General features: G+C 35.3%; 2 protein-coding genes and 3 long non-coding RNA genes across 7 annotated transcripts; 3 read left to right on the plus strand and 2 right to left on the minus strand.

Moving 5' to 3' along the window:
• The first annotated feature begins 907 nt into the window (after window positions 1-907).
• Window positions 908-1,805, plus strand: LOC104906454 (dehydration-responsive element-binding protein 1D). Its single transcript, XM_010695207.4, has one exon. It carries the CDS (start codon window positions 1,039-1,041, stop codon window positions 1,705-1,707), a length of 669 nt encoding a protein of 222 aa, XP_010693509.2. The 5' UTR covers window positions 908-1,038; the 3' UTR covers window positions 1,708-1,805.
• Window positions 1,806-4,540: 2,735 nt separating this feature from the next.
• Window positions 4,541-9,113, plus strand: LOC104906453 (uncharacterized). Of its 2 annotated transcripts, none has more exons than XM_010695206.4 (7): window positions 4,541-5,038; window positions 7,397-7,512; window positions 7,597-7,685; window positions 7,777-7,851; window positions 7,982-8,089; window positions 8,527-8,622; window positions 8,732-9,113. In XM_010695206.4, the coding sequence occupies exons 1-7, from the start codon at window positions 4,602-4,604 to the stop codon at window positions 8,996-8,998; spliced, it is 1,188 nt and encodes a 395-aa protein (XP_010693508.2). In that variant the 5' UTR covers window positions 4,541-4,601; the 3' UTR covers window positions 8,999-9,113. The 2 variants fall into 2 exon arrangements, with proteins under 2 accessions (XP_010693508.2, XP_057249548.1); XM_057393565.1 differs by lacking the exon at window positions 4,541-5,038 and adding an exon at window positions 7,131-7,293 and having other exon boundaries at window positions 7,386-7,512.
• A 1,357-nt stretch (window positions 9,114-10,470) lies between these two features.
• Window positions 10,471-13,042, plus strand: LOC125495458 (uncharacterized). The gene is made up of 2 exons (XR_007272186.2): window positions 10,471-11,001; window positions 11,795-13,042. It is a non-coding gene; the product is annotated as an uncharacterized LOC125495458 (long non-coding RNA).
• Window positions 13,043-29,284: 16,242 nt separating this feature from the next.
• Window positions 29,285-36,944, minus strand: LOC125495459 (uncharacterized). 2 transcript variants are annotated; one of them, XR_007272188.2, is made up of 3 exons: window positions 36,596-36,944; window positions 36,208-36,491; window positions 29,285-32,018 (listed from the first exon to the last, which is right to left on the minus strand). It is a non-coding gene; the product is annotated as an uncharacterized LOC125495459 (long non-coding RNA). The 2 variants fall into 2 exon arrangements; XR_007272187.2 differs by lacking the exon at window positions 29,285-32,018 and having other exon boundaries at window positions 35,980-36,491.
• Window positions 36,945-47,289: 10,345 nt separating this feature from the next.
• Window positions 47,290-48,456, minus strand: LOC125495463 (uncharacterized). The gene is made up of 2 exons (XR_007272194.2): window positions 47,755-48,456; window positions 47,290-47,620 (listed from the first exon to the last, which is right to left on the minus strand). It is a non-coding gene; the product is annotated as an uncharacterized LOC125495463 (long non-coding RNA).
• Between the last annotated feature and the right edge of the window lie 23,633 nt (window positions 48,457-72,089).

The following is a 72,089-nucleotide window of genomic DNA, read 5'->3' on the forward strand; positions in this document are numbered from 1 at the left end:
CATTCCTTCTTGGATGTCACAAAATATTGTGTTTGTTTTCTTTTTAATTAATTTTCTTGAACTAAATTATCTTCAATTTATACACAAATTTTTCAAAATACCCCTATTTATACAAATATATTAAAAGGCGTGCGAAAACAAGAAACTAGCCCCGTGGCGCTCTCCATAGGGAGTTTTAGTTCATGTAATCTATGTTCAATAAAAAAATTAAGAAATTATAAGATTTGATTCCAAGACCTCAAATACATATACCAAAGTTCTAACCACTAGGCTAAGTTGTATTTAGTGTTATTATCATAAAGTATTATATTAATAAATGAAATTTTTTCTTACCGGGAGTTTAGCACGGACCTAATAACTAGTTTTTCTTTCAAAATATGTACCTCTATTTATTGTTTTACACAATTTCAAGAAAAATTCATGCTTTTTGATTTTTTTAAAAGGAAAAATAAAATAAAGAGCTAGTTTCATGACAAAAGTACCAAATAAACACTTTCTTAAATATATTTTTTTAAAGAAATCCTACTATTTCTATTTTTCTTAATTCTCCGTGAAAAAGAAATAAGCACGGATGAAAGTGAATATATATTATAATAACATATTTACAGTCAAATTGTCAGCCACGTAGGCAAAGAAGAACTATTTCTCTAGATATTTTTTTCAAAAAAGATATTTTATTTTCAGTTATTTTAGTTTTCTTAGTCTGCTGCCGGAAACAGCTGGGACCAACCCAACAAGAAAACTTTGGAAATACTCTCTCTCTTTCCTCCCCCTCCCATCAACCCATACTTCCACCAGCTGTAACCTCCGTGTTTACGGCTTTTCCCCGGATTTGTAAACTTTATTATATTACACTCTTTCCTTATATTATTTCACTAAATCAATAGGTATAAATATCTATCATATAGTGGGTTATCATATTTATCAACTACAACCACAAGACACAAGTCCAAAACTATTCTCTATATAAAAGTACAAAAACACAACATTAAAAGAAAAAAACACACAAAACACTTCACCTCCTTACCTTAACTTAAAATGGAAATGTTTTACAACAACAACAACAAAAGCTGCTCACCTAGTGATAGCATGAGCATGAGCATGAGCCCTCTCTCAGACGAGGAAGGGCTCATGCTAGCTTCGGCCTACCCGAAAAAACGGGCAGGCCGAAAGAAGTTTAAGGAGACTCGACACCCCGTATACAGGGGTGTCCGACATAGAAACAATGGAAAATGGGTTTGCGAAGTTCGTGAGCCTAACAAGAAGACTAGAATTTGGCTCGGAACATTTCCTACAGCTGAAATGGCTGCACGCGCACATGATGTAGCTGCGATGGCACTTCGTGGGAGGTCTGGTGCTTGTCTTAATTTTGCAGACTCTGCTTGGAGTTTACCTGTTCCTGCTTCATCTGATACTAAAGACATTCAGCGTGCTGCTGCTGAGGCTGCCGAGAGATTCCGCCCTCCGCCACCTCCTATTAAAGAGGAAACGGCGGTAGAGATGGCGGTTGGAGCTAGTCAATCGACAGCGAATGCGGCTGCTATAGCAGAAAAAGTGTCATACATTGATGATTATGATGATGCACATATGCCAGGGTACATAGTTGAAATGTACCAAGGTATGGGAATGCTTCCTCCTCCAAACTTGACTGGTTGGAGTGACACCTATGATGATGAAGAAATGGATTATGAATTATGGAACTTCTGATTCATTTTTTATCAGTAAGTTATTATAATTCATAAGTGAATAAGTTTAGGATTTTGCACTTAAATTGTAAAAAAAAAAAAAAAAAAAAAAGTAAACAAGTAATGTTTGCTTATCGCTAGTTAGAATTAAGTAGAACAGAGTATTGGCTATTCTTTATTTGTTAGCCTATACCTAAATTTTTTATTGGTACGGGTGTTAGGCAAGAATAAATTAGTATAAGAGAGAGATTAAGAGGAAAAAAAAAAGGATTTTTTAATTTTTTGATTATATAAGCAAAATCCTAATGATTGTTTGATTGAACTCTGGTTTTGTACCATTATATATGATTGCTAACTGCAAGTAAGAAGCAGAGCACTAGTTTTAGACTTTAGTAGTGTAGTAGTGTAGTAGTGTAGTAGAGTATAGTATTACTCAAAATGGAAGTTTGTAAATTGTGTAAAGTTATTTGTTAATAAAAGCTCTTACTATTATTGGTAAATTTTGTTCTTTATTACTTTATAACTTTAAGATGTCATATACCCTGTTTTGAAGGAAACAAATGTTTGATTTGAGGAAACATTGATTGTTTGATTGTTAAGGAAGATGTGTTTCTATTTCATTTTTCAAAAAAAAAAAAAAAAGTAAAAAAAATTAGACACTTTGGAGTTTTTGAAGCATAACTCATAGAGACAAGAGTTGGGAAACTGAAAAAGGATCATTAATCATCCGTTGTGATAAGGATGTTTTTGCTAATTGATGATCTGGCGGTTTTACAATTGGTTGAGAATTCTTGTGGCTCTAAGACACAGTATAGAAATCAAATAGTGGACTGTGGAGTCTTGAATTAATCCTAGGTGGAAAGCGTAGCTATCGTGGAGCTTTGAACAGGTGTTGTGGAACCTCACATGGTTGTGACTTGTCATAATAATGGTAATGTAAATATATAATATCTTTGATGTTTGTAAGGGTATATACCTTGTGGACCAGTCTTGTGTTTTGCGAGTCAATTGGATAAATCATAAATGTAGATATTTTGATTTTGGGTTTTCATATATGGAGGCATATAAACAGTTTTTCGTATCAAGTAGTACTTGGTCTAGTGATAAGGAGAGTACCCTTCCAACTTCAAGATGAGGGTAGGGATTCTCCTTACTCTCAAGTGTTTGGCCCATTAAGATTCGAGCGAGGTTCGGACCATTCTTCTTACCAAAAAAAAATATATATATAAATAGTTTTTCGTGTGGCAAATAGTATCAAGGTTATGTTTTTTTTAGACTGAATGAATGTAAATCTAGTTCAATTCAATTTAAACAGATTTAGTTAAGTTTAGTTAGTTTTTCTCACAGTTTTAGTTGTATTCAATTTAGACAAATATGACATATCAATGCTGTCAATGTAGTTAATGCTTATTTAATACTAACATTCTCATTTTTAACTTTTTGTATGTAACTCTTAAGGTTGTATATATCATTTTCAAAGTTTTTTTTTTTGGATTTTAATGACAAATTCTTAGGAAAGAAGGTATAAATATTAGTCAAAACAAAAAACTTTAAAAAGTCATATAGTTGCACAAAAGTATTCTAAAGTTAGTATATAATCAGATATGTATACTCAAAAGTTAAGAATAAGATTCACTAAAAAAGATAATCCCTCCGTTTTAAAAGTTTTACCCGCATTTATTTTTCTTCCGTTTTTATAAGTTCTGATCATTATACTTTATTTCTTGTTTAGCAAAAGATATATAATAATTTAATCATCATTGACCACACTGTCTCTCTTCCACGTTCTCTATTTTTCTCGAACTAATAAACCTACACTCTCTCACACCATTAAAGAAAAAAAAAAGTAAACCAAGTGGACCAACTTTTACACTCTCTCTTCAATTTGCCTAAAATGTATATCTGTATTCTATAGTAATCGACTAAGCTTTAATAAACGAAGTGAGTATATGAAGATACGAGAAATCTTTGGTTAGACTATTTGATAATGAGCAAACTAATTTACTAGCAACAAAAGGTACTTGAGTTGAGGATGAAATGAGCTACATTGTTACACGTAATTTCTAGAAAGTTTTGATATTTCCACAATATCAATCACAACAAGAACAATAACTTAAGAAGTAGATAAGTATCTTTTACCTAGTTGAAACATGTGGTATCAATGTATCATAGTTCATAAGTGACTACTAAAATGGAGTGAGTGTATCTTTATTTTTTTATGGTAAGGAAAAAGAAATTATTGAAAGGCTTCGACAAGGAGATCCTCTCTACAAAGATCAAACAATTACATATAACAAAAATTATTAAAAGAAACGGTCTAATTGTAATATAAGAGTAGACCTAGTAACTAAATGGATTAAACTAATCACCGAATGAAATTAACCTAGTTATCATTGAACTAATTCTCTTTTTAATATCAGACTTATCATCGCCTAATTTTAATTTAAAAGTAGGCGATTTTTTACAAGTCAAACTCTTAAAGTTCGTTGTCGTAGTTAAAAAAACACAATGATGAGAAAAGATATATATACAAGTAAGGTTACTTTCCTTAAATAATAATATCTTTTCTTTAGATTTCATAGACAATAATGGATGTGTCAATTATTTTTCATGAACAAAAAAATATGTGAGTACTGACTTCTGAGTATTATACTTTTGTTTCTATTTTTTGAGGAGTATGTGGAGGAGTACTGCTAGAATGATGACTTTGTTCACAATTTCAAAGTAATTTCTAACCACAAAAATTGAAACTAATAAGAGCCAAGCATTCAACATTTCAAGATTCCAAAAAGAGTGTGAGCCACTCGTATGCAAGCCCATCCATTATCCATCTATCCATACACAAACAAAATCGACTCACTAACTAAAAGATTCACTATAACAAAATAATAGAAGATAAAAAATACAATAAAAAAAATGAGAAGTACATATTCTTTCATTGTGCCACCACCACCATGTCCACCACCAGCACTGTTCTTTAAACGCCTGAATTTTCTCTCTCCTCCAACGGTGAAATCTAAAACCCATTTTTTTCCTAAAATAACTTGTGAAGCCTCAATTAATCCTCCACCACCCGAGTTCGATTACCGTTCCTCTCAAATTTCTTCTGTTTCTCGTTCAGCTATTTCAGAAGCTCACCCTGAACTTCTTGATTTGGTTGATATGGGCTGTTTGGTCTTGGTCCAGAAACATCAATTTGGGCCTGTTCCTCCTTGGCGGGCCGAGTTTGTTGAGCCCGATGAGATTTGGTTGGTCGGTACTACTCACATTGATCGGGCCTCCTCTGCGCATGTTGATCGCGTTGTTCGGGCTCTTCGGCCCGATAATGTTGTCGTTGAGCTCTGTCGTAGTAGGCAAGTTTTTTCTGGCTTTTAATCAAACTTCGCTAATCTTATTTTTTGCTTTTTCTTGGGTTACAATAATAAGTTTTTTTGTGGTGAAACATAATATACTGCATACATCTAAGGTATAATATAATATACAATCTACCCATTTTAATTTCCTCACTGAAATCCAACATTGAGAGCGAAATACTGAACTGAACTAAAAATAAGTCGGGGGAACATGCTTTAAGCACGTAATTTGATTGAAAAGAACTATAAAGTTGAAGTTCAGAGTTTCAATAAGTAAGATTGAGATATTTATAGTGCATTTGAAGGTGAGACATACCCTTTGATTGAAATTTGTCATATGTTTATATCAGTATGAAAAAACTGTTACATTTGAAAGGGGCCTAATTTGCTGCGATTAAAGGCTTGCTACAAATCAGAGTACTTTAATTTCTGCCGGCAGATTTTGCATTAATTTGCTGAGGTTTTGGCCTAAAACCCACAACTATCTAATGTGTGCTTTGTGTTTTTTGTTAGTACAGCATGCAATATTTTGGCGCGGTTGCTTATAATACATGCAAATTGGACACTATTTTGCTGCAATTTTAGCCTAGAAAGTAGAATCATAGCAAATTAATGCATTTCTTTTCGCAAGTACAGCACTACAGCAGTAGCTACTGCAGTTTCTACTCCACTTACGCCCGCTTATGGCAGTAGCATTTCTTCCGATTTTTGTACCTCTGTTATTTTTTCCTACCTCCATCACCCCATAATTCAAGCCTGCACAACTTATTCCAAGATCCATTGCTACTTTTCCTCCATGTCACCTTTTCAACACACCAATTCGTGCTATGAAGTCGAAATTTCGGCAGTATTTGTCAATATATAGGAAAAAACTCAAATGTGGGAAACATAGCCTGTATAAAGCACAATATACAACAATCAAAACACCAATCCAACTACCTTTAATCATCCAAATTCATCCACATATACAATTGCAACACCATTCTTATTACAACAACCAATTTATCATTAAACTCAATCAAAATAACCAACCATAGCCATTCTAGCTGGTTTCTAATTTATTCACATGTACTTATTTTGCTCTACATCGATCTCATTCATAGTGACAGACTCATCACTAATTGAGGTCTTTCTATCCTATTTCGAATAAGAATGAACTCATCGTGGTCATTTTGGCCTATATTGGGTAAATATGAAATCATATAGGGGTTTTAGGCGTATTTCGCGTAAATGTGAACTAACTTGGGTCATTCTAGCCTTTTTGGACATCATCATTATTTTTGTGTATCTCACTGATCTGTTTTTCACTGAACCATCATCAGACCTGGCAATTGTGTTGCTCGAAAATCGGAATTTTTGCTTAGGGGGCAAAGCACATTTCCTAGAGCAATGCCATTGAGATATTATACAACTCCTCTTGATGAAATCAATATTGAGCACATCTTATATCTGTAAAAAGGTCAAACTAGGATAGCTACTTGATAAGAATTGAGGATGAAATGGTTACAATTTCAGAAAATTGAAGATGAGGACAACTAATATTATTTTTAATTGATTGAAGAAGAAAATACAATTGTAGGCTCTAATACAATGGAGACTTCAACCATTGTTGCGAAGACAGATCTTGATGATAGAGGGAGAAAGCATGAAGAATTTGAGAGAAATATTGGAGCAATAGGTTATTCAGATTATCCTCAAGAATTTCTATTCTAGCCATACGCTTAAACTAGTTTCTTCAACTTATAAACACCAGTAGTTTATATATTGTATAATCTTATGCTGAAGCAAACATATGACGATAAATGAAGTGAATTGCTATCAGCCTATCATTGGAGTACATTACTCATATATATTAGTGTATGTATAAAAGTCTTTCTTTTTTGTGGATGCTCTTCTTTTTGCTGCTAATATGAAATGTTACAGTTCCTTTCTAGTTACATTATATATTATATATAGAGAGAATGGTGAAAAATATTCAATGTAATCTGACATAGATTATCCAAAGTTATTCATCTTCTTTAACCAACATGTGTTTTTTCTTGTAAGTTTCTATTACGAATCATTCTCACCAAGGAATTTGTGGAAAACCTATAATGAAGAGAATCACATGTTTTTCTGGTGGAAGTGCATCAGTTTGGACATCTATATGGGATATTTTACATCAGATAACCGTAATCTATTTAGGATAGTGATCTGGTTATGCTAGACACAACAACGCATGTCAAATTCCTATGAGGAATGTTGTAGAAATAAATGTAGGTATCTGGCTTCCTTTTTCTACCACAATTTATGACTTATTTATGTGCTCATTCATCTTCAATCCATGGCTTAACCTCAATTGTCACAGATTTTCTCCAGAGCTGGGATAATGTACACCTCCAGCAGCAGTCAGCCAGAAAAACCACTTAGGTCAAATATGTTTTCCTTAGGTGGTGCTGAATTTTTCGGTGCTGTTGGCCGTAGCATAAACTTGGGTAATCCTAGTTACTTCTTTATCTTGTCATTCATCAAAATGGAAGAGTGCTGTCGCTAAACATGTTGCTTTCTTCTTATGATAGGGGGACAAACTGCATTAGCATTAAGGCTATTGTTGGCAGTCTTCTCATCCAAAATCTCTTCGGACGTTGATCGACCCTTTGGAGATGAGGTAGTTAACTTGCTAATTGCTATGGTTAGCCTTTGAAATGTATCAGGAAATTAGTTATCAAATTTCCTGAGTTATGATTCTTTGATTGTAGTTTCGCGTTGCTCGGATAGTGTCTGAAGAAATTGGTGCTCAAATAGTGTTGGGTGATCGGCCCATTGAAATCACTGTAAGTCTTATGTGATTTTATAACTTGCAAGTGCTCGGTTTTGGCTGACAATTTCAATTCCTGAGATAACTTCAGGCTGATCATAGGACTCATATATATCTGAAGTGAGTGTATCTTTCTCTTCTTTTAGCTTGAGAGGGCATGGAACTCACTGAAATGGGGTGAAAAGCTGAGCTTAGTGGGTTCAGTTGTCCGTGGAATCACATCTTCATCAGATACATCCAGAGACAATGTGAAGGTCATCCTTGCCACTTCATGGTTTTGATGTCCATTTCTTAAATTGTTTAATAGTCGGTAATAATTGGTGGTAAAAGTAATGTATTCGCAAAGAAGTTTTTACGCCAATGCCAATTTCCATGGCATCCTTAAATAGTGTTTTGTTTCACAAATATGATACTAGTCACCCAATACCACCTCTAAAGTGACACGGTGATAGTATAAGTCGATAGAAATATTGCGAGGGGGAAAATTGAGAATACATAATTTCTATCAAAAAATGACAATAGACATTGGGATAAGATTTTCTTCATGAATCTACCTATGACTTCATTGTGATTATCACATACAGTATATTATTGTCTACCAAATAGGCCATTTTGATTTCGATACATACATTAATGAATGGTTATATGCCTTAAATTTCTTGCTCAAGTTTTCAGCTGTAACTGATTACAGGAATTGGATACTGATGATAGCTCTTACCGGCTTTATGAGAAACTCAGCTCAGCATACCCTTCCCTTTTACTGCCACTTATACATGAACGAGACACGGTAGTGTTCTCGTTTATCTTAAGTTCAATCATCAAACGCAAAAACTCTAGCAGAATGCATCTTAATTTTTTTTTTTTCCAATTTTAACTTTTAAGGCTTACATTTGCAGTACCTAGCGTGGTCTCTGAAACGGAGCAAAGCTGTAAATAACTGTAAGAGGGTGGTAGGAGTAATCGGAAAGGGGCACTTGAATGGAGTGATTTATGCACTTGTTTCAGACCAGGGTAATCTACGCTTTCGTGACGTAGCTGGGAAAAAAGCTGGTGCTGTTGTTCCTAATGCTTGGATCAATAAATTCCTTAGAGATTTGGCAAGAGATACATTGATTGGGATTCTTTTATGGGCATTATATGAGCAATTGAAATCTGGCTTTTGAGAGCCAAGAACTAAACAAAAAACTCCTATTGTAACCTGTGAGAAAAGACTGTATATCATGTTACATGTATCTTCAATATAAACGGGTTTAGATTTTATCATCCCCCATAATTGAATGTCGAATTGACTAACTAATTTGTTCTGAAGGGAGTAAACAGAAGGGAATCAAATTTCATAGTATTTTCAAACAGTTGAATGTCGAACTTTATATTTTAAGATTACTTCTTTTTTCCAGTCAAAAGAAATATAAATAACTTGTTTTTTCATATCTCTTATAATAATACAAAAAAAAACGATTTTTTTCACCCAATCTCAACCTTAATCACCCAACCAGTCAACCACACCACCTCCCCACCAAGGTTGGTTAAAAAACCGTTGATATATCTACAATGACAACTCTTGAATACTTTGGTGTCAACTTGAATTTCATAAAATATCCTTTATATTTTTACTCTTTCAAGATAACTAATGAGGGCAAAAAAGCTCTAATGTAACAAAAGAATAATGTACAAAATCACCATGATGTCACGCACGCATCACGTGCAAAAATTACTAGTTTTATTTTAAAATTACTCCCTCCGTCCCTTATTAGATTTCCCATTTCTCCAATACACGATTGCCAATACGCATGTTGCATCGTTAAAGATTATAGGGTTATGCTACATAAGACATAAATACACTACCTAAAATGAAAATAAGTTGTGAATTTATGGAAAAATTATACATCAATTCATGCATATTTTTTCCATTTTTAACTTTTAGGTTTTCATATAGCTTTTTCCAAAATTATAAGGGGGTGTTTGGTTCAAAAAAATAAGGTATGAGGTATAGGTTTAGAATGACTAAAATTTATACCTAATGTTTGTTTGCAAAATATTGAATTTCTTTTCCTTTATTCCTTATTTGGAGTTTTCCCCCCTTTTTTACCCTCTCGTGTCACTATCATATGGTCCACCATTACATTATTAATTCACTTTTACTCTCTTTCTCTCTCTTACTCTAACCTCTTTTTATTTGTTTATTTATCTTAATCCCTTTCTCTCTCCTACTTTATCCACCCCACACCCAACACAAATTTAATTCTCAATGGTATCTGTAGTAACAGTAACAAGGAAAATCTTTAGGGAATTGAGGTAGTAATAAAGTTGAAAGTTTGTTACAAGTTGAACTTGTAATTAGTGTTTGGACAACAACTTACAAAGCGAATAGTAATACTTCGTAGTAGATATAATACCTAAACGTCCTATTATGTCAAATTTCTTCTTCAACCTCTCCCCTAAAAAACAAAGTACATCTTATATTATACGCTACTACTGTATATTTACCATCATATTTTGTTGGTATAAAAAATTAAAAACTCTCAAATAAACAAAGATGTGTAAAAAAAAAAATATTGAATGTGCCGTATATATATAGTTGAGACAAACCCCCAAATTTCTCTCAAATAAACAAAAGAAACATACTACAAAAGAATAAAGTACCGTTACACAATTTGTTCTAATCCTTGATTACATTTTCCACTCATCAAACTCATCATCATCTTTCTTCTTCAATGAAACAAATCATCATCAAATATTCAAATTCAATGCTCTTATTTTTCTCTTCTTCCACAACTACCCTCTTCATTTCTCTCTCTAAAATAACCCCTCCTCTCTCTCTCCTCCGCTTCTCCACCATGTCTGCAATCAACCTTCAAACTCACGCTTTCGCCGGAAATCCAATCAAACCCACACAAAATCTTGGATGCAACACGTCTACATTTCTCCCTTTCATTACTCATCAAACTCATCATCATCATTCTTCTTCAATGAAACAAATCATCTCTCTCTCTAACATTTAGATTCATCCATCTTAGTTACATACGTGAAAACTTGAGAAATCAACACACAATTTCATTTCGTATTTTCAGCATCGAAGATAGGAAGAGTGAGAGAAAATAAATTGAACATCTGGTTTTTCGGCGACACCTGAAATTTGGATCTCCCAAAAAAATAAAATTGGAAGGTTTGTTTACGATTAAATTTTTATTATTAGTTTTAAGATTTAAATTCTGTAGGTTATATGCCCATAAATTAGATTTCAGAAATTTGTATATGATATAATTTTATTTACTTGGTAACGTAAGATTATTAGAGAGATATCTGGATTTTGGGGGTTCAGTGTGGGATACGTTATTGCGTTATGATTGAACATATCTCTTAATTTTAATGAATTGTTGAGGATTTGGGTTTAAGCTTTTATGTGATTTTGTTCAATTCTTGATCATTTGGGTTATGATTGTATGTGATTTTGTTCAATTCTTGATCATTTGGGTTATGATTGTATGTGATTTTGTTCAATTCTTGATCATTTGGGTTATAGTTTTATGTGATTTTGTGCAATCTTGAATATAGTGGGTTTAGTTTTTCATGGAGGACTTGGGAACTTGTTGCTTCTTGACAAAAAGCTTTTATGTAGCACGGTTACATCACTTGATACCCGTTATAGTTTTGTTCAATCTTGAATATATTGGGTTATAGTTTTGTCACGATAACCGACTTGGTGCAATCTAGCCATCTGATTGATGGTGGTTTGCGGTTGGTCGAATCTATCTGTGGATGGCTGGCTTTGGGCTGCTTTAATGGCATTCTTTTTATTTGTTATTGTAGCTGCATTGACCCATCTCGTGGAAATGATACCTGACTTTGTTCTCTTTGTGTCTGTCCCCAACTTCACTTTATTACTTGTGGACAAGGAGGGATGGAGATTAATGGTTTCTGATTATTCATGCTAACTGTTCAAAGATTCTGTTATGCAGGGGTTGCAAGAACGAACGATTGGCCAACATAGATTTCCCCTTCAAGGTATATGTATGGGCTAATTTGTGCCTTCATGGGAGGTGTAGAGGATGGCCAACCACCCACAAAGTGGCTCAGATTATCTTGTGCAGGATCAAGCAATTTTTCTAGTGGCTTAAGAGCTGAAGAACAACCCGCAGCTGCTCGCTCTTTGAGGGATTTGATGGCTCGACCTATACAATGCCAATACAATGCCAGGGGGAAGAAGAGGTGATTGGTTCAAGAGGGGTGATAAAAAACTAGAGTTTGTTCGACTTATAGCTGGTGCCTTGTATGCTCTTGGTTATGAACGTAGTGGTGCTTGCCTAGAGGAAGAATCTGGTATACCATTGCAGTCTGCTGCAGTAAATTTGCTTATGCAACATGTGGATGGGAGGTGGGATGAAAGTGCCTCAATATTGCAAAGCATTGGTGTAGATGATGAAACTTAAAAACAGCTAAGTTTTTGATCTTGGAGCAGAAATTTTTTGAGCTTTTAGATGATGGGAAGACAATGGACGCTTTAAAGACATTGAGGACTGAAATTTCACCTCTGCATATAAAAACAAGTAGAGTGCACGCAGAGACTCTATGAAAGGAAAATTGCGTTCAGAAGTTTTTGATGAACTGCAGAAATTGCTTCCTCCTACAATAATGGTACCTGCTAAAAGGCTGGAATATCTAGTGGAACGAATTTGCAGCGTGAGGCCTGCTTCATTCACAACTCTGCAGACTGGGAGATGTCATTTATACTGACCATCACTGCGGAAGAGACAATATCGTACTTTGCAGGTTAGTGTATTTTTTCCATACCTGTATAAAGCTTCTTGTAATTGTGCTCCCCTCGCCTTTCCTCCTCTTTCTCTGTGATTTTAGGTTTTCTATTAGCACAGTATTCATTGTGGTGTTTTACTTTGCTCTTCTATTGGAAGGTAAATTGAGATTTTGGTTCTCAGAGTGGATATAGTTTCACAATGTTTGCTGTTATTTTTGGTCTATCAATCAAGTCACTTATATTTGCATTGCAAGCACTTAAGGTTTCTTTCAATGTTTAAAGGAACATCATTATCATGGTTCTTGTAACTTGTGCTTCAATTAGAATTGCAATACTTCAATTCCAAAGTGATGGCGCACAAACTGGAGTTTAGAGCACACTGTCTTTTAGAAGTACGTAGTTTAATGATTCTTTTTAAATTTTTTAATAAGGGTCTCTGCAAGTACCTTACTCTCCTACCTTGTGTATCTTGTGATGTTTGCTGTTGTGTGCTCGTGGTTCTTGTAAATTGTAAGCAGTATATTTCTATCTTCGTTCCTTAGCCTTTTTTTATGACGATGGAGGATTATCTACCGGGGATTTAGCTCTTCTTTGACATCCTACTAATAGGAAAGTGAAAATCCAAAATCCTATTCATCAAAATTGCAATACTTTAATTTCAAAGTGATGGCATACAAACTGGAGATCAGAGTTCACTGTTCTTTAGATGTACGTAATAGAATGATTTTCTTTATAAAGTTGTCTTCAAGTATCTTATTGTTCCACCTCATCTATCTTTAGGGGTGAGATTGCCTGCCCATAGAGAAAAATGCATCCTCATGGAGATTTTAAGGCTGCTTCCCTAATAACATTACACTTAAATTTCATTTCCATTACCACAATTTATTAACGATTACTAAACGCGCCGCTAAGTGTTTGTTCACTTCAACATATATTTCTATATTTTTCTGAACTTTCTGAACTTTCTGAACTTATTTTTGTTCTTTAGTGCATTTTTTTCACTATCTCTATCTGAATGTCTTTTATTTTTTCTGAAAATGTAAGATAAGTTGAAAAGAATAAACCTTTATGCCTTAATTATTCAAATTTAACTTGTCTAAATTTCTCTTTAATTTTCTAAAACTTCTCTGAAATTGAATTAAGTTGAGGAGAATTACACCCTTAGTTTGCCTGTTCATGCATAGTTTTTAATTGTGTGCGTCGTTTACGTGAAACTGCCATTACTAAGGATGTAAACGTAATGTTTTTGATATTTTTCTAAGATCTCTGGAACCTATGGAATACGATTTTGGTACAATGTCACTTGTTCTCTGGTTGACGTTGATTTCACACTTTCTTTTTTTGCATGTGCTGAGTGTTCATGTTAATACTTGTTCTTACTCAATTATGAGTAAGTTTCCGTGGGAGGAGAAGGATGTTTGATCCAATTGGTAGAAAAAGGAACTTGTTGGGTGGTGAACTAGGTTTAGAATAAGATTTATTTCCTTGAAGAGGTTTAGACTTTAAAGATCAAAGCTATTTTGATTGTTAGGTTGTTCTGTCTTGAAGCTACAACTACTCTTTGTAGGAGAAATGAGGGGTTAGGTAGGCGGGGGGTAGGGGTAGGTAGCGGGGTAGGAGGGGTAGGTAGGGCGGTAGGGTAGTAAGGGGTAGGGAGGGGGGTAGGGGTAGGTAGGAGGGGTGGGGTAGGGAGGGGGTTGGGGTAGGGAGGAATAGGAGGGGTAGGTCGATGGTAGGTAGGGCGGTAGGGGTAGGTAGGGGTAGGTAGGGGTAGGTAGGGGTAAGAGGGGTAGGTCGAGGGTAGGAGGGGGGCAGGTAGGGGTAGGTCGGGGGGTGGTAGTAGGGGTAGGTAGGGGTAGGACCACGGGGTAGGGGTAGGACGGGGGGTAGGTAGGGTAGGAGGGGTAAGGGTAGAAGGGTAGGACGGGGTAGGGGGTAGGAGGGGTAGGACGGGGGGTAGGGGTAGAGGTAGGACGGGGTAGGTAGGGTAGGACGGGGGTTGGACGGGGGTAGGGGTAGGACGGGGGTAGGGGTAGGTAGGGGTAGAGGTAGGACGGGGGTAGGGGGTAGGGTAGGATGGGGTAGGACGGGAGTAGGAGGGGTATGGGGTAGGACAGGGGGTAGGGGTAGGATAGGGGTAGGGGTAGGGAGGGTAGGAAGGGGTAGGACGGGGGTAGGGGGTAGGAGGGGTAGAGGGTAGGACGGGGGTAGGGGTAGAGGGGGTAAGGGTAGGTAAGGGTAGAGGTAGGACGGGGGTAGGGGTAGGGGTAGGAGGGGTAGGACGGGAGTAGGTAGGGTAGGAGGGGTAGGACAGGAGGGGGTTAGAGGGTAGGAGGAGGGTAGGACTGGGGGTAGGGGTAGGTAAAGGGTAGAGGTAGGAGGGGTAGGGGTAGAGGGTAGGACGGGGGTAGGGGTAGAGGGTAGGAGGGGGTAGGGGTAGAGGGTAGGAGGAGGGTAGGTAGGGTAGGAGGGGTAGGGGGTAGAGGTAGAAGGGGTAGGACGGGGGTAGAGGGTAGGAGGGATAGAGGGTAGGTAGGGTAGGAGGGGTAGGACAGGGGGTAGGGGTAGAGGGGGTAGGAGGGGTAGGAGGGGTAAAGGGTAGGAGGAGGGTAGGGTAGGTAGGGGGTAGGGACGGAGGTAGGTAGGGTAAGAGGGGTAAGACGAGGGGTAGGGGGTAGGAGGGGTAGGGGTAGGGGTATGACGGGGGTAGGTAGAATAGGAAGGGTAGGGGGTAGAGGGTAGGACGGGGTAGGTAGTAGAGGGGGTAGGGGGTAGAGGGTAGGAGGGGTAGGATGCGGGGTAGGGGTAGGACGGGGGGTAAGAGGTAGTACGGGGGTAGGATCGGCGGTAGAGGTAGGACGGGGGTAGGGGTAGAAGGTAGGACGGGGTAGGGGTAGGGGTAGGAGGGGTAGAGGGTAGGAGGGTAGGGTAGGACGGGGTAGGTAGGGTAGGAGGGTAAGACAGGGGGTAGGGGCTAGGAGGGGGTAGAGGGTAGGAGGAGGTAGGATGGGCGGCGGACAGTAGGGGTAGGGTATGACGGGGTAGGTAGGATAGGAGGGGTAGAGGGTAGAGGGTAGGACGGGGGTAGGTAGGGTAGGAGGGTGTAGGGGTAGGGGTAGGAAGGGTAGGACGCGGGGTAGAGGGTAGGAGGGGTAGGATGGGTAGGGGGGTAGGAGGGTAGTACGGGGGGTAGAGGGGGGTAGGGGTAGGGGGTAGAAGGTAGGACGGGGGTAGGGTAGGGGTAGGGGTAGAGGTAGGGTAGGACGGGGGGTAGGGTAGGGTAGGGGTAGGGGTAGAGGGTAGAAGGTAGAGGGTAGGACGGGGTAGGTAGGGTAGGAGGGGGGGGTAGGACGCAGGGTAGAGGGTAGGAGGGGGAGGGTAGGGGGGTAGGGGGTAGGGGGTAGGGGGTAGGGGTAGGTAGGACGGGGGTAGGTAGGGTAGGAAGGGTAGGTAAGGTAGGAGGGGGTAGGGGGTAGGGGTAGAGGGTAGGAGGGGGTAGGACGGGGGTAGAGGGTAGGTAAGGGGGTAGGAGGGTAGGAGGGGGTAGGAGGGGTAGGGAGGGGATAGAGGGTAGGAGGGGTAGGTAGGGGGTAGGGGGTAAGGGGTAGGTAGGGGTAGGAGAGTAGGACGGGGTAGGAGGGTGTAGGTTGGTGGTAGGGGTAGAGGGTAGGAGGGGTAGGGGGTAGGAGGGTAGGAGGGTAGGAGGGGGTAGGGGTAGGGGGTAGGAGGGTAGGAGGTGGTAGGTAGGGTAGGAGGGTAGGGAGGGGGGTAGGAGGGTAGGGAGGGGGGGTAGGAGGGGTAAGGAGGGGGGTAAAGGGTAGGAGAAGGGGGTAGGAGGGTAGGACGGGGGTAGTGGTAGGTAGGGTAGGTCGGGAGGGTAGGGTTAGGAGGGGGGTAGGTAGGAGGGTGTAGGTCGGGAGGTAGGGTTAGGAGGGGGTAGGTAGTAGGGGTAGGAGGGGGTAGGGGTAGGTCGGGGTGGGTAGGAAGGGTATGGGGTAGGTCGGGGTGGGTAGGAAGGGGTATGGGTAGGTCGGGGTGGGTAGGAGGGGTAGGTAGGGGGGCAAGTAGGGGTGGGTAGTAGGGTAGGTCGGGGTGGGTAGTAGGGGTAGTAGGGGGTAGGTAGGGGGTAGGAGGGGGTAGGTAGGTCGAGGGTAGGCAGGGGTAGGTAGGTTGAGGGTAGGCGGGCGTAGCGGTAGGTAGGGCGGTAGGGGGTAGGGGTAGGTCGAGGGTAGGAGGGGATAGGGTAGGTAGGGCGGTAGGGATAGGAGGGGTAGGGTAGGTCGGGAGGTGGGTAGGGTAGGACAGGGTAGGGGTAGGGGTAGGGGTAGGGGTAGGACGGGGGTAGGTAGGGTAGGAGGGGGAGGGTAGGAGGAGGTAGGACGGGGGTAGGGGGTATAGGAGGGGATAGGGGTAGGTAGGGCGGTAGGGATAGGAGGGGTAGGGGTAGGTCGGAGGTGGGTGGGTAGGACAGGGTAGGACGGGGGTAGGGGTAGGTAGGGTAGGAGGGGGAGGGGGTAGGAGGAGGTAGGACGGGGGGTAGAGGGAGGTAGGACGGGGTAGGGGTAGGACGGGGGTAGAGGGAAGGTAGGACGGGGGGTAGGGGTAGGAGGGGGTAGAGGGACGGGGGTAGGAGGGTGTAGAGGGTAGGACGGGGGCAGTGGGTAGGTGTAGAGATGAATCTGGACAAGGTCCTCTAGGATCCAGGTGGATCCGTTTTTTAGGCAAGGATCCACATCCTTCCCGGATTCACTGGGTAATAAAAATGAGGATCCAGATCAACCAAAAAATACATCTTATTTTTAAAAAATAACCATTGCAACTGCTTACAAGTATTCAATTTTCAAACTGTAGATTAGTTATCAACTCAATTTTTATTAAACTTAATTATCCTGTAAATTCGCACCAAAATCACACATTAATTAAAATAATAATCTAAAATTCAAGCGAAAATCCATTTTACACGTACTAACTAATATTATAATATTATCAAAATGTAATATTAAATTATAATAATATTATAAAAATGGGTAAACGGATCTGGATCTAGGTAATAATTTAGGACTCGTTCCAGATCCGTTTTTTTCAAAGAGGATCCAGATTCTAGTCCAAAAAATATTAATTAGTAATCATAAGAAATGGATCTGGATCCACGAATTTATGTAGGGTCCATTACCCATTGCCATCATTGAAAAAAAGGATTAGTCATTTATTATTTGAAGATTTGGGGTTAATAGTTAAAATTCATGGATTTTTTATTCAAATATTTATACATGAAAAATCGAGATTATCAGATAGCTTGTAGTCCGTTATTTTCTAAAATGTATCCCTAAATTTCTTCACTGGTATTGAGTTAAGTACTAGCTGGTGCATTGATTGTTCTATATCCATGAATTCTTCTATATTCATGTTTGCGGTTCTTCTATATCCATGTATTCTTAATCAGTGGTTGAATTCATCATTTTTTTAACTTTCAGTTTTCTAGAAATTTGCTATTGCATTTAATTTGTCTCTTACCTAAAAAATATTGGCAAGTTATTGATACGAGCACCACCTTATTTGTGACATTACATGATTTAGACATCAGCTAAACCCTCAAATCTTAAATCACCTATGTTTCTTCTCAAGTGGTGGTATATAGCTAATTCAAATCATTTCCTCATACTATTGCCAATTGTAAGGGGGTGGATACTACTCAATTCCTCTAATTTCATATTTGTTGCCCACCTATATGCACATAAAAACATGTATCAAAAAATATTTCTTTATCTTGATCAATTATATAGCATCCAATATTTAGCTAAATGAAGCACAAGCATACTCCCCCACTCTACCAATATACTTCCTCCGTAATAGAAGAATGCAACAATTTGGTATTATTTGTAAGGTATAAAATATTCAATTGTCGTATTCTTTATATTTCTGAGGAAGTATACCACATACAACAAAAGTACAAAAACACTTGATTTCCATAGAACGAGACATCCCAAGTTTGCAACCAGTATAAGAATCTATGATTACCGCAAAACGTTTTGTGAGAGCTAAATTGATAAAACTCGATCAGATAAGAAATGAGATGTTCAACACTGTCATGGATTATCAAATACTCCCTCCGTCCTTTATTAGTTTACCTCTTTCTTTTGCATAGAGCTTTAGAAGAAATAATGTTGTGGATCATAAAAAGAAAGAGAAACCATTATTTTATATTAAAGTTGAATGTATGTGGGATAAAAAGTTTGTGATTCCATTTCAAATGCAGCAAAAAAAGAAAGGTAAACTAATAAGGAACACCCTTAAAAGGAATACTGGTAAACTAATAGAGGACATAGGTAGTATTTTACAACCATCTAAAACGGCACATGATGAATGCTTGAACAATTGCATCATAATAAGTGATCCCAAAGGTTGATATGAAGTTGAAAAGACTTACCCACTTTAAGCAATCATCAAACTCCCTCCCCAGAGATGCACAAAATAATATAAGTTTATGTCAACAAGAAATCTTTTAAGTTTAGTAAACATGATTTGGTACAACACCCTCCCAGTTCCATCGCTCTCCAATCATCATTCCAAATTATAATGTTAGCATTGTATTAGGACAAGCATAGGGGAGTACTATTTTTCTTTTGTCTTATTGAGATAGTAATTTCTAATAAAAATTAATTCTATAACATTGACCAAAAATCACAGAAGATTCCTCATAATTAAAGAAAAATTCAAATAACACAAACAAAGATTAAGAATACTCCTGAAATGTAGTTAGAAAAAAATAAGTAGGAAGAGAGAAAATATCTAAGTTTTCAAACATCGAAAAAAAAAAAAACTTCCACCAATTAGGGGACCGAACAGTAAGTATTTTGTCTTCATTGTAAAACTAATGATAAAATTTGAACATATAACTCATAGAGATATTCTAATCCACATGCACGTATAATATCATCTAAACAAGAATCTCTTCCACTAACTTCTTCATACATGAAACAAGAGTTATTGGATGCTCAAAATATCCAAACTTAATAGTGAATAAATTTTACAGCCTTGACTTGTCACTAATACCATCCTCTGCCTATATGCAACAATGACAATAAATCCAAATCCCTTTTTCCACCGATAATCAAATAATCTCATCCATGATATCAAATATAATGTCTCGAATCTCGAGAAGCAATCGCCCCCATAAAAGCTTAACATCTTTACAATAAACCTAAAAAATATTACTCCACTTATAACTTCATTGACACATCACATCATCCACATATCACCTTCAAACCTTATGTTACCTGGTTTTTCTTTACCCCAAAAGGCATACAATTTATTCAAAGCATTTGCTCTCATTTGCTGCAAACCAGAGCCAAATTTCCATTTTCCACCAATAAACACATAAATCTCCGCCATTCAACCATAATATATCCCCTATCCTATTGCTCCATAAAAGCTTGACATCTTTACAATAAACCCAAAGTGAGGTGGTGGTGGGGGGGGGGGGGGATCACATACTACGCTAATTCATAAATTTTGTCAACACTAATTACCCATTTGTTGTCAGCAATATGCCCACAAAAAATCCACAAGGATTTATGATAAAATAAACAATAGCAATATGCCCACAAAAATTCCACAAGGATTTATCATCATTTCGCAATACCAACTATAATAAAGCACATACTTCGAAAACTAATTGTTTCCTAAAGAATTCTTTAACATGCTTACAATAAACCCTGAATACATTACTCCACTTATATCTTGATATAAGCACCTTCCTTTAACACATCACATGATAAGCATATCACCAAAAAAGCCCTAAACCTTGTATTACCTTTTTATCCCCAAGTTGTACACAATTAATCCAAAACATTTCCTCTAATTTCACTGCAAACCAGTACAGGGTGGACACAACTAAATTCCTATAAAGCCATCATTATTTGTCACTTGACAACGCTAATTTCACAATGTTGTCAGCTATATGCCCGTAAAAACATTTAACAGAGAGGCTATATGATGAAGAATTGAACAAAGGCATCATTACACTTGCTTCAGTATACTAGATCCAAAACCAAATATGATGCAGAGAAGCCAAGACAGAGGTAAACAATCTCTTCAACTATTTCCAGCATGACCATATTCTTTCAAGGGAAGTTTTGCATCCGTTCAAAACTCGCATCAAATCACATTCCCACATACCCACAGGCCACAAGTCCACAACATACAAAACTCATCATCGTATAGACCTCCCTAAGTAAGCTAGTAGACAACAAGCATTGACATCAGCCCATACTTGGAAGTTATACAACACATGGTACCTACCTAACACTGATTTTTTGGCTTTAAATACTGGAAAACAAAAATATTAGAGCAAAAATAAGTTGTGAAAGTTGTGAGCAAGAAGATTTTCAGTTTAGACTAACATATCTTAATACAATAATTAAGAAAATAAATACACCCACCATGCTACTTCCTATCTATCCTGAATCTTTATTCCAATCTCTCCTCTCTATTGTTATTGAGGACACCTCCAAGTAACTTTTCACGTCACAGCACATATAATTCCATCTAAACAAGAATCTCTCTCACTTCATCATACAAGAAACCATAGCCATTCGGTGCTCATCATACCCACTAATTAAACCTTTGTTCTGAACGAAATTTTCCCACCTCGAAATATCATTAATAACATTCGTGGTCAACCATATCTATAAATCCGTCACAAATCTGTTACAGTTAGAGGTAAGTATCCAATTGGCCCAATGAAGTTAACATGACAACAAATCTCCTATTATAAAGTCTCACAAATCTCACTAACAATACCAACCATTACCAATCACATAAACTTGAGAACCCACATATCGCTTCATAAAAAATTCTTAACATGCTTACAATAAACCCTCCAAACTTACTCTGCTTATACCTTGATCGTAGCACCTTCCTTTGACACTTAACATAATACAAAGACCACAAAAAAAGCCTTAAGCTTTATGCCACTTTTTTTTCCCGTAAGTGGTATAAAATTAATTCATAACTTTTTTTTGCTAGAAACATAAACGGGAAACAAAACTTAGTTCCACTAAATTCATAATTGTTGTTTGCAGTATTTTCACATTTGTTATCAACTTTATGCCCATAAAAACTTTTAACAAATAGGCCAATTGGTGAAACTTAAAATTTAGCATCATTTCGCTTGCTTCATAATACTAGATCGCAAAGTCAATTATGATGCAAGAAGACCATACAAAAACATCCAATCATACTCCTTCAAGAAGCTTTGTGTCCATTCCAAACTCACATCAAATCAAATACCCACAGACCCACAAGATTAAACAAAACTCAGTTTATAAACAATGGTAGCCGGTAGGTTGAGCTATCCTACAGCAAACATTCAGTTTCCCAAATACTTCAGAAATTCACACATAACATGCCACCTACCTAAGGATCTATTTGTTCTGAGCCTTAAATACTTCATCCGTTCTCTTTAATTGCACTATTTCGGGTTTACGTTTGCCGAGATGCTTCTTTGAATGTCAAATCTCTAATTGCACACAGGTAAAAGTTATGAAAAAATTGACAATTGGAATCCTTGCATCGAGACAAATCTAACAAGACCCCATTTGATAATGTTTTTTCTTAAATAATCATGTGAGATAGAACAAAGTTGGTTGATTCATAGTGCCAAAAATGAAAAGGTGCAATTAAAAAACCACAAGAAGTATCAGAATAGCATGGCAAAAATAAGTTAATGACAACAAGAATATTTTCAATTTAACACAATATAACTTAGTAAACTTAAAATATACACACCCTCCCAATTTCTCTCTCTCCTTAATCTTTGTTCCAATCTCTAATGTTAGCATTATATTGTGACACAAGGAGTAATATATTCATGTATTTCTTGAATAATTATTTCTAATAAAAATCCTTGTAATCTCCTTGAATTATAGATAGATGAAATATATAAAAAAAAAACATGATCAAAATCACCTAATACACATTCTTAAAAAACACGAAGTGGTAAGAGAAAAGCACGAAAACAAAATGTTGGGAAAAAGACAAAAAAAAAAACGAATTTGATGAGATCTAGAAAAAAAGCAGGCTAACCAACTCTAATGCTTCATTTAGAACATCCGAAAAAGAAAAACTGACACTAATTTAAGGAAGGATCAGTAATTTAAATACTAATACTGACGCTAAGATTACCATCAAGTAACTTCCCAAATAAGGTTGACATATAATTTCATCCAAACAAGACTCTCTTTCACTAAGCAACAACGACAATAAAATCCAAATCAACTGAGTTACTATTCACATTTCCTCAATATCAAGACATTACTCCACTAGTACATTGATAGGAGCACTTTTCTTATACATCACATGATAATGCCCTCTCTAAAATAGGCCCAAAACTTATGACAACTCTTATTAGTCTTAAAAATCTCATTCACAAAACCAACCACATAACTCTAAAACCGAGCCCCTAAATACTAAACATGTAAAAACAAAAAAAAACCTGAATACATTACTCCACTCAGGGGCGGATCTACTTAGTAACAAGGGGTAGCATATGCTACCCCTAAAAAAATAAAAAATAAAAACGCTGGGGAAAAAACAGAAAAAACCTTATATACTATATCGAGCAGTGTATAATTGATTAAAGAGGTTGCCGCGGTGGTAAGAGCATGTTGCTGAGAAGATAGAGGTCTCAGGTTCGAAATCCGCTTGTCATTGTTTGTGTTTTTCATTTTCTTTTTTCCTTTTGTTGTTTTCCATTTTCTTTTTTCTTTTTCCTTTTTTTTCCCTTTTTCTTTAATTTTTCCTATGTTCCTAATTTCCCATCTTCCATAATTACATTTGTAAAGTTAAACAATATAATACTTCATAATCATTCCTTTTGCCCTTTTTTTTTTCCTTTTTCTTTAATTTTCCCTATGTCCCTAATTTCCCATCTTCAACAATTACACTTGTAAATTTAAACAATGTAACACTTCATATTCAACAAGCTCTATTCTAACTATAATTATCTTTCATTATATAATTAATACATCACACTCTCCTAATTTCGAATAAAAAGGTTCACGTAAATTATGTTCTATATTATGAACCGTTTTTTAGTTAGTTATACTATGCTACCCCTGAGTGAAAATTCTGGCTCCGCCACTGACTCCACTAGTACATTGATAGGACCACATTTCTAGTACACAACATGACAACGACATCTCCTAAATAGGCTCCAAACTTATGTCACCTTTCTTTTCCCCAAGTAAAATATAATTAATTCAAATCATTAATTCATTTCCTCATATTTTGCCAAAACATGAGTGGAAGGACCAACTCAATTCCACTAATTTCTTTATTGTTGTCAACTCTAATTTTACTCTATGCTGATCCATTACTTGACATCTAAGCAAGATTCTTTTCCACTAACTTTATCATCCAAGAAACCAAAGTTATTGGGTGCTCAACAAACACACCACTAATGCTCAACACAATTTTCCAGCCTCTACTTGTCATTAATACTATCCTTGTCAAAACACAAATCCAACAATAATGAGAATAAATCCAAATTCCCATTTTCCCCCATTAATCACAAAATCTCATCCCCAATACCAACCATAATAACTCCAAAAACAACACGTCGCTATGTAAAAGCTTAACATCTTTACAATAAAACCCGAAAACATTACTCTACATATCCCTTCGTTTCCACACCTAAATAGCCTAAAACCTTAGGTCACCTGGTTTCTTACCACAAGTAGTATACAATTCGTTCAAAATATTTCCTCTCATTTGCTCGAAACCAAGACTCTCTTTCACAATACTAAACATGTAAAAAGAAAAAACCTTAAAATATTACTCCACTAGTACATTGGTAGGAGCACTTTTGTGGTACATCACATGATAATGACATCTCCTAAATAGACCTAAAACGTATGCTCACTCATATATTAGTCTTAAAAATCTCATTCAAAAACCAACCAACCACAATACTAACACCGGACCCCTAAATACTAAACATGTAAAAAGAAAAAACCTAAAATAATTACTTCACTCAGGGGCGGATCCAGGAATTTTTTATTGTCTGGGCCATAAAATCAAACAAGAAATTTAACTAACCAAAAATTAAGAAATATGAATTTTTGAACGACAAAGATCCACAATCATAATATACTTCGTCTAGCAATTAGCAATTAGCAATTATCCTAGTTAAGTAATTTTATTAATGAGATATAAAAATCAACTATTAACTTAATATGCAATATAACAATAACATATGCAAGTCATACAACCAAAGAGTTAAAAATAAAAAAAAAAAAAACATCAGCATTTTTCATCCCATCAAACATCAGTACTATAGTGAATTGTGATTTTGTGAGAATTCTTCGATACTAGTCATACTACATTATTTTATTCAAACATAAGCAAAACAAGATTGAAATTGATTGGATGAAAATTGCAAGAACTAATAAAATATAAGAAAAGTTAAAGGCACTTAATAATTAACTAATTAAATATGGGATAAAGAAAGAAAGTAAGGTACTCTTCTTGATAAAGTTGGAGATTGGAGAAACCAAGAAATTAAAATCTGAACTTTCTGTTGCACTTGCACTGTATCCTCTCGCCTAGTCGCCTACTTCTCAACTTCTGTACGTCACGCCTGTAGGCTGTAACTACTAACTAGTACTCCCTCCGTTTCCTAAAGATCTTCCCACTTTCCGTTTAAGGGTGTTTCCAAAAGATCTTCCCTCTTTTGCTTTATTCCTTATTTGACAAAACAAATTTCCCTATTTACCCTCTCATGTCACTATCATATGGTCCACTATTATATTATTAATTCAATTTTACTCCCTTTCTCTCTCCTACTTTAACCCCTTTTTATTTGTTTATTTATCTTAACCCCTTTCTCTCTCCTACTTTACTCACACCATGCCCCACACAACTTGATTTTCCTTGGTATCTGTAGGAATAGTAAGTGGGAAGATCTTTAGGAAACGGAGGGAGTATTCCAGACTTCTAAACTTCTGATTTTTTTTCTGGACCATGGGGGGGGGGGGGGCCAAGGCCCGGGTAGGCCCCCCCCTTGGATCCGCCCATGACTTCACTAGTACACTGATAGGAGCACATTTCTAGTACATCAACATGACAATGGCATCTAGAACTTAAATAGGCTCAAAACTTATGTCACCTTTCGTTTGCCCATGTAGAATATAATTAATTAATTTCCTCATATTTCACTAAAACCATGAAGGGAAGGACCAACTAAATTCCATTAAATTCTTTATTTTTGTCAACTCTAATTTCAGATTCGTTGGCCATATAATCATCCGACACAAAAATTACTCTACATTAATCCATTACTTGACATCTAAGCAAGATTCTCTTCCACTAACTTCATCATTCAAGAAACAAAGTTATTGGGTGCTCACCATACACATCATCAATGCTGAACACAATTTTCCAGCCTCGTTTTGTCATTAATACTAAACACAAATCCAACAACAATGAGAATAAATCCAAATTCCTATTTTCCCCAAAATAATAACATAATCTCATCTCCAATATCAACCATAATAACTCTCAAATCTCGAGAACACGTCACTCCATAAAAGCTTAAGATCTTTACAATAAAACCTCAAAACATGACTCTACTTATCCCTTCACTTCCAAACCTAAACAACCTAAAACATTTGGTCATCTGGTTTTACCACAAGTAGCATATAATGCATTCAAAGCAATTCCTCTCATTTGCTCAAAACCACTCTCTTTCACTGCATACTAAAAGACATTGTGGTCATTGGATAATCACCATGCACACCATTAGCCTTTGTTCTGAACAAGATATTCCAGCCTCAAATTGCCATTAATATTATCTCTGGTCAATCATCACAAAACCACTAAGCAAGAACGACAATAAAATCCCAATAAACTAAGTCACTATTCAAATTTCCTCAAAAGGTTAGCTTGTCAACAAATCACTCATATATTAGTCTTAAAAATATCATTCACAAAATCAACCACAAAACTCAACATCAGGTCCCTAAATACTAAACATGTAAAAATAAAAAACCTCAAAACATTACTCAACTAGTACATTGGTAGGAGCACTTTTGTGGTACATCACATGATAATGGCATCTCGTAAATAGGCCCACAACTTATGCTCACTCATACATTAGCCTTAAAAATCTCATTCACAAATAAAAAAACCACAAAACTCAACACCGGTCCCCTAAATTCTAAACATGTAAAAAGAGAAAACCTAAAAACATTACTCCACTAATACATTGATATGAGCACATTTCTAGTACATCACATGATAATGACATCTCCTAAATAGGCTCAAAACTTATGTCACCTTTCCTTTCCCAAAGTAGTGTATAATTAATTCAAATCATTAATACATTTCTTCATATTTCGCTAAAACCAGGAGGGGAAGGACCAACTAAATTCCACGAATTTCTTGATTATTGTCAACTCTAATTTCAGATTCGTTGGCCATATAATAATCTGACCAAAAAATTACTCCATGTTGATCCATTACTTGACATCTAAGCAAAATTCTATTCCACTTACTTCATCATCCAAGAAACAAGAGTTATTGGGTGCTCACCATACACATCATCAATGCTAAACACAATTTTCAAACCTCATCTTGTTATTAATAATATCCCTAGTCAATCAAAACTCAAATCCAACAATAATGATAATAAATCCAAATTCCCATTTTCCACCAATAATCACATAATCTCATCCCCAATACCAACCATGATCACTCCCAAATCTCGACAACACGTTACTCACTAAAAGCTTAACATCTTTATAATAAAACCCAAAAACATTACTCCACTTATCCCTTCATTTCCACACCTAAATAGCCTAAAACCTTAGGTCACCTGATTTTTTACCACTAAGTAGTATACAATTCATTCAAAGCATTTCCTCTCATTTGCTAGAATCAAGACTCTCTTTCACTCACTTCATCATAAAATACATGGTGGTCATTGGATGATCACCATGCACACAATTGCTCTTTGTTCTAAACATGATATTCCACCCTTAATCATTAATATTATTTGCAGTCAATTAGATCACAAAACCACTAAGCAACAACGACAATTAAATCCAAATGAACAGAGTCATTATTCACATTTTTCTCAATAACGTTAACTTGTCAACATATCACTTATATATTAGTCTTAAAAATCTCATACACAAAACCAACCACAAAACTCAACACCAGCCCCTAAATACTAAACATGTAAAAAGAAAAAACCTCAAAACATTACTCCACTAGTACATTGACAGGAGCATTTTTCTGGTACATCACATGATATTGACATTTCCTAAATAGACCTAAAACTTATGATCACTCATATATTAGTCTTTAAAATCTCATTTACAAAATCAACCGCAAAACTTAACACCGGCCGTCTAAATACTAAACATGTAAAAAGAAATAAACCTGAAAAATATTACTCCACTAGTACATTGATAGGAGCACATTTCTAGTACATTACCTGATAGTTGCATCTACTAAATAGGATCAAAACTTAACATTTCTTTTCCCTAGGTAGTATATAATAATTCAAATCACTAATTTATTTCGTATTATTTCACAAGACTATGAGGGGAAGGTCCAACTCATTCCACTAATTTGTTTATTGTTGTCAACTCTAATTCACATTCGTTGCCCATATAATCCCAAAAAAATTGCTCTATGTTGATCAATTACTTGACATCTAAGCAAGATTCTCTTCCACACACTTCATCATCCAAGAAACCACAGTTATTATTTGCTGCTCACCTTACACACCACTAATATTCACCACAATTATGGAGCCTCGACTTGTCATTAATATTATCAATGGTCAATCAAAACACAAATCCAATAATAATGAGAATAAATCCAAATTTCCACTTTCCCCCAATACTCCCATAATCTCATCCCCAATACCAACCATAATAACATGATAATAACACTTCCTAAATGGGCCCAAAACATATGATCACTCATATATTTGTCTTTAAAATCTCATTTAGAAAACCAACCACAAAACTCAACGTCCGACCCATAAATACTGAACATGTAAAAAGAAAAACCTTAAAACATTGGTAGGAGCACATTTCTAGTACATCACATGATAATGGCATATCCTAAATAGGCTCAAAACTTATGCCTCCTTTCTTTTCTCTAAGTAGTATATAATTAATTCAAATCATTAATTTATTTCCTCATATGTCGCCAAAACCATGAGGGGAAAGACGAACTAAATTCCACTAATTTCTTAATTACTCTAATTTAACATCCGTTGAGCATATTATCCTATAACAGAAAATATTGCTCCACGTTGATCCATTAGTTGACATCTAAGCAAGATTCTCTTCCACTCACTTCAACATCCAAGAAAAACCAGAGTTATTGGGTGCTCACCATAGACACCATCAACACTCAACAAAAAATTCGAGCCTCGTCTTATAATTAATAATATCCATGGTCAATCAAATCAAAAATCAAACAATAATGAGAATAAATCCAAATTCCCATTCCCCCCCAATAATCACATACCCAATACCAACCATAATAATTTCCAAATTTCGACAACACATCGATTAACATCTTTGCAATAAAACCCGAAAACATTACTCCACTTATTCATTCATTTCCACACCTAAATAGCCTAAAACCTTAGCTCACCTGGTTTTTTACCACAACTCCACAAGTAGTATACAATTCATTCAAAGCAATTCCTCTCATTTGCTGGAAACCAAGACTCTCTTTCACTCACTTCATCATAAAAGACATCGTGGTCATTGGTTGATCACCATGCACACCATTGTTTGTTGTTCCGAACAAGATATTCCAGCCTCAAATTGCCATTAATATTATCTCCGGTCAATTAGATCACAAAACCACTAAGGAACAACGACAATTAGATCCAAATGAAGTGATCACTATTCACATTTCCTTAATAAGGTTAGCTTGTTAACAAATCACTCGTATATTGGTCATAAAAATTTCATTAACAACACTCAACACCGGCCCCTAAATATTATACATGTAAAATGAAAAAACCTCATTACATTACTCCACTAGTACATTGATAGAAGCACTATTGTGGTACATAACATGATATTGACATTTCCTAAATAGGCCAAAAACTTATGATCACTCATATACTAGTCTTTAAAATCTCATTCATAAAACCAACCACAACACTTAACATCAGGCCCCCTAAATACTAAACATGTAAAAAGAAAAAAGAAAAAAAAAACTAAAGACATTACTCCACTAGTACATTAATAGGGGAACATTTCAAGTACATCACATGATAATGACATCTCCTAAATAGGCTCAAAACTTATGTCACCTTTCTTTTCCCCAAGTAGTATATAATTAATTCAAATCATTAATTCATTTTCTCATATTTCGCCAAAATCATGAGGGGAAGGACCAACTCAATTCCACTAATTTTTTTTATTGTTGTCAACTCTAATTTCATATTCATTGCCCATATAATCATCAAACAGAAAAATTGTTGTATGTTGATCGATTACTTGACATCTATGCAAGATTCTCTTCCACTCACTTCATCATCCAAATAACCATAGTTATTGGGTGCTCAGCATACACACCACTAATGCTAAACACAATTATCGACCCCCGACTTGTCATTAATACTATCTTTGGTCAATCAAAACACAAATCCGACAATAATGAGGATAAATCCAAATTCCCATTTTCCCCAAATAATCACATAATCTCATCCCCAATACCAACCGTAATAACTATCAAATCTCGACAACACACCTAAATAGCCTAAAACCTTAGGTCACCTCGTTTTTTCCACAACTAGTATACAATTCATACAAAGTATTTCTTGTCATTTGCTGGAAACCAAGACTCTCTTTCACTCACTTCATCATACAAGATATCGTGGTCATTGGATGATCACCATGCACCCATTGTTCTTTGCTTTGAAAAAGATATACAACTTAAATTGTCATTAATATTTTATCTAGTCAATCAGATCACAAAACCACTAAGCAACGACAATTAAATCTAAATGAACTTAGTCACTATTCACATTTCCTCAACACGATTAGATTGTTAAATTGTCAACAGATCACTTATATATTAGTCTTATAAATCTAATTCACAAAACCAACCACAAAACTGAACACTGGCCCCTAAATACTAAAAATCCACAAAACCAACCACAAAACTGAACATTGGGCCCCTAAATACTAAACATGTAAACAGAAAAAACCTTAAAAAACATTACTCCACTAGAACATTAATACGAGCACTTTTCTGGTTTGTGCTCCCATGAGCACAATGAGAACTGTGCTCCAACATACAAAATAGAACATTTCCGAATATGAAAACGAACATTTTACTGTTGAAAGTAAAACATTACAAAAATGCACTTACTGAAACGACCATTTTACTTGTTGAAATTGAACATTACAATAATTCTTTTAAGAAAAAGAACGTCTTACTATTAAAGTGGAACATTACCAGAATCCAATTATGAAAATGAACATTTTCTTGTTGAAGTTAAATATTACTAGAATTCAATTACTTAAATTGAACATATGCGTATCAAATATAAAACATATTTTCAGCGAAAAGAGAACATATTTTTTTGGAGGAAAATAATTTTTAAAACGACATTTTTCTGAAAAAAGAATATTTTTTTAAAAATGAAGATTTGCTTATTAAAAATAGAACAATCAGTAAATCACTTCAACACACATATAGGTTAACATAATGTCTAAGTCGTCAACACATCTCCCATAAAAGGATCTCACAGATGTGATTCACGATAGATACGAACTGCAAAAGAGCACAAACCCCCGAAACCCATCACTTCCTTTAAAAATTCTTTAACATGTTTACAATAAACACCGAAAACATTACTCCACTTATACATCACATGATGAACACATCACCAAAAGAGCCTTAAACCTTATGTCACCTTTTTATTCCCAAGATGTACACAATTACCTCAAAGCATTTCCTCTTATATTGCTGCAAACCAAAATTTGATGCAACAGAAGACAAGACAGTAATGACCAATCTCTTCATACTCTTCCAACATGACCATACTCTTTCAGAGAATGTAGTCCGTCCATTCAGAACTTGCATCATATCAAATTCCCATAGACCCATAAGAATATACAAAACTACCTGCCTAAGTAAGCTAGTAGACAACAAGCATTGACATCAACCACACTTGGAAGTTATACATGACATGGTACCTACCTAACACACTGATTATTTTCCAGCTTTAAATACAAGTATATCATAGCAAAGATAAACTGCGAGCAAAAATATTTTCAATTTAAACTACCATATCTGAATAAAATAAAAAATATACCCACCATCCCACTACCTACCTCTCCTAAATCTTTGCTTCAATCTTTATTCTGTGATGTTGAGGAAACCTGCAAGAAACTATGGTCATTGGATGATCACTATTGTTCCTTACTCTGAACACAATATTCCAGCCTAGAATTGTCATTAATATTATACCCGGTTAATCAGATCACAAAACCACTAAACAATGACAATTAAATCCAAACAAACTGAATCACCATCCCATTTTCCTCAACAAGGACAGCTTGTCAATAGATGTCCCATAAATTAGTCTATCTCTTTCCAAAACCAACTACAAAACTCAAAACCAGGATCCCTAAATACTTAACATGCATAATAAACCCTGAAAACATCACTCCACTAGTACCTTGATAGGCCTTGGATACATCACATGATATACACATCACCTTAATTTGCCTCAAAGGGGGGGGGGGGTCAATTCCTCTATTTTCTTAATTGTTGTCAACTGTAATTTCACATTTGTTCTTACCTATATGCCATATGATCATCTAACAGAAAAATTGCTTATCTTGATCTATTACATAACATCCAAAAATCCAAAGATATAAGGTAAAGCCTATAAGACTGGATTATTTACAAATTTAGCCAGATGAGGGCATGCGGCACCACCACTCCCCCACTTTTCTTTAGCAATCAACACACAATTTTCAATCTTCAATATCATAGCTCCCATCCATTACACCCGTAAATTAACTATAAAACCATCGACATACATAGAACGGGGCAACCAAAATTTATAACCAATATAAGAGTATGAGATCACTCCAATATGTTTTCCTAACCAAAGGATCAATTAAAGGAGGTATGGAATGTGCGACATTAAGTGAGATCATCGGATATTTTCATAACCAACTAGAACGACAATATGATGAAAGCTAGAACGATAGCACCAGTTCATTTGCTCCATAATAAATTATCCCAAAGTCGATACGAAGGTAGGGAGCACTAAACATAAATAAACTATATCTTTAGGCAATTGCCATGCACATTCTCCAGAGTCCCACAGCTAATATATAACTCAGCATCCTATGCACCGCAGTAAGAGAGTTTAGCTTATCACAAGCATTCACATCCTCTCATACCTCAAAAATTCATACATCACATGGTACCTACCTAAGACTCTGATTATTCTTGTTTAAATATAAGTATAATTAGGACAAAAGTTTACGTCAATATTATAATTCCAGTGAACATGATTCGGTACAATACCCTCCCACTTATATCACTTCGCAATCTTTGTTCCAAACTCTAATGTCAGTAATGAATTAGGGACTAGGAATACTTTTCATGTATTCTCTGAATAGTAACATCTAATATAATAATAATTCATTCTCACATGAAGAAGAGATTAAAGATGATACAATAAACAGAAACAAAGACTAAGAGTAGTTATTACATGTAGTTAGAAAAAGAGCTACGAAGAGAGAAAAAGAGAAGGAATTAGATAAAACCACAAAAATTAGGTTTGTGGATCAAAAGAGAAAAATGAAAACACAAGTGTAGAGTTTCCTTTCCAATTCTCAAAAGAAAATTTGACACCAATCTGGGGGCACAACAGTAAGCATTGTTGTCTTCAATGTAAAAAATAATGTTAAAATGTCAAATAACTGCAAATAATTTTCTAAATCAGGTGCACATATAACCTAAACAAGACTCTTCCACTCACTTCATTGTACAAGAAATAAGAGTTATTGGTGCTTAACTCATAAACTTGGTTCTCAATACAATTTTCCAGCCTCGACTTATAATAGATACCATCTGTGGTCAATCCAATCACAAATCCAATACGCAATAATGACAAGAAATCCAAATTCCCAATTTCACCATTAACATTAACTTGTGAACAAATCTCTCATAAACAAGTTGCACAAATCTCAGTCACAATACCTACCATAATCAGTCATAGATTTGTTTACAACAAACCCCGAAAACTTTACTCCACTATATATAGATCACCAAAATAGCCTCAAACCTTATGTAACTTTTTTTTCCAAGTGGTGTGCAATTGTTTCAGATCATTTCCTCTCAGTTACTCAGAAACAAGCAAGGCAGGGAGGGGGGACACTCAACTCAATACCAGTAATTCATTAATATTGTCACCCTCTCAGTATGAATTTCCCGTTAGTTATCAGCAATATGCCCATTGAAACATCCACCAAAAGAATAGCATCGATCACTTGCTTCATATAAAAAACATCACTCTAGCCACTTTAGGCATGACCATACTCTTTCAAGTAGAGCTTCCATCCACTCAATTCTAACATCAAATTACAATTGCCACAAACCCACAAGAATAACAAAACTAAGCATCCTATGAACTGCCTCTAAGTGAGCTGAACTAAAACAAGCATTCACATCTACCTTATCCTGAAAGTATACATCACATCGTCCCCAACTAAGGCTCTTATTATTTTTCAGCATTAAATACAAGTACAATATAGTATAAACAAGTTGTCACCAAGAATCTATTCAGTTTAGCATAACATAACTTTGTACGATAAAAAATACACCCAGCCTCCCGTTTCATATCTCTCCTAAATCTTAGTCCCAATCTCTAATATTATTGAGGAAACCTTCAAGTGATTTCCCAAGTCAGGTCCGCATATAATTTCATCTAAACAAAGATCATCTCTCACGCACTTCATCATACAAGAAACCTTTGCTATTGGGTGTGGGTGCTCCCCATACCCTTTATTCTGAACACCAGTTTCCAACCTAGAATCACCATTAATTACGTCACTGGTCAATCAGATCACAAATACAATACGCAACAATGACCATAAAATCAAAATTCCCATTTCTTCCTAAAATAGTGAGCTTGTTGGTAGATCTCTCATGGGTAAAACAAATTCATTCACAATACCAACCATAACGAATCACAAAACTCAACAACACATTGCTCCCAAAATAGTAAAGCTCTTTGCAATGAACCCTCAAAACATTACCCCTCTTATACCTTGATAGGAGCACCTTCCTTGACGCATCACCTAAACAACCTTAAACCTTTACTCACCTGCTTTTTTGACCCAAGTGATATGTAAAGCAAGGGGGGGCAACTCAATTCCACTTAATTCACAATTCTTGTAAACTCTAATTTAACATCTGTTGTCCGCCACACCCTATAGAAACAAACATCTAACAGCAAGGCTACAAAAGCTTGAATAATAGCATCATTTTACTTGCTTTATAATACCAAATCCCAAAGTTGATCAGAAGCAGAGAAGACTAGGCAGAGAGATATGATCTCTTCAGCCACTTCAGGCATCACTATACTTCCTCAAGGAAAGTTTTCCATCCATTGAGCACTGAACTCAAACTACTTCACAACAGAACCACAAGAACATAAACTCAACATCATAAAACTATGAACTAGTATACGACCAGCATTGTCATTCAGCCTACCTCCAAATCATACATCAGATGGTACAAATTGAAGCCCTGCTTATTTTACAGCTTCAAGTACAAGTATAGTTTAGCAAAGCTAAGTTAATGTCACCCCAAAAAGAAAAGTTTAGTATGGCATGTCTTGGTATAATAAATATACACCCACCCTACCACTTCCTATAGCTCCTTGATCTTTGTTCCAATCTCTAATGTTACCCTAATATTCACATTGTATTGGCATATAGGAACTAATATTTCAATATGCTTTTAAGGGTAATTTCAAATAAAAAGCATTGTATAAACAAAGAAATAAGATAACATAAGATTAATAATATTTATTACATGTAGTCAAATAATTTATAAGACTTCTGGGTTCTGAAACCCATCTCCCTTACTCTTTTGTTCTCGATAAAACATTTCACCTCAAATCAACAACTTTGATGAGTTAGCACAACAACCCAATGAACAAGAAGCATTAAAATTATATACGTGTATGTGAGCACCTAATACTCCGCGCATAGTTAGAAATGAACCACCAGACAAGCAACATTTAAGATATTTCTTCCCTATAATCTCTAAATCAGCAATTCACTAACCATGCATCACATGATCTAAGCAAAAACACGTTCGACAAATACCTAATGTTACTTGGACATGTAATTACTAAATCCACACACAAGTAATACTTTTTAGGAGAAAGTAGCACAGTAGGATTCGTGGCAAATAATATGCTTAAATCACATTTGTTAACTACTATACAATTACTCAGTAGCAGAAAAATTTAGCATAGATTAGAAAACAATAACTAAATGGAAAATAAAAAAGTTGTAGTTAATCGGTGGAGAGAAAAACCTATAGAGAGGATAACATCTTTGGCAAGAAGTGTGATCTTCTTTATCATGTCAAAAATCCACTCACGGTCTCACGGATGACAATACATCTTCCTCGGACATTGTCAAACCTAGATAAGGCGCGAAGGCGTAAGGAGGCGCATGCCTCGCAGAAGTGGAGGCGCACCCATACGATTACAAAGAATTGATCGTAGAAAACGTAAGTCTGCCTACGAAGAACCAATACCTTCAAACAACCTTCTAACAACCTTCTAACTTATACATTCGTTCTTCGTACTCCAATAACTGCAAAATCCCCACCCATTAACGTACCAAATTAGTCCCGAAATCATAAGAAAAGGAAAAACAACAAAATTGGGAGAAATTGAAATTGAAAAAATAAAAATTACCTCAATGTAACTACATAGCAAAATCAAAGAGATCTTCATTGTTGGCTCTTCAGAAGGCGATAATTCAAAACACGGCAATCAATTACCACTCACATGAATTGAAGATTTTCAATTACGGAAATTGATATCCAGAAATAGAAAGATGGAATTTGGAATTTCGAATTCCGGAACTTCGCATTCCATCATAATGTTTGAGGAAGAAGTGGAATTTGGATTATCGTCGAATTCCCTGAAAGAAAGAGGGGAATTTTTCATTAGGGTTTGGAATTTCGCTCTGCAATTTATGCAATGAGGATTAAGGGGTGCTTTTATCAAATGAGGCGGTGTAAGTTTTGACAGTGTTACGCGGTTATGAGGAGGGTTTAATGTTAATAACGGTCCTCTTGATTAACTTATTACACGCGACGCGGTTAATTAATCATGTAAAACTTCTCACACACGGTTGACTAAAATAATATTTCCTTTTTTTTAACTCCCTCTGTTCAAAGTCGGTTTTTGCACACAGATTAAGAATTTTGTTAATTTTAGTTAGATTTGCATGGGTAACAAAAATTGACATTAAATATTGTATTGATAATACAAAATAACCTATAAGATCATCTTGATAATATAAAGTTGCATTTAATCTTACATTGGTATTGTAGAATGCCTTATATTTTGAAACAAATTCTTTTAGCTAAAATGCCTTATAATTTGAAACAGAGGGAGTAACATGTTATACTTTGACATTTATACTATTTATAAATTTCACTTTGACCATTTATGATTTATATGTTAATAAAAATAGAGTTTGTCTTATAAGAAACAAACCTAAACAACCGAGTAGAGATATAGGGATTGACATGTGTTGAGGATATGAAAAGGGAATAAACAAACCTAAACACCTCTAAAATCGTTGTTAGGGAGTTTAGAGTCCTAATTATGACAAAAAAAAACATATATTTCGAAGTATTATCACATAATTAGGCCAAGTTAGGAATAAAAATCAAACCCAAATTAATATGATGTATCTATATCAACTAATCAATCAATCATGAAGGTCAACCACATAAAAGAAAACCACTAAATGAACAACAAAAAAGATCAAAAGGTGATGGAGCTCACATCAACTAAGTCACCAAATCAACATCAATGATTAAACATAAATTCTAAATTAAACCAACTCATAAACTCTACTCATGAAAATAGGATGAAAATAATGATTGGGTTACTCCCAATTCTAGTTAATAGTATCATTCATCAGTACTTTTCATAATTTTTACAAATACAAAATTAAAGATATATGTCCTCAAAGTTTTACATTGTCATATGTGAAAAGTGATGAAAGTGTAACATGTAAAACGCGAACGGATGAAAATGGGGCATGGAAAGGAAAGATTGGCGCAAAGTGGAAAGCAGCCATAGCTTGGACAAGAGGTAAATTATACCTAACACAAGAATATGCGGGGAAAATATTTGCAAACAGCCCACTTTAGAGAGAAGCATATGCAGTTCACAAGGGCATATTAGACTTCCTAGGAAAATGCTAAGCACTAACCATCAAGACAAACTCAAAAGAAATTGTGGAAGCACTGATCAAAGTCTCAAGTTGCAACAAGGATATAACACCAATTATTATATCTATCAAGGAACTAGCAAAATCTTTCGTTTTACTTTTCTTGTATTAATTTTTATTTTTTATATTTCTATTGTCATTATTATTATTAGTATTATTATTATTATTATTATTATTATTATTATTATTATTATTATTATTATTGTTGTTGTTGTTGTTGTTGTTGTTGTTTTCGTTATTGTTTTTGTTGTTATTATTATTATTATTATTAGTATTATTGATAATTAATTATTAATAAGTATTCATAATATTATGTTAAGACTTATTGATTATTATCGATTATTATTTTAGAAAATTAAATATACAATTCAGTTCAGTTTCTCTGATTTCATTTAATTTCAGTTCAGTTAAATTAATTTCAATTCAGTTCAATTAATCTCAGTTTAGTTCAATTAATTTCAGTTAATTCATCTTCAGTTTAGCCAAAATAAGTTCAAAAGAACAGGACCTTAGTAGAGAAAATGTCATGGATGCCCACATACTCGCGACTACAGCGAGAAAGGAAGGATATTGACTTTCTGCTTTGTTTAACCATCGTAAAAAAAAACTGATCATGTAACAAATGCTTCCAGGTTTGGTTCCAAGAGGTGATACTTGAAATAATCGGATCGAAAATCGTGTCTTTTAAACGAGTTTCGAGTTCAGAACTGTATACCTAATTATTCTCCAAATCCCTAATTCTAATGGGTTCCAGTTTCAAGTTCTTATTGGTACCACTTAGAACGACGTCTTATAGTTCTATCATACTACATAGGTTCATTCAATTTCATTTATGTAATACGTTGTTGAATTTGTTTTCAATGTGTTTTTGCATTATTAAACTTTACTGCTTATATTACTAATTAATTATTAAACTATTGACTGTTAAAATTATATATTGAAAAAAATTAAAATTAAAATGATGGAACTACAAAAGAACATATGAAGTAAAATTTTACGTACATGGTTTCATCTAGATGTGGCAAAACGGGTCATGCGGATCAGATACGAGTTGGATCGTATTCTAATCAACGTTGCATTCAAATTACGTTTGGTACACATTTGTCCCATTCGGGTTTGGTCCGTCTATGATCCATGAAATTTCGAGTCGGGTACACGTTCAATTGCTCGGGTCAACTCGGGTCGGGTCAAAGTCAATTCAAATATGTTCGACTTTCTTTCTTAACAAATAAACAAAATACATACTAACTTGTATAAAGTAAGTCAAGTAAGTGAAGTAACTTTAATAGCTCGAGTTTCTTAAAAAAAACTAGTTTAAGTTCTTTTATCTAAGTTAAAACTTAAAATCCTCACCACAACAATAATAGAATCTTGCTATCAGTAGTCCTTTTTAGCCCATATATAAGCTTTAATTTGCAACCAGTTTTGTAATATGTACTTGTTCTCTTTTTTTTTTTTGTTTACATTTTCTCCTTATGTTGGGAGTGTTTTTTCTCAATGGCTTCTTGCATCTAAATTCCTTTGATCTTATTTCTTTTTTCTCCCCTTGTGTATATTATATTGTGGACTGCCTTACTCCAAAGCCCATAACATTTCATGTTTTTTATCTTTCATGAATTTCAGCCCGAAGTTCCTGTAAAGCCCGCTAAACTTGCTTTGTGTTCTTCTTGTTCTTCCATTTCACTTTGCTTAAGAAGTAAAATTCTACCTTGCTCTTCAACTTTCATTGAATGTTGTGAATCATAATCCCAACTTTTTGCATAATCAATAATTATTGTTTATTGATTAGCTTAGTCAATGATTGACTTAAACATAGGTTACTAATTAATGTTTGAGAACGTATTGTGTCGAACTCGTCCGACCATAATCTTTGGTCGGACGACTTTCAGGTGGTTCCAATTTTTTTTCAGTTAGTCTTAATTTTTTTTCAGGTAGTTTTCATTTTTTTTCAGGTAGTCTTCATTTTGTTTTCAGGTAGTCTTCATTTTGTTTTCAGTTGGTTTTTGTACTTCAGTTAGACTTACTTTGGGTTTCAGTTGGTCTTTATTCTTTTTTCAGGTAGTCTTCATTTTTTTTCAGGTAGTCTTCATTCTTTTTCAGGTAGTCCAACTGAAAAAAAACAAAGTCCAACTGAAACAAAACAAAGTCCAACTGAAACAAAACAAAGTCCAACTGAAACAAAACAAAGTCCAACTGAAACAAAATAAAGTCCACCTGAAACAAAACAAAGTCCAACTGAAACACAATAAAGTCCAACTGAAACAAATCTAAGCTACGAAGAAGGAGAGAGAAAATGAAATGATGAAGAAGATGAAGAAGAAGAGACAAACCTGTAGATTGTATATCTCATAATCACAGACTCGTGACCACCACAACCATTTTGTTTAATGAAGAAGATGAAGAAGAAGAGTCAGGTGTGATCTCGCAACTGGCCTGTTGTCGAACTTCATGAAGAATTCTTTCCATCAAAATCTTTTGCCATTTATTGATGTAAAGGGAATAATACTTATATTAGGTATAGTCGAATAATTGCATCAACTTCTAGTCATATCATATACACTAATATAGGCCGTGCAACTCGAAAGGCCATCAAAATCATTTAATCTAGACAAGAGGAGAGAGATTGATGAATTCATCAACTGGTGGCCTTTGAAAGCGTTCGCGGGAGACTGGGACTTGCTTCTTCTGTGCTTCTCTTTTTTCTTCAACATGATTTTTTTTATTCACTCATCCTCTTTCTTTGTTCTGATTTGTTTGTTGTTGCAGTCGCAGAGGTACGTTGTTGATGTCGTCGTCAACTTGCCGTCCGACGGAAAGTATTGGGTCAGACGGTCTGACCCAATACTTTCACTTAATGTTTTCGACTTTTAGATTTTATAACATAAACAATAATATGAAATTGTCCAAACAATAATAGTAACATAAAAAAATTTATAAATAATATGAAGGTACAGGTAAATGAAAATACAATAAATGAGATCACGAACTTGAAATTCATAAGCAGAAACTAGATCTACGTACTTTTCGTTTAAGTTATTCCCACTTAGCAACAGTGTCCATTGCTTTGTTAGTAGGGTCGTTGAAGATGTTATGAACATGGGCTATTTCCCTGATTGTGCCTTATGTATTTTTCCCTTCATTTTCCTTTAATTTAAGTAATTTGCTCATAGCTTTTGTAGTCTTTGAGTTAAAGACATCACATGCTTAGTGATCCATATCTTTTGGGGTTACAATCATTGAGTTACTCATCTAAATATCTACATGTTAGTGATCCATATCTTTAGGGGTTACTGTGTATTATTAGTCATGCATCACTGATTAATATAAGTTCGTGTTACTGATTATTATACGCAGGTATTATTGATTCATATTTTTGGGGTTAGTGATTCATATTTTGGAGTTACTAGTTAATATAAGTAGGTTTTACTAAATGATATTTTGGAATTTACTGATTTATATAAGTAGGCATTAGTGATTCATATATTTTCGAGGTTACCTGTTAATATAACTCATTGATATTTTGGGGGCTACTGATTTATATAAGTAGGCATTAGTGATTCATATTTTCGAGATTACATATAAGTAGGTGTTACCAATCATATTTTTGGGGTTACTAATTAATATATAAATAGGTGTTAGTCATTCATATTTTCGAAGTTACTAATTTATATAACTAGGCTTTACTGATTCATATGTTGTGGTTAGTGGTTAATATAAGTAGGTGTTATTCATTCATATTTTGAAAATTAATTACTAATTTATATAACTAGAAATTACTGATTCATATTTTGGAGATTATATAAGTAGTTGTTACTTATTCAGATTTTGCGTGTTACTAATTAATATAAGTAGGTGTTAATCATATTTTGCGTGTTACTGATTAATATAAGTAGGTGTTACTCATTTATATTTTGGAGTTACTATTTATACAACTACTCATTACTGATTTATGGGTGTTATATAAGTAGTTGTTACTCATTCATATTTTATGGATTACTCATTAATATAAGTATTACTCATTTATTCTTTGGAAATTAATGTTTAATATTTTTTGAAGTTACTGGTTAATATAAGTAGGTGTTACTGATTAATATAAATAAGTATTACTGATTGTGAAAATAAAGTGTAACTCATTTATTTTTTGCGTATTAGTAGTTAATATTTTTTTGGAATTACTAGTTAATATAAGTACTTACTAGTTTTATAAGCACGCGATGCAAGCATATATTCTTGTGTATAATCTCAAACTTAAATAGAATAGTCTCGCTAATAAGAATTCATGAACTACAAATTTAGCGCTTCTTTAAACCAAACCATTGATAACATTACGCTTATGTATAAATATCATTTTTCACTACCCAAAAATCAACGCTTGATTGACAAAATAACAATAAGGTAACAATAATGAATAACTTCATCAAGAAATTTCTCGGTGCAAAGTGCAACCACTTCGTATACATTTAGTGTTATATATATAATATTCTTTACTACCCAAAAACATCAAAGTGTTTTTTGCCGTGTTTTGTTGGTTTTTGTTGTTTACGATAAATTATGGAATAGAAAGGAATACGATTATGGAGCATTTAACTACATATTGCATATTGACAATTAATCATGGAATTTTTCCCACCAAATAACGGGTATGTATTTTAAAAAAAAAAATACAATTTTGATATTTGAGAAGTTACTGATTTGATAATCTATGTTTCTCCTTTGATTTTTTTTAAATTTTCTCTTTATTTCCTTTCTCTTATTCTATTAGGTATAATTTGCTTAATTTGTTGGGGGTAAAATAAGAATTTATATATTTTGGTGTCCTACCCCTCTTCACATATAGAATAGAGATTAAATTGACATTCATATATTATACACTAAAAAAATTGTCAAGATATAGACAACTAAAATATGTAACATTTCATATCAAACTACAAAAACCAAAATGTAATATATCAATGTCAATTTAATTAAATAATTGAATTTTATTAGTGTATAATATATCAATGTCAATTTTTAAAAGTAGGTTATCTAACAATGTGCTGATAGTTGAAAATATATTAATTTTTAAATCTAATTATCTAACTATAATTAATATTTAAGTACTAATAAACTACTTTTTTAAAATTATTTATATCCCTTTTGTATGGATTCGTATATGGATCACTATTCTAGTATTAACTCGTGTCTAAAAATTATATTTGAAAATTGTAATTTTTCATATTTGCCATAATTGATGTAAGTAAGTTTTGACTTTGTTGTAAGCTTATTATGTATCAACTATTACTAACACTCCGCTCCAACCCCATCCCCCCCTCCCCTCCCTCTCCCCTCCCTCCGATTCGCTCCCTCCCTCCACTCCCGCTCCCCTACTTGTGCTCTGCTCCCCTTCCTCCCTCCACTCCCCTCTCTCCCTCCGCTCCCGCTCTCCTTCCCCCATGCTCCGCTCCCCTTCCTACGCTCCCACTCCCCTCCCTCCGCTCCCGCTCCCCCTCCCCTCCCTTGACTCCCTCCCTCCTGCTACGCTCCCCTCCCTCCCTCGTCCTCTGCTCCCCTCCGCTCCCCTCCTCCTCCCTGTGCTCCCTTCCCTCCCTCCCTCCCTCCATCCCGCTCCCCCTCCCTCCCTCCACTCCCATCCCTCCCGCTCCCCCTCCCTCAAGCTCCGCTCCCCTCCCTCCGCACCCCTCCCCTCTGCCCCCCTACGCGCACCCTCCCTTCCCCCCCTCCGCTCCAACCCCATCCCCCTCCCCTACCCTCCCTCCACTCCCGCTCCCCTACTTGTGCTCTGCTCCCCTTCCTCCCCCCCCTCCGCTTCCCTCCCCCCCATGCTCCGGTCCCCTTCCTACGCTCCCACTCCCCTCCCTCCGCTCCGCTCCTTGCCTCCCTCCTCCTGCTCTGCTCCCCCTCCCTCCCTCCTTGTGCTCCCGCTCCCTTCCCTCCCGCTCCCTCCCTCCGCTCCCGCTCCCCTCCCTCCGCTCCCGCTCTCCTCCTCCGCACCCCTCCCTTCACCCCTAGGCACACCCTCCCCTTCCGCCCTCCGCTCCCACTCCCTTCCCTCCCTCCTGCTCTGCTCCCCTCCCTCCGCTCCTCCTCCACTCCCTCCCTCTGCTTCCCCTCCCTTTCCTCCGCTCCGTCCCCTCCTCCCGCTCCTCCTCCCTCCACTCCCATCCTCCCGCTCCCCTCCTTCGCTCCCGCTCTCCTCCCTCCGCACCCCCTCCCCTCCACCCCTAGGCACAGCCCCTTCCGCCCTCCGCTCCACTCCCTTCCTCCCTCCTACTCTGCTCCCTTCCCTCCCTCCGCTCCTCCTCCACTCCCTCCCTCTGCTTCCCCTCCCCTCCCTTTCCTCCGCTCCGCCCTCCCTCCCCTTCCTCCCTCCGCTCCCGTTCCCTTCCCTCCCGCCTGCTCTGCTCCCCTTCCTCCCTCCGCTCCCGCTCCCGCTCCCTTCCTTCCCTCCTACTCCGCTCCCCTCCCTCCGCTCCCCCTCCACTCCCTCCCTTCCTCCGCTCCTTCACCCCCCTCCCCTCACTTGCCTCCCTTCGCTCCCCCTCCCCTCACTTGCCTCCCTTCGCTCCCCCTCCCTCCTTGCCTCCTCTGCTCCTTCCTCCTCCTTCTCCCTCACTCCCTCCCTCCCCCTCCCCGCCCTCCCTCCCTTGCCTCCTCCTCTCCCTCCCTCCGTTCCCTCCCCCTCCTGCCCTTGCTCCCTCCCTCCCTTCCCTCCCTCTGCTCCCCTCTCCTCCCCCTCCTACCGCTTCCTCCCTTCCTCTGCTAACCCTCCCTCCTCCTTTGCTAACCCTCCCCTCCCCTCAGCTCCGCTCCCCTCCCTCTGCTCCGTCCGCTCCCCTCCCTACCTCCTCCTCTTACCCGCTTCCCTCCACCCTCCTGCTTTGCTCTCCTCCCTCCGCTCCCCCTCCCTCCCCTCCCGCTCCATTTCCCCTCCCTCCCTCATGCTTCGTTCCGCTCCCCTCCCTCCCTTCCCTCCGCTCCCCTCCCTCCCTTCCCTCCTCCTCCCTCCTCCACTCCCACCACCTTCGCCTGCCGCTCTCCCTCCCTCACGCTATGCTCCCGCTCTCCCTCCCTCACGCTCCTCCCTCCCTCGCTCCCGCTCTGCCACCCCACACTCCGCTCCCACCCCCCCCCCTCCGCTTCCGCTCCCCCTCCCCTCCCTCCCTCCCTCCGCTCCGCTCCTCTCCTCCCCCCCTCCCGCTCCTCCCCTTCCTCCCTCCTCCGCTCCGCTCCCCTCCTCCCCCCCCCCCCCGCTCCTCCCCTCTTCTCCTCCCCTCCGCTCCCTCCCTCCCTCCCCCCACTCTCGCTCTCCTTCCCCTGCCTCCGCCCCTCTCCCCTCCGCTCCCCTCCCGCTCCCTCCCTTCCTCCCCGCTCCCTCCCCTCTCCCTCCCTCCTCCCTTTGCTCCTGCTCCCGCTCCCTTCCCTCCCTCCCCTCCGCTCACCTCCCCTCCGCTCCCTCCCCTTCCTCCTCCCCCACTCTCGCTCTCCTTCACCTGCCTCCGCCCCTTTCCCCTCCCCTTCCTCCCCTTCCTCCCGTCCCTCCGCTCCTCCTCCCTCCCCATCTCCTCTCCCCTCCCCCCCCTCTCCGCTCACCTCCCTCCCTCCGCTCCCTCCCCTTCCTCCCTCTGCTCCCTCCCTCCCCCACTCTCGCTCTCCTTCCCTGCCTCCCTTCCGCTCACCCTCCCTCCCTCCGCTCCCGCTCTGCCACCCCACACTCCGCTCCCACCCCCCCCCCCCTCCACTCCCACTCTCCTCCCTCCCCCGCTCCCGCTCTCCCTCCCCTCTCCCCCCGCTCCCTTCCCGCTCACCCTCCCCTCCCTCTCCGCTCTTTCCCCTTCCTCCCTCCCTCCGCTTCCGCTCCCCTCCCCCACACTCCGCCCCCGCTCCCCTCCCCCACATCCGCTCCTTCCCTCCCCTCCCTTTCCCCCCGCTCCCGCTCCCTCCCTTCTACTCCGCTCCCCTCCCTCCCTCACCCCCGCCCCCCTCCTCCCCCGCACTCCCCTTCCCCTCCCTCCGCTCCCCTCCCCTCGCCCGGCTCCCTCTCTCCTTTCCCCCACTCCCCTTGCTTTCGCTCTCCTTTCTCCCACTCCCGCTCCCCCTCCCCTCCTTTTGTCCCTCCGCTCCTGCTCCCCTCTTTCCCTTCCTCTGCTCCGCCCCCTCCCATCCGCTCCGCTCGCGCTCCCCCGCCCTCCGCTCCCCCTCCCCCGCTCTCCCTCCCTTCTCCCCATGCTCCCACTCCCCTTCTGCTCCCTCCTTTCCCGTTCCCCTCCCTATATAATACATGTTCAAACCATTTGCAGTTCAAGTTAGCATTTATCTGAAAAAATAAGATAAACTATATGTCCGAAATAGACCATAGAGACTTGTGATTATACCTAAAATTTTGAATATATCTAACTGTCAATTGAATGGCAACATAATACACGCACATGGAGTGAAAAAAGTAAAATATAATACAATAACTATTTCATCCAACCCCACGAACTATAGTAGAATAAACATTGTTTTCATGAATTATGAAGAGACCAATCAAGTTATCTAAACATTGTTTAAAGCTAAAGTTAAAGTTAAAGCTGAATTATGCTCCAAAATTTCGGAGAAGCAGAAAAAAATTACTTCCTTAAAATCTGACTCTGTCAATCTCTCATAGGTTTCTACAGTTTTCTTAATTGGTTAACTAATTCTATTTAGCACTTCATAAGTTATTTAGTATGTGCAATTTTGCAGTCATATGTGTGCATTTTAGGAGGCGTAAGTAACTTTGGATCAAGCACTTGTTTACTTTTGTTTGTGCTGATTATTAGTTGTCTCAATACAATGTTAATTGTAGAACATTGAGATGCAGAGAACATAGACACTTCGACAGTATGCGAAAGTTAAACACGTATATATAAGTTGATATTTATGTTAATGTGTTGGAGATTCTGCATGATATACTCATCCTTAGTCCTTACTACCTTGTAACATTTCATCCATACTTGATGCTGCTCAGTAAATTCTTTATAAAAAAAATTAACTATTGCGGTCTTTTTTGGTTTGTATTGCAGACTTTGGAACTTATTCAACAAGAAAAAAAAAACTTATCAACGAAAGTGCTTGAGAAAAGGTGATTTAGATTGTGCATATAGATTAAGCACATTGATTACACAATCTAGCGCCTCAATTTCCATTTAAAGACAAAGTAAAAATTCAATTCTCACAGTCCATTATTATTTATTACCTTCCGAAACCATTAGCATTTAACTGCTAAAACCTCACATTAAGTTTACTACGAACATTGAAATCAAATAAACGCAAATTGAACAACAACGAAATAAGTAAACATTGATAAGAAGTAGGAAATGATCAAACCATTCCAAACGCTGATTTTGAGAGCTTCTTTGTTGAGACCTCTGACATAATTCCCCAAAAACCTTTGCAGTAAATACGCTACCTGATCCTCCAACATCTTCCTTCAATCTTCGTCGATCAAACTGCAATAAAATCAAACAATAAAACCAAAAAAATCGGTTGCCGCAAAAATTCGAACATCTACTGTGCGTAAATGATCAATAATTCAACCCAATTATTGAACATAATAAATCAGATACCACATGAACTAACTAACCTCCATTGAAAATAATGATTATGAACCAGCGATCGTCGAGGATTTGTCGGCATTGAAGTTGAGATTGGGGGTTTAGGGATTTCCGACGCCATTGTTGAGGAGTTTTGGGGTCAAATTGAGGGAGTCCAATCTATAAGACAAACTATAGAAATGTTATTTTTTTAAAAAAAAAAATTGAATTTTGTATCGCCATTGTTGGGATACTTTGATAGTTTGATTAGTTTGAGAGGAAGAAAATTAGCCGTTATAAACTAGGGGGATAAAGCTGAGAGGGAGGAATAGAATTATTTTTTGTTTTGTTTTGTTTTGTTGGTTTAGGATTTATATTAAATATTTACTCCTATTCTTTTTTTGGATGTCACTTAGTAGTTTACCCTTTTTTTGTTTCTATTTGAAATGAGACCACTAACTTTTCATCACACATACATCCAACTTTAATATAAAATATTAGTTTTTCTTTTTTTCTATGACCCACAACATTATTTCACCTAAAACTCTCTGCAAAAAAAAGGGTAAACTAATAAAGATCGGAGGGAGTAATAGCCAATAGGAGTAGTGCTTTCTTGGTTCTGCTTTAAATTAAACATTGGGTGAAATGAAACCATTAATTTCGATTCCAATTTATCGTCATTATATAAAGGAAAAAACATAGTCAAGTGAAATCTTGTTAGATTTGTCTCGATGAATACTATCAAAATTTAACTTTTTATATTTTTTACGTGTGTAACTACAGATATTAATGATTAAAGAAACGCGTGGGTTGTGAGAAAAAACAAACTTTTCATTTAAAACAGAACCGATGAAATATTTAAGTTTAACGTCGTGAGGTCCGTGACGTGAACATGGACCAATATGTATCATAATAGTTTTATTACTAACTTTATATGCACGCGACTACAACAAAAAAAATAATTTGCTAATTATATCTAATAAATTATGAATTTTTAAATTTTTAATAAACATGGACCAATATGTATCATAATAGTTTGATTTTGTTGTATCTTTTTTTTATCTTTTTTTTTTAATTAATTAGGCAATTATATCTATTTTTTCTTTTTTTCCTTTTTCTATATTTTGGTATCCCATCCCTATTACCATATACTATAGAGATGAGCTAGTAAGATCATTAGTTTTTCATTGTTTTTCATTAGTTTTTCTTTCTCTGAAAAATAGAAGAAAGGGGTACATATGCATGCCAATACCCGTTATAAAAAAGCTGAGCCATAACGAAATGATAAGCTATATGACTTAATGCCGACATAATCACTCAGATATAGCTAGCTCTTTTAATTACTTTTTTTTAAAGGAAAAGCTTTTTTAGGTACTTGAATATTTCCCAATTATATTCCAATTCGTTTACCGTGATTGCTTATGTGAATATAATAGCTAAATAATCCTAATGTGTCACATAAGGAAGATAATTGTTCAGTTTTCGATGGATTTTTCATACCCCTGTACAAATCACCCACTATTGGTTCACAATACATAACATCTTCACTGTATAACAATGAGACGCAGAACATCATGCATTCATGGATGGTGAGGACCCATATTGATTATCATGCTGAGTGATTATGTTACCATATTGATTATCATGAGTGATTATGTTATCATGAGTCAGGACTTAACAAATTATCTAAAGATATCAAAATACTAGGGAAAGTTGCTGTTGAGGTTGCTCCAAATATTAGATTCTACATGTTTGTTTTATGTTACCATGAATTGTTTTGGTTTATTTATCCTCCCACAGTCCCACTAAGTATAATCCATTTTTATTGGTGTTCCCCACCCCAAAAAAAGAAACAATACGTCTACTAGATGATCATGAATGGTTTTCTAGTTCATTTATCTTGATTCCTACCTAGTTAAATCTTATATGAACTGTAACTGATAAACAAATTTGCATGTTCATCACTTTGATAGGATTAATGGCTTGTCTGTTAAGACATTGACCCACGAACAAGAAACTAATATTGCTTTTAAAGAGGTATCAGTTGTAGTTCTACCACATCAAATCATATATAAAAAGCTTTTCCTAGATGGATGTTATACTGAAATAAAGCTAGTCTATTGCATTCTCAGATACAATTGGTCAACGTTTTAGGTCACATTGATGAAAGTGTTGATCTTGGTGAATGGTGATGCAAAGCTCAACCGTTAATTGTTATACAATGTTAGTATACTTAAGTGGCAAAGGAAAAAAATGATCTTAAAAGCCTTGGTACACATAGATCCGCTAGTTGGAGGTGAAATAGTCTTCTATGGTATTGTATGTGTTCCCCTTTCCACTTTTAATTGACTTCTTAACGTTCTTTTTTATTATTATTAAGGTAAGAAGAAAAAAAATTAGAAGACCTCCGCATGAGGGGAGCTATTGGTTTTCTCATAGAAATATATATCTTATTATTGTGCCTATTTGCTGTATACTGTATATATAGTATAACCAACTAGAGGATAATATGTACTATATATGTAGGTGGCTCCTGTAGAGTGGATGTGGATGTTATGTTAACATGTTGCATAAGCTCGAAATCGGAATGTCACCAAAGGGGTAAAGTATGGTTTCCTGTTCAGATGTAGTTTTTGCTTGGCTAAGCAGTAAGTAATATTATGATCACCATTACATAAATATAATCTACCATGTCTATTATGATGTACATTATTTCAACTTGAATTATTGATCGTGAATTTTGGTAGACATTACTCACTAGTGCTCATTATTTTGGATGGAAAGACTTTTCTATACCTTTTGTATGTGTTACTACTAAAATGTAGACATTACTCACTACTAAAATGTTACTACTGTTACTAAAAAAAATTACAAACTTACAATCATTTGAACCTGTTTTGTTATTCAACGATATTTGAATTTACATAATACATAGACGATTGAAATACTATATTCCGAATTGAATTTTATTACATGGTAGGGATGAATATAACATTATTATTCTACAAACAATTTAAATAATTAAAAACGGCAGCAAAATTTAGTAGAATCAATAGTAGAAAAATGGATGAAGCTAATATATGAATAATCCGGAAAAAAAAAATACAATTCTTTTTTTAGTTTTAAACAAAGGATTCATACAAATCTAGACAAAGAAAATTTCATAAAACAGATTGTTTAAACAAAGATAAAGAACAAATCATTAAAAACAAAATTATTTGTTGAAACATTGTAAGTTTAATGATTGTAAGTTTATAATATTTCTAGTAATATATACATTTTAGTAGTAACACATACACAAAGTATAAATTTTAGTAATAACACATACACCTAGTATATGTGTGGCCTACATATACACAATGTATGTGTAGCCTTTGCATTATTCCTAAACTAGTTTTTGGACCCGTGCAAAATGCACGGGAAGTTTTTATTAAGTAAATATACTTATATTTTAATGGTAATGATTGCCTATTTTTTAAAAGTGGTTGCATTCAAATGTGATATATTAATATGATGTACAAATTCACAAACAATTAATAAAATAGTAAACAAATTTAATTGTAAACTAAACAATTAACTATATTAACTATGTTACATAATGAAATCATCACATTGGGTAAATAATTTAGAAGTATGTGTTACCCATCTAAGTAAAGTTTGCAACGAATTACTCCTTACGATTACGAATGTTAGCTCAACTATATGTGCACGAATACCCAAATATTTACACTCCCATGAAACTTATTTGAGGATTAAAAGATATTTTTATAATTATGTATTAGAAATTTTTAAGAACTTCAACCGTAATTTAATTAATAAATATATTTTTTTCATTCTAAAATACACAAAACACTTGCTGTTTTAGGATGTTTCATAATAAATGACATGTTACTTTAATTGAAAATTACTCCCTCTGGTTTTATTAGTTTGCCCACTTTTCTTTTTGAGTTGTCCCTTATTAGCTTATACAGTTTTTTTTTTCTGTTTTTTGGAATGGTCTCACTACTTGTTTATTATTATCTTTACTTTCGCACTCAACTTTTGTTGGCCCACAACACAATACGATATGCCAATAAATTAATTTTATCTTTCCTTCTATGACCCACATATCTATTTCTTTTAAAACTCTATGCCGAAAGTAGTGGGTAAACTAATAAAACCTGGAGGGAGCACTTCTCTCTATCTTCATCACATGAGTTCCTCTTTTTATTTCTCTCTATCTCTATCCTCTCCTTAATCCTCGCCCCCCGGGCCCCATGTTTCATTTATTTTATAATAAATGACATATTCATTAATAATTTTAATCTCTATGGTGCAGTTAACTTAACAAATAATTTTGCTAATCTTTTTTAACTTTTAGTAAAGTTTTTTCTTATAGATAATTTGTCTTGCTCCTAGACGTATTTTCTCGTTAAACTGGTCCCACTTGTTATTTCCTAAATCATATACCATATCCAAACACACAAATAGGTAATATTGACCATATTCTCTTCAAACGCTATGTTTACGGCTATCACCATCCTCTATTCTACTGAATTTCCTTATCCATTAAAAAAAGCATCCAACAAAATTCTTGATCCCAATCCTTTTTCCTTAAATCTAAATAGGAAGACATCAATTTTGGACAGTTCAGGCAAAGCAAACAACGTTCTCTATCTTTTATTAGATTTTGTTAAACTTTGAAGTGCAATCCCCCAACTTTGCATATCGTTTTAATTTTCTTTAATTTATTTTGATATTCGAGCTGATGAATTCTATGGAACTGAAGGTGATTTTAGAGAAGAGTGACATAAAGAATTGAGTTCAAGTTGAGACGATTTCTTGCCGTTATCAATTATTAATTTATGTTTTCAAGGATTTACTGTTTTATTCATGTTGCCCTCTATCTTGTGTCGTCAACCAAGTTATCACTTATCTCTTCAATCATAAATTTCATTATACTGCTTTACTATATTGTTTTAGAATTTGTTCATTGCTTCTTCTATATTGTTTAATCAAATACTCCCTCCGTTTCCTAAAGATTTTCCCTCTTTCCATTTAAGGGTGTTTCCAAAAGATCTTCCCTATTTTGCTTTATTCCTTATTTGGCAAAACAAATTTCCCTATTTACCCTCTCATGTCACTATCATATGGTCCACCATTACATTATTAATTCAATTTTACCCCCTTTCTCTCTCCTACTTTAACCCCTTTTTATTTGTTTATTTATCTTAACCCCTTTCTCTCTCCTACTTTACTCACACCATGCCCCACGCAACTTGATTTTCCTTGGTATCTGTAGGAACAATAAGTGGGAAGATCTTTAGGAAACGGAGGGAGTATGTTAATACATATTCATAAATTGATTTACCTGTAATATTCAAATTTTAATTAGCTTTGTTATTTGAAATTATTTAGGATTAACGCATCCATAATTATACATCGTTTAGTTCTTAATTAGTTGTGTTCATTGCAAGCTTTTCCCTTTATCTGGAACTTATGCCTTTTTTTATGAAGAAAAAAAGCAATGAAAAAGGCATTTATTTTTTCTTTTTGAAAAAAGTGAGGTTTTACGAAAATTTAACTTTTCAAGCTGATATTTTAATGGATAAAATAAAATATGTAAATTCGTGGCTATTCTCATTTTTTTCTTCCTGTAATGGGTGCAAATCATCTTTAAAATTATTAGAATGGGATTTTGCATGTATTTGTATATATAGCTAACTGGTAAACTATCTGAATTGTAAGTTATATTATGAAAATTTTTGTTTCATAAATTTAACATGTGATAATATAATCTTGAATATCATGGTGTAAATACTTATAAATATTAAATAAAATATTTAAGACATAAAGAGCGACAAAATAATTTATCCTATGTACTAATATAATTTAATATATATAATTAAAGTGAAAATACATTTTCCACCTTAGTTATGGACCAACCATCATAATAATGTAGTTTTTGGACCCCGTGGATAATGCAAGAAATATTTTTTGTTTAATAAGACTGTTTATATTCATCGTTACCTAATACATACATATATTTCATGATTGCATCAAAAATTGATAAAATATAAGATAATGAAATGTATATTTTATGATACTTTTCTTTAAATCATGTTATATGTAGATTTATAAATGGTAAATAAAATATTAAAGACTTTAAAATATTGACATAAATTATTCGTATATTTTAAAATGTAATCTAGTAAAATGGAAGAGGAAATACGCTACTTACTTTGGATAAAAGATAAAAAAAAATGGCACTCATCTAATAAAATAAGCAATATAGTTTTATATATATTTACTTTTAACTGCTCTTTTAATAATAGTATCACTTGTATTTTTCGCACGCGATGCTTGCTTGGTATTTTTTCGAGACAGAAAGTCGTTTTTTTTTTTTTTGTATAGGAATCAAAATTTGATTTGTTAGTATGAATGCATTAATACTTGTAGACAATTGTAATCACTTATGGTGGCTTAGTTATTATATAATTGTTTTCAACATTTTTGTTAACTTTTTTAATGCTATATTTGAGTTTGATTTTTTTTTTCTTTTTTAGGCAAAGTAGTTAATTTATTCATGAGGGTAGTAAAATAAATGTCCTTGGGGAACACCATAGCTCCCCCCTTCCTTTATATAATAGAGATATAATTGTGTTCAATATTTTTTTAACTTTTTTATGGTATATTTGAGTTTGATTTCTTTCTTTTTTGGCAAAGTAGTTAATTTATTCATGAGGGCAGTAAAATAATTTCCTGGAGGGACACCATAGCTCCCCTCCCTTATATAATAGAGATAGATTATTTCGATACCAAACAAAAGCTTTCACATTGAATGTAATAGTTTATTTTATAACGAATCAAAATACCTTCAAGATTTATATTTGAAAAGGTAAAATGCAAATATAGAGTAACATAAAATTCAAGTAGATATTGTCATAAGTTGTAGTCATAAATCTAAAATATTTATCTAAGTAAAAAAAATTTCTATGTTTTACAAATATATTGCAATACTTTAAGAAAAAAAAAATGAATTTTTCGTAAAGATGAAGATTTTGGCCACTATTATACAAAATAAATGTTTTTGCTACTATATTATGATTGTGTTGAAGAATCAGACGTGTTGAAGAAGAACGCGAGATTTGGAAAGAATCACCAAACCATGTTGAAGAATCAATCATAATAATATAATTGTAGCAAATATGAGAATTTGGAAGGAATTGATTTGTTCCCATACACGCCTCATTGCCTCAATCAAAGAGGATTTGCAAAATATTACTTCAATAAATGACATGTGGTAAGTGAATGAGAGGGGTCGAAAAATCAAAGGAGCAATGAGAGGCGAGAAAGAATATGGGGCTACCACGTAGGCTGAATTTTTCTTGCTTTAATATTATATACTAGGTTTTAGGCCCGTGCATAATGCATGTGAACTATTTAGTATAATAACAATGTATATGTATCAGCTATAATGAAAACTTGTAAACGATTCTTACGTTAACTTGATAAAAAAAACTTTGTGTTAAGAGATATACACCTTATATTAATTATAAAGTTGTTTAACATATAAATAATACTCATATGTTTTGAAGACTTCTTTTTAGTGCAAAACAAAATTTATTAAGAAGATACTCCCTCCATTCTATTTTTATAATATTGCAAAATGAGATTTTTACACTATCCATTCACCATCATAATCTTTCACTACACATTATGATTTTTAAGTAAGGAAAAATATTGTGATCTGGGGTCTTGTTAGATTCGTCTCGATATATACTTTCAGAATATCAATTTTGTATAATTTTACTAAAAAATAATTAAAGATATTAATAGTTAAAATAGTGCATTGGCAAACGTGAAAATTACTCAATTGTTGCAATAGAAAAAGAACGGAGGTTGTATAACATAGTCATAAGCAAAGCCAGCAACACCTTAAGAGGAACTTTGAAATTCCATATTTTCTCCACACTTTCGATACAATTGAACCGCTAATAACTTATGTATGGGAATTCTTTGAAAAATTAATAAAGTGATGACATAATTGAATAAATATACCAATTTTGGCGTAGCCCCACAAAGCCATCATCTAAGGGTTGAGATGACAAAGGTAAATTAATGATCTCAACTGCTTCAAAAGGGAGAAAAGTTGCACGAACTTGGTCTTATCCCACTAACACTTAGGGGTCAATTGTCTTAGAAACCCTCTCCACACTACAGCTTCATTTTTTACTCGAAATGGCCTTAAAGTGTTAGACTTCCCATGTTTCTCATAAATTAGTACTATTAGGCAATTTTTACTCGTGACTGATAAATGGCTACATAAAATTAGCCATGACTAAGAACTGGTCTCGGGAGATATAAACCTATCATGTGATACGGATTGTCCTTGACTTTTAACACATGGCTGAAAAAACTGTCTTTTTTGAAACATTATAACAAATTTTATTCCAACTGACGGAATAAGTACCCTATGGGATATAAATACCTTATTCCCCGTTGCTACCTGAAATTACCACAATTTCGATGATATATTGTATCATACCTTATTCCCCGTTCCATCTGACGTAATGAGTATCATACGGGTTTCCCACTTTACTTTTTTGCCTAAATACCTTATTCCCCGTTGCTACTCGAAATAATCCTTACTCATTAGTTTCTTCCTAAAAACAATTTTAAAATATATTAAGCCACCACAATTTTAATATTAAGAATGGTTTAGAAAATGATAATTTTGTATAGTAAACAAATATAAATATACAGTACTTGTATAATGTATGTGTGTTTTATAAGTTCTCCATATGATTTACATTTCAATATTATCTTTTACATAAAAAAAAAAGAAGCTGTCAAAATAAAGTGCATAGGCAAATTAACAACTTTTCTAATTCGATAACTTATGATCTTTCAACGACAGTTTTACTCTCTTATACACCAAATAAATTGAATACTTATAAATCCCTCTTTTGATATATAATTAACTCATTTTGTTGATTCACCTTCTCAATTAGTGTCTCGAATCTCATTAAAGAAAGCTATATTTTATAATTTAAGCACATGGGTCATGTTTCACTCTCTCTACTAATCCTTTATTTTAGAATTTTTATATAGAATGGGCCAAATTCAAAGTGTACATTTTCTTTAAAAATGATATTAATATCAAGCGTAAGTTCATAAGTGGATGTATTTATAATTTTTGTTTCATTTGAATGTAAGAGCGTGGGAAAATTTTGAGTGATCCTAAGGTTAAAACCCCTCTTAGACACAATAAAATAATAATATTAATTTTTTTTGAGGGGGAAATAATAATATTAATTATATACAATAAATTGGAGAGAGAACAATCATAAAATTAATGTCTGAATGTACTATTGGCCAAGAAAATTTCAATAATTAGAGGGCTGACAGCCCGTTGGATCACCTAATCATCTAAATTTTTTCGAACTTATATCGTCATAGTTTTGTCAAAATAAGTTGAAGTGAACCGACCCTCTATGTTGGTTTTCACTTTTTTTTACCTTATTTAATTTCTTGTTTCATATATTGTCTCTTGTCTTACTTCTCTCACTTTAAGTTATTGTCTCCCCAACTTTTCAGTTCAATTCAATTCCTAAATTATATCATTATTATTAGTTATAATTTAATTCAGTTCAGTTCAATTCAGTTCAGCTGTTTATGCTAAAGAGAACAACCCCTAACTCTGTTTTTTTTATAAAAAAAATTAGTATGTATTGGTCATGGATATTATTTGTTAAGATGATTCATATTAGCCCACCTTAGACCACTTCGGGACTGTTGAACCCTAGTTTTGATAATGACAAAGAAACAAAGGAACAAACTAAGTAGTGAACTAATGAATTATTTAAGTGTATGGTGTCTAAGGTATCAATGCAAGAACTGGGAGAATACAAAGTCAATGAAGAAGTCAAGAGAGGATTTCAAAGGCTAAGTAAAGAAGTTTCTATGTTGATACTGGAGCAAGCATTGGATCAAGAATAATAGAAGCTAGGCGTTTTATTTTCTAGTTCCAATGTAAAGGAACAAAGAAAGAATGGTAAGGAACTGTGGCAGAATATTTGAGAATGAAGCGTTTGTTCCTCTGTAAGGAACAAACTCAGTGGCACTTAGTAAATATGTTAAAGGAACTGAACTAATATAGGAACTAGACTTGGGTTGTAACGATTAAAAGATAATGGAGTAAGTCATGCCTAGATTATAGGAAATTAGTTATTTCTAATTTCAAATGATAAAATCAGTTTATAAAAAGAAAATCTGTTTTGGAAAAGATATTATTTTTCGGAAAATAAGAAAATAATATCCGGTTGTTAGAAAGATATTATTTCAAAGATATTATTTTCTTAAAGTTAGAAATTCAGATTTAAAGATAAAAAGAGTTTATAAAAACTGATTTTCGATAATGTTGAAGGAACTCCTATTATTTAGGAGTAATGGCTGCATTTTATCCACGCATTTAAGTTCATGGGATCATGGGACATGATGTATAAACGTGTTCCTTAGGGGAAGGAACATCATGGGTAAATGGATTAAAACGTGTACTCAACATTACTCCCACGTTCTTCATGATTACACTATAAATATAGAAGTCTAGATAAGTTCCAAATTGTGTCTGACTAGTAATTAAGTGAGTTTAACTTATTAAGTGTCAGTGCCTTCATTCTCTCATAATAGCCATTTGTTCTTTGCCTTCTTACTCTAATTCCACTAAGCTTATTTCGATCAATTGTATTTTGGTTTTTGGGGTAAGGGAACTTTGAGTGAAGTTCTGTAAGAGAAAGGCTTTGAGTGAAGCTTGTATGTGTGAGAAAACTTCGAGTGAAGTTGAGAGGAACTCTGTTAAGGGAACAGTGGTTCAGGAACTTGAGTTTAGGAACTCAAGGTAGGGCTCGAGTTAGAATTAGGTTGTAACAGAGTTGTTTGGCCTAATTAGTGAAAGTGTTGAGTTTAAAATCCCTAGTGGTCGAGGTTGTTTCTTCTTGTTGGGCCCAAGAAGTTTTTCCTCGTAAAAATCCCTTGTGTTCCTTTAGCTTGTTTATTCGTTTAAGTTTTAATTTCCGCAAAAAGTTACGTTTATTTCTACACCTACAATTCACCCCCCTCTTGTAGTGTTCCTAGGGAAATAACAATTGGTATCAGAGCCGAAACTCACGTAAGATAGGAAACCCTATTGAGGAAAAGATCCAAGGAACAATGAATACCACCGAGAAACTTGAAGAAGGTTATTCCACTCAAAGGCCTCCTATGTTCAATGGGAAGTACTACAACTATTGGAAGAACCGCATGGAGATATTCATCAAGGCTGAAAACTATCAGGTATGGAGAGTCATTGAAGTTGGTGATTTCGAAGTCACAACTACAAATGACAAAAATGAGGTAACTCTTAAACCCCTCTCTGATTATGATAAATCTGATTTTGAAAAAATGGAAGTAAATGCCATGGCTATTAAACTATTGCATTGTGGACTTGGACCCCATGAACATAATAGGATCATGGGATGCAAATCCGCAAAGCAAATATGGGATTTACTAGAAGTAACCCACGAAGGAACTAATGAAGTTAAAAGATCGAAAATTGATTTACTTATGAATCAATATGAACTGTTCTGCATGAAATCCAAAGAAAGCATCCGAGACATGTTTACTCGTTTTACTAACATTATAAATGAGTTGGCTTCTCTTGGAAAGTTTATTTCATCTGAGAACAGGTTCGAAAAGTTCTTAGGAGTCTTCCTAAGGATAGATGGATGGCTAAAGTCACGGCTCTTCAAGAAACAAAAGACTTCACTAAGTTCAACTTAGAACAGCTGGCAGGGTCACTTATGACTCATGAGCTTCACCTTGATACTGAATATGGTGAAAGCTCCAAATCAAAATCAATTGCTCTCAAAGCAGATGATGAAGATGATTCGGACTCTGAAGAAGAAGAAGCAGCCCTCATGGTTCGAAAATTTCGAAAGATGTACAGGAACATGAAGAAGGAAACTTCAAAGGTAAAACTAAGAAATTTTCTAACAAAGCTGCTTGTCATAAATGTGGAAGTACAGATCACTTCATCAAAGAATGTCCTCTTTGGGAAAACGACAAAACCAAAGAAAGGAACAAGGAACGCTTTGCTGAAAGGAACAAAGAATCAAAAGCACCTTTCTCTAAGGCAAATGTGCGCAAAGCTATGATAGCTGCTTGGGGAGATTCAGAGACGGAAGATGAAGAGGAACAACCAACTGAAGAAACAGCAAACCTTTGCCTTATGGCAAACATCGATGAAAAAGAAGATGAAGAAAACATTGAGGTTGGAGTGAGGGGGAACAACACTTGGTATCTCGATAGTGGTTGTTCCAAGCACATGACAGGAGACAAAACGAAGTTTCTCTCACTCACAACCTATGAAGGTGGCAGTGTAACATTTGGTGATAATAAGAAAGGTAACATTGTTGCTATGGGTAAGGTGGGTAAGTCACCATTACACTCCATTGAAAATGTATTTTTAGTTGAAGGTCTAAAACATAATCTATTAAGCATTTCTCAATTCTGTGACAAAGGAAATACTGTAAAATTTGATAAGAAAAATGCTTAATCATCAACATTAAAACTAAGAAGGTTATGTTGGAAGGAACAAGGAAAGGGAACACATACATTGTGGATCTAGACCTTGTTCCTCAAATCAATTTAACTTGTCTTAGTGTTATTGAAGATGATTCACTTCTATGGCACAAGCGTCTAGGACATGCTAGCTTTTCATTACTTGAGAAACTTAGATCAAAAGACCTTGTTTTAGGATTACCATCCATAAAATTTCATATTGATCAAGTTTGTGATGCATGTGCACGAGGTAAACAAGTAAGATCCTCTTTCAAATCTAAAACGATTGTAAGTACCACTAAACCATTAGAGTTAATTCATATGGACTTATGTGGACCATGAGAATTCAAAGCAGAAGTGGAAAGAGGTATGTACTTGTGATTGTAGATGACTAATCTAGGTACACTTGGGTTATTTTTCTCTCTAGTAAAGATGAAACTTATGATGAGTTCCTTGTCTTTGCTAAAAGAGTTCAAAACCTAAGTGGACATAAAATAATGCACATTAGATCAGATCATGGCAAGGAATTCGAAAATTATAAATTTGATGACCTAAGCAGAGATAATGGCCTAGATCATAATTTTTCTGCCCCTAGAACACCACAACAAAATGGTGTTGTAGAAAGGAAAAATAGAACTTTGGAGGAAATGTCTAGAACCATGTTAATTGCTAGTGAACTTCCAAGGAACTTTTGGGCTGAAGCTGTTAATACTGCTTGTCACATAATTAATCGTGCCATGATGAGACCTATCATTAATAAAACTCCTTATGAACTTTACTTTGGAAAGAAACCAAACATCACCTATTTAGAACATTTGGATGCAAATGTTATGTGCATAATAATGGAAAAGATAATCTTGGAAAATTTGATGCAAGGAGTGATGAAGCAACATTTTTAGGATACTCCTCACATAGTAAAGCTTATAGATATAAAACAAGAAACTATGTGTGTTGAAGAAAGATTCATGTAATCTTTGATGAATCTGACAAACATAATCCAAGCATACAGGTTGATGACTATGAGATAGGGTTAGCGCAACCTAGTCAAGGAACACAGATTCACAAGAAGAAGAAGAAGTGAAAGAGGAAAGGAACGAGGAATTCGAAAATAATGAGATCAATGAATTCCTGTTCCTCAAGGAGGAGAAGATACTCCTGTTCCTCTAAATGAAGGAACTGAGTCCACCGAGGCTAACAGAGGAACAACTGAGCAGAGTTCCTCATCCACTCAAGGAACTCATGAGGAACAACATGTTCCTATAAGAGAGTTTCAACCAAAACCTTGGAGATTACAAAAGTCACATCCTGTGGAACTCATAATCAGCGACATATCCAAAGGTACGCAAACTAGATCTCAGTTAAGGAACTTTTGTGCATTTCATGCGTTCCTATCAATGATGGAACCAAGAAATCATGAAGAAGCCTTAACTGACTCTGATTGGATTATTGCAATGCAAGCTGAATTAAATGAGTTTGAAAGAAACAAGGTATGGCATCTAGTTCCTTCATCTAAACAACAAAAAGTAATTGGCTTAAAATGGGTGTTTAGAAACAAACTAGATGAATATGGAACCATTGTAAGAAACAAAGCTAGACTTGTAGTAAAAGGTTATAACCAACAAGAAGGAATTGATTATGAAGAAACCTTTGCTCCTGTAGCTAGATTAGAAGCCATTAGAATCTTAATTGCATTTGCTGCTTACATGGGATTAAATTATATCAAATGGATGTTAAGTGTGCATTTTTAAATGGCTATCTAAACGAAGATGTATATGTTGAACAACCCCCTGGTTTCGAAAATAACAATCTCCCAAATCATGTCTACAAGCTTGATAAAGCTCTTTATGGGTTAAAACAAGCACCTAGATCATGGTATGAGAGATTATCTAAGTTCCTTTTAGAAAAAACTTTAAAAGAGGAAAGGTTGATAAAACCTTGTTCCTAAAATCTAAAGGAACTGATATTTTGCTTGTTCAAATATATGTTGATGACATCATATTCGGAGCTACTAATGAAACATTGTGCAAAGAATTCTCAAATCTCATGAGCAATGAATTTGAAATGAGTATGATGGGTGAGTTAAATTTCTTTCTTGGACTACAAATCAAACAAACTGAAAAAGGTATAATTGTTCACCAACAAAAATACATAAAGGAACTATTAAAGAAATATGGCCTCGAAAATTCAAAGAAAATCACACTCCTATGGGAACTTCAACTAGATTAGATGAAGACTCCATAGGAACAAGTGTTGATCAAACAAAATTAGAGGAATGATTGGTTCACTTTTTATCTAACTGCTAGTCGTCCAGACATAGCTTTCAGTGTTTGTTTGTGTGCTAGATTTCAAGCAAATCCAAAGGAGTCTCACCTCACTGCTGTGAAGAGAATTCTTAGATACCTTAAAGGAACAGATGATCTTGGACTCTACTATCCAAGAAGTGATACATTCGAACTAAAAGGATATGCAGATGCAGATTATGCTGGAGATCTTGTTAATAGGAAAAGCACCTCAGGTATGGCACAATTCCTTGGTCATAGTTTAGTTTCTTGGAGTACCAAGAAACAAAACACAGTTGCTTTATCCACTGCTGAAGCAGAATATGTAGCTGCTGCTGCATGTTGCTCTCAAATGCTTTGGATAAAACAACAACTTAGTGACTATGGAATAAACTTTGAATGTGTTCCTATTTATTGTGACAATACAAGTGCTATAAGTATATCTAAAGATCCAGTGCATCTTCTAGAGTAAAGCATATACATATTAGACATCACTTTTTAAGAGAAAATGTCGAAAAAGGTTTGATAAACTTGAGTTTTGTCAAACTGATTATCAGATTGCTGATATCCTAACTAAGCCTTTGCAAAGAGATAGATATGAAGAATTAAGGCTTGAGTTAGGCTTAATAAAAATTAAGTGATTGTTCCTATGTCAATTCCCCCATGTTTGAATCAATTTGAGTGACTTTGTGTGCTAAAAATAATTGTGTTTAATTGCCTAAGACCATTGCAAATTGGAATGTTGAAAACATAACCATGAAGTCAAAGAAACTAAACAACTCACAAATGTCACATAATACTCCCCTTACTGTTCCTAAGGTCAAGAAACATGCATAGTATGAAGGATATTGATATGTAGCATTAGTTGTTCCTATAGCACAAGTTCCTTAGCATTTATTTTCTTTCAAAAATTAAAATTCATAAAAATCCGAAAAATCCGTTAAATCCCAAAAATAAGGGGAACCAGTTTATTAAATCTTGGTTCTTTTATCTTTTCGTTTCTTTCTTTTATTTTTATTTTTATTTTCTTTTGCTTTATTTCTTTCCCGCGTGTCATAATTACTATTACATGCAAAACTTCCTTCTTCAATTCATCTAAGAAACCGTGTTCCTCTCAAACGTTCATCTTCACAAATCCGAAACCTCATCACACCCTTTGAAACTCCATAAAACCTCCAAACCTTCGAAAATCATGGCAAAAACTTCAAGAAACTCACCTTTTCCAACACCAAAAACAACCGACACTTCAAAAATGGAAATTTCTTCATCACCAACTAAAACCCTTGAAACCGACATAATTCAAGAAAACCCCATAGAGGAACAGCAATTAGAATCTCCTAGAAGGAGCATGAGAAGAAGAAAATTGATTGGGGAAGATGATGAAGAAGAAACCCCGGAACAATCTCAGGGGGAAGAAGAAGAAACTGCACCTGTTCCTTCCAAAGGAACTGTTTCTTCGTCTTCCAAGAAAAGGGTCGAACGAAGTGAATCTAGGTATGTCTTGGGCTTTTGCGTCGATTTAGAATGGGCAAATAAAATTGAATTTCTAGAATTAACTCCATTCTAAAGGAACAAGGCATGGAATTCTTGTTTGAATTCGCCTTTAATAATGCTCTTGTTCCTCTAGCTATGGACGAGTTTTGTGCAAATTTTTTAATACTAATGGAACTTGCACAACTGAAGTTAGAGGCAAGAAAATAAGGTTTAATCAAGCAACTTTAAGCAAAGTATGGGAAGTTCCTTGCAAAGGAACTGATTTGTATTTTAAAAGGAAAGGAACTGTTTCCTTTCCGAATTTTCCTCAAGACAAAATCTTAGAATATTTTGGAGGAACAGCTGGCCAAAACAAAATTAACCATAACCTACTCTCTCCCTTCACAAAGTACTGTTTAACTTGGTTTGGAGAGCACTCATTCCTCGAACTGAAAAGAGGAATGAAGTGGGTCTCTTGGATATGTGTTACATGTTTTGCTTGGACCAACACATACAAATTAATTCCCTTCCCTCTTCATTCAACATTTAACTCACTGTATTGAAAAATTTGTGATTGGTACGGTGCCTTGATAACTTCTTTACTTCATCATTTGAAGTAAGACTTACGGTTGGACCACATAGGATCAAACAAGGGAACATCTTGAATGAGAAGACCCTAAATGGACTTGGCTTGTCTGTCCAAGAAGGTGTTCTCATTCAAGGAAAATGGTTCCAGTTCCTCAGGAAAAAGAAAACTGCTCCAAACTGATTAGAAGAGAATGATGTAATCTTGGATAACCTGTTCCTAACCGGAGGAACAAAACCTAAGAGGCGCAAACACATTGCCACTAAGCCTAAACCCTCTGTTCCTTGAGAGTGAGAAAGAGCACTCGTCGAAAAATTGCTCCTGTTCCTGTTCCTTCCAAGAGGACTCTCCTTTAGTCCTTTCGGATAATGAGGAACAGGTACCCTCACTCTCAAGGAACCATACCTCCACCATCTCCCAAACTCTCTGTTCCTTTCACAAAAATACCCTCCATTTCACCTTCGTCCTTCTCTGTTCCTTCAGTTTTGAGCAGTTGAAGGATGAAATAAAAGGACCAAATCCTTTTGCTTCCACCTCCACAACTCTTCCACCCACACCACCATTTCTTCCTCCCATTTATCACCCTTCACCTTCTGTTTCCATTCCTGGAACAGATGAGCCTTCCACTCAAACCTCCCCAGTTCCTTCACAACATCCCCATCTGCCTCTAGTTCCAAGGGTAAGGAACAGGAAATCCGGATGACACTAACTGGGTTAATGAAGTCTGCCTTCCTGCACAACATATGATAAAATTTTACAATCATCTTCATTGGACTTTGGATGCCAAAACTGATACTATGATAAGTCTTATGAAGAAATTGAGTGATACGTGATTGCACAGCAAAAGAAGATGGACACTATGGCTCGTACTTTGGAGGAGCTGAAGGAACAAGTTACACTTCATCATGGGGTGGTGATGAAAAATTGGAGGATGTGGTTGAAGAAGAAGTTGTAGAGGAACACCATTCCCCTTCCCTTTATTAGTTTTTTTGTTGTTGTTTTGTTGTTCCTGTTTCTTTCATCAAGGAACACAACTTTTGTTTCTTCTTTTCCTTTCTTTCTTTGTTTTGTTATGGAACAAGTGCTATATAATCAATGACTTTTGCTATATTGTCTATGTTTCTAAATGCTTTGCATAATTTCTTCCTTGGAATGGCTAGTATTATGTGATTGATGTTTGAGCAAGTTTACTCTTTGATTTTCTAACTTAACCACAATGGTGCTTGCATATTGGTCTTAAGGTGTTAAATCAATTCATCAATTCATGCAGAGTCTATTCTTTTTGAGGATGACAAAGGGGGAAAAGGATTTAAGGAACAAACTGTACATAAACTTAAAATAAATAAAATTGAAAAAATTAAAAATTGGATAAGGTAAATGAAAAATCAAAAATAGGTTAAGGTAAATGAAAAATCAAAACTTCAGTTACTCATATAATTGTGTTTTATTTTTCATTTTCTTCTTTATGTTTTTATTTTCATTCACTTATATTATTTGTTATTTTCCTTAGTTTGTACCTTTGTTGTCATCATCAAAAAGGGGGAAATTGTTGAACCCTAGTTTTGATAATGACAAAGAAACAAAGGAACAAACTAAGTAGTGAACTAATGAATTATTTAAGTGTATGGTGTCTAAGGTATCAATGCAAGGAACTGGGAGAATACAAGTCAATGAAGAAGTCAAGAGAGGATTTCAAAGGCTAAGTAAAGAAGTTTCTATGTTGATACTGGAGCAAGCATTGGATCAAGAATAATAGAAGCTAGGCGTTTTATTTTCTAGTTCCAATGTAAAGGAACAAAGAAAGAATGGTAAGGAACTGTGGCAGAATATTTGAGAATGAAGCTTTGTTCCTCTGTAAGGAACAAACTCAGTGGCACTATAAAATATGTTAAAGGAACTGAACTAATATAGGAACTAGACTTAGGCTGTAACGATTAAAAAGATAATGGAGTAAGTCATGCCTAGATTATAGGAAATTAGTTATTTCTAATTTCAAATGATAAAATCAGTTTTAAAAAGAAAATCTTTTTGGAAAAGATTTATTTTTCGGAAAATAAGAAAATAAATATCCGGTTGTTAGAAAGATTTATTTCAAAGATATTATTTTCTTAAAGATTAGAAATTCAGATTTAAAGATAAAAAGAGTTTATAAAAACTGATTTTCGGATAATGTAAGGAACTCCTATTATTTAGGAGTAATGGCTGCATTTTATCCACGTTCATTTATAGTTCATGGGATCATGGGACATGATGTAAACGTGTTCCTTAGGGGAAGGAACATCATGGGTAAATGGATTAAAACGTGTACTCAACATTAATCCCACGTTCTTCATGATTAACACTATAAATATAGAAGTCTAGATAAGTTCCAAATTGTGTCTGACTAAGTAATTAAGTGAGTTTAACTTATTAAGTGTCAGTGCCTTCATTCTCTCATAATAGCCATTTGTTCTTTGCCTTCTTACTCTAATTCCACTAAGCTTATTTCGATCAATTGTATTTTGGTTTTTGGGGTAAGGGAACTTTGAGTGAAGTTCTGTAAGAGAAAGGCTTTGAGTGAAGCTTGTATGTGTGAGAAAACTTCGAGTGAAGTTGAGAGGAACTGCTGTTAAGGGAACAGTGGTTCAGGAACTTGAGTTTAGGAACTCAAGGTAGGGCTCGAGTTAGAATTAGGTTGTAACAGAGTTGTTTGGCCTAATTAGTGAAAGTGTTGAGTTTAAAATCCCTAGTGGTCGAGGTTGTTTCTTCTTGTTGGGCCCAAGAAGTTTTTCCTCGAAAAATCCCTTGTGTTCCTTTAGCTTGTTTATTCGTTTAAGTTTTAATTTCCGCAAAAAGTTACGTTTATTTCTACACCTACAATTCACCCCCCCTCTTGTAGTGTTCATAGGGAAATAACAGGGACTAAAGATTAAGTTGTTATTTTTTTTATTATATGTAACCTCTGATCATTATAGTCATGGTGTGACATATTTTTTTTTTAACAAAACATCTTTTTATTTCTTATTTGGCAATAAAATCGGACCTACTTTTTACATCTTAAGTATAAGGTATCCTCCGGATAATTCAAATCAAAGCAATTGGATGTCCAACCGGTGCCCATATGACCGATCAATAAAAATACTCCAACACTCCACCTTGGGGGAATATTTTATAAATTAAAGATTTTAGGATGTTTCTCATAAAATCATGGTTGAATAGTAGCTTATGAATTATTATAATAATATCGTGTAATTAAAAATATATTTTAAAACCGACTTATGATCCGTGTGTTCAGTGATTGATGTAACTAAATGTCATGATAAAATGCACGGGAAGTTTTTTGTTGATTAGAAAACTTAAAAAAATATCGATTGACGTTTTTATTTATACAAATTCTTTAGTACCACAAATATACAGTAAGTTATTGTTACTTGAGGGTAAGTTTTTGTCACAAATACATCAGTTTTCTCAATCTATAAGTGATCCATTTATGATTAAAAGTTACCGCTTTTACCAATAAATTTTATTATTCATCTAGATATAATAGTTGGAAACAATTAGTTTTAACTTGTCGAAAAATTACATTTTGAACATATTGCTTTAGATCCTTGTAGATTGTACGCATAATTTTCATTTTTTTTCAATATGTTTGAAGTTCAATACTATATTTTAGGTATACTTAATTACATCTAATAGTTGTTTTTGTACTTCATGGTATCTTGTGTAAAGTCATATATATTATGTAGATTACGATCTATATTATATTACTAAAAGTTACACAAGAAACACATGTCACTTCGTACTATAATTTTTTCCCAACAAAATAATTTTTCTGTATTTTCTATTTTTTTCGCCTGTCCCTTCTACGTTATGGCAAGAAGTTATATGTTTGAGATATGATTTGGACTTGTGCATAATGCACGGGAATTGTTTTTTTTAAGTAGTTTTTTTTGTTCCAAATTTATTAAATCCATAATAATCAGATTTCATGCATTTAAGGTTGAATAATATAAAATATAAAATTATATTTCATGATATATACAAATCATTTTTTACAACATTTTAAACAATCTTTTTAATCGTGATATATACATCTATAAATAGGTACGTAAATGAAATAAAAAACACATTAAAATACGGGGGAATATTTTATAAATTTAAGATTTTAGGATGTTTCTCTTAAAATCATGGTTAATATTAGCTCATGATTTAATTTTTATTATCATATCGTGTAATTAAAATATATTTTTAAAACTGGCTTATGACAGTGTGTTAAGGATATAATTGATTTTATTTCCTTAAAGGTTACACTTATGTGGCAAGTAATTGATTTAATTTTAAAATCCTAACATCTAATTGATTTGTTGCCTAAAATGCTAGAATCATGGATAAAAGGAATTCAATTACGCCTAAAATTATGAGCTGAAAATGAGAAATCTTAAGGTGACATGTGGCAGATTGATGAAATGTAAAGGAGAAATCGAGGAGCAATGTGAGGCTTTGAATAATGGTGGCTTGACACGTAGGCAGAATTTTTCTTCCTTTAATATTATATACTAGGTTTTGGACCCGTGCATAATGCACGGGAACTTTAATACAATAAAAATATTTATATATCCGCTACATTGAAAACATATAAACGATTATTTACGTCTACTTGATCAAAAACTTTGTGTTTAAGAGAAATACACATTTATATTAATTATAAAATTGTTTAACAGATACATGATATTCATATGTTTTGGAAGACTTCTTTTTAGAGCAAAACAAAATGTTTTAAGAAGCTACTTCATCTCGTTCGTAGTCTAATATAACAATGAGATTTTTACACTATTCATTCACTATCATACCCTTTCCTATATATTGTTATTTTTATGTAAAGACAAATATAATCATGTGGGGTATTGTTAGATTCGTCTTGATATATACTTTCAAAATATCAAATGTGTATAATTTTAATAAATAGTAAATAAAGATATTAATAGTAAAAATTGAGTATTGGCAAGCGTGAAAACCTAATTGCTGCAGTAGAAAAAGAACGGAGGAAGTATAATATAGTCAGAAGCAATTATATCATCATAAGTAAAGCAACAACACCTTAGGAGGAAGATTGGAATTCCAGATTTTCTTCCACACTTCCGATATAATAGAATCGCCAACAACTGTATGGGAATTCTTAAAAAAATTAATAAATGATGGTCTTATTTAGTAGAACATACCAATTTTGGTGTAGCCCCATAGAAAGCCATCATCTAAGGGTTGAGATGGTAAAGGTTAAGGATCTCAACCGCCTCAACAGGGAGAAAATTTGCACGAACTTGGTTTTCATCCCAGTAACCAGTGGGGGGGTCAATCGTCTCAAAAACTCTCTCTACATTACATCTTCATTTTTTCCTCGAAATGGCCTTAAAGTATTAGACTTCCCATTATCTTTCTGATATAGGAGTACTATTAGGCAATTTTTACCAATGACTGAGAAATGGCTACATAAAATTGGCCATGACTGAGAACTGGTATCGGGAGATACAAACCCACCATGCGATAGGGATTGTCCTTGACTTTTGACACACGACCAACTGAAATTGCCTTTTTTGAAACCTTAGAGGAAATTTGTTCCATCTGACGGAATGAGTACCATACGGGGTATAAATACCTTATTCCACGTTGCTACCTAAAATGACCACAATTTCGATGATATATTGTATCATACTTTATTCCCCATTTCATCTGGTGGAATGAGTATCATACGGGTTTTCCCACTCTACTTTTTTCCTAAATACCTTATTCCCCGTTGCTACTTGAAATGATCACAATTTCGATGATTATTGTATCATACCTTATTTCCCATTCCATCTGACGGAATGAGTATAATACAGGGTTTCTCAATTTACTTTTCACCTCCCAAAGACTACCTCAACAAGTGACTTCAATGGTCCACAATTAACCCTTATTCATTAATTTCTTCCTAAAACCAATTTTCGAATATATTAAGCGAACTAAAGTTTTAATATTCATTAAGACTAATTTAGAAAATGTAAACAAATATAAATACGCACTACTTGTATAATATATGTGTGTTTTATAGGTTCTTTATAAGATGTACATTTCAATATTATCTTCTACATCAAAGAAAAAAAAAACCAAAACAAAGTTAATAAATTAACAACTTTTCCAATTCAATAACTTTATTTGATCTTTTCAAAACAGTTTCACTCTATTATAAACCAATTAAACTTGAATACTTATAAATCCCCTTTTTTTTTTTACATATAAGCTTGACAATTAACTCATCTTGTTGATTCACCTTCTAAATTAGTGTCGCAATGCTCATTAGATATATCTCTTTCCAGTCTAATATCGTCCACACGATTTATGGTTTAAAAATTGTAACATTACTTTTATATAAAATTATAAGATAATTATTTTACTTGTAGTTCCTAAAATGACCACAATTTTGATGATATATTTATCTTACATCATTCCCATTTCATCTAACTGAATGAGTATTATACAATATTAATTATATAAGAAAATCATGGCGCTGCTTAACTTTAATGATGAATAAGTGAGAAATATCTATTTTAGCAAGGAAACTATATTTAATCATGCATATAAGAAATAATAATTGATATCCTATAATGTCAACTACTTCATGATTCACTCATACTTTCATATATAATTTGAGTTTAGGATGTTAAATTTATGAACAGTTATATTAGTTTTTTTTTTTTTGCAAGAATAATTAGTTAAAGAATATTGGATTATATTGGAGAAAAATAATTACTATTCTTAGTTTCTTAATACACGCAACATATTTCTTTTTGGGATATTTCATAAAACTTGCAAAATAATTCGCAAACTATTATAAAAATTAAAGAAAGCTTTATTTTATAATTTAAGCACATGTGTCATGTTTTCACTCTCTCCCTACTCTTTATTTTATAATTTTTATAGAATGGGCCAAATTCAAAGTGTGTGAATTTTCTTTAAAAATGATATTAGTATCAAGCGTAAGTTCATAAGTGTATGTACTTATATCGTTTGTTTCATTTGAATGTAAGAATGTGGGAAAATATTTGAGTGACCCTAGTCCCTAAGCCTAAGGTTGTCAACCTTCTTAGTCGCAATAATAGAATAATATATTAATATATATCTAATAAATTGGAGAGAGAATTGCCATAGATTAATGTTTTAATGTACTCTTGACCTTAACTTTTTAGTAGTGAGAAGAATATCCATTTTTATCTTTAAACAGCTTATCTTGTCTGACATTTTCTTAATTCTCCCTTAAGTTGTCTGAAAAACACTTAATTATTATATCTAAATTTGTTTAATCTTATCTAAATTTTCCAAACTTATATTATCATAGTTATGTCAAAATTAGTTAAAGTAGACAGATGCTTATATATTGGTTCTCATTTTTTTTTTTTACCTAATTCAATTTCTTGAACATATATTAGATGAACTCTTATTTTACCTCTCTCACTTT

The sequence above is a fragment of the Beta vulgaris genome, chromosome 3 (genome assembly GCF_026745355.1).
Source record: "Beta vulgaris subsp. vulgaris cultivar EL10 chromosome 3, EL10.2, whole genome shotgun sequence".
NCBI lineage: Eukaryota > Viridiplantae > Streptophyta > Magnoliopsida > Caryophyllales > Amaranthaceae > Beta > Beta vulgaris.

Bases quoted from the DNA above. Each gene is read 5' to 3' on its own strand.
- LOC104906453 (XM_010695206.4), top strand. From the start codon at position 4,602: ATGAGAAGTACATATTCTTTCATTGTGCCACCACCACCATGTCCACCA. The intron at 5,039-7,396 runs GCAAGTTTTTTC...GATTTTCTCCAG, and splicing joins GTTGAGCTCTGTCGTAGTAG to AGCTGGGATAATGTACACCT. The intron at 7,686-7,776 runs GTAGTTAACTTG...CTTTGATTGTAG, and splicing joins ATCGACCCTTTGGAGATGAG to TTTCGCGTTGCTCGGATAGT.
- LOC104906454 (XM_010695207.4), top strand. From the start codon at position 1,039: ATGGAAATGTTTTACAACAACAACAACAAAAGCTGCTCACCTAGTGAT.